This window comes from Prinia subflava, chromosome 15, assembly GCF_021018805.1.
Source record: "Prinia subflava isolate CZ2003 ecotype Zambia chromosome 15, Cam_Psub_1.2, whole genome shotgun sequence".
In the NCBI taxonomy this organism is placed as follows: Eukaryota; Metazoa; Chordata; class Aves; order Passeriformes; family Cisticolidae; genus Prinia; species Prinia subflava.
Window position 1 is genome coordinate 4,562,596 of NC_086261.1, and position 71,662 is coordinate 4,634,257.

Here is a 71,662-nt window from a genome sequence, read left to right on the forward strand (position 1 = left end):
AGGAAGGGGAAGGGGGGTGAAGAAGACCTTTCCCGAGCTGTGGGTTGCACCGCGGGCGGCTCCGCAGCTCTCGCTGTCGTTCCGGGTCGCCTTTGGGTCTTTCCCCGCCAGTGCCGGTGGCAGGGGTGGAGGGGGGGGAAGGAATAGAGCGAGCTAAGATCAGATTAAAGCAGAAAATATAATAAAAGGGAGGGTTGGGAAGGGGGGGGACCGCAAGGAAAAAAATATATTAGAGACTTAGAGGGAAAGAGTCGCCATGTTTAACAGCTTTTTTTTTTTTTTTTTTCCTTTTCTTAAAAAAAAAAAAAAAAAAAAAAAAAAAAAAAGGATCTCCTCAATTCAACATAGAACAAGCTTCTCGATCCCAACCCTCCTCTTTTGTCCAATTCAATCTTTGGATAGATCTTTTGTTCTAACTCAGCATGAAAAGAAAAACTTTCTTTAAATGCTATAAACTTAAAACTAACTGAAGTCCCTAAACAAATCCTCCTCTGAGCATTCCAAACATATATACACGGGGCTTGTGTGTGTGCGTGCGTGTGTGTGTGTTTTTATTTAACCCTGGTGCATTTTCTGTTTACTATTATTCTCTGTGAACCAAAGCTCGCTGCAAGAAACTTATAAATACAGAGATAGCTTACAGGCTTTAAAACATAAAAAGCAGAGAATGTTTTGGATTTGAAAATCATAAATTATAATTTAATGCCAATAACAATTTACAACAAATGGTTGTTTACAATAAACTAACACAAAACAAACAAGTCAAGATCCTGTGTTCTTAGTAAGCATAAAAACTTCACACACACACACTCACATGGATAGCACTTGCAATAGAAAAAGCTAAATCTAGAGGTCAGCAATTCCCCTGCAATAATAGTATATTTATATATTTATATATATTTATATATTTATAGAAAAGGAGCCATGATTCAGATGTAAAACTCTGCTCAAATTCACAGTCATACGCCCCTCAGCCCCCAGTACAGATGTGTCTAACTGGAACACACTAAAGATCAGGGTTTAATCGACTTTACAGAATGATCTCTCTCCCTCCCTCTCTCTCTTTTTGTGAAACCACAACATGGTGTAGTTACGTGTGGTAAAAAGGGAGAGGGGGAAGCCTCAAACAAGAACAAAATTGCAAGCTTTCACATACAAAGCATCTGCTATAGACCAAGGGGAGGGCGGGCGGGGGGAGAGAGAAAGAAAAGAAAAAAATATATATATAAATGACACGCGCACACACGAAATCAAATAGCAACCCCTTGCAAAAACCACATCATCTTGCCTTCCTTCAGGTTTGGGTTGGGTTATTTTGTGGTTTATTTTTTTATTTTTTTGCCTGCTGGGGATAGCACTCAATTCCCCAGTGGTGTGTCCGGTGCTGTGCCACCCGCCCGGGCAGGTCCCAGGGCCCTGCGCCTCCACAGGGGACAGCCACGGACGCCCACGCGTGTCTGTGTGCCAGCACACACACACAGACACATGGAAAAGAGAGAGATGACCTGTGGTCATGCTTTCACAGTCTAAGGTTAAAAAAAAAAAAAAAAAGAAAAAAAAAAAAAAGAGATCCACTTGAGAGTATATATACATTAAAAACCGACTCCTCAGTGCTAGAAGCTAAAGCCACTCCATTTGAAGACCTCTCAATGACAACGATAGATGGCAACTACGGAGTATTATAAAAAATCACACATACTTAAAGAAAACTCATTGCAAACAACTGACCTATATTTACAATACTGCTATTACCTTGCTTGAATGATCTTGTGCGCGTATGTCAGACATTTACAAAAGATTTTTCGCCCCATTCTGATCATAAAATAGATACTGATCTCCAGATTTCTAATACTTTTTCACAACAATACCTTTCCTACGCAGGCACTTAAGTGTGACAAAAATAAGGGCCTTTTTTTTTTTTCCAGAAAATCCATTTTTAATTAACAGGAGGATTAGATGAATGGGGGTTGATGGTTTACCATTTCAGCATAGTACTTCCTAAAACCAGAGATAAACCACGAACTTAAGTCCTCCACCCCCATCCCGGAATTAAACAGGTAAATACACTACAATACATCTGCTACAAACTTACTGTGACAAGTAAACAAATCAATTGCCTATGGACTTAAATGACTGCAAACTATAGAGAAGTAATGTGGTTTCTGAAAGACATTTATGACAGCCAAACAAGTTTCAGATATCAAATAATATTTTAATTTCTGAATACTTTCAATTTTCCTTGGAATATAACACACAAAGACTCGACCAAACAGTTCAGTTATTATAACTTTTACAGTATACAGAAATGTTGCACTTAAAAAAAAAAAACCTTCAGTTTTTTTAAACACAAAACTGTAAACTCTAAGATACTGAATCAATCACGTTATCTATAAGTGCCAACAGTGTTATTTTGTCATGCTGATTTCAATGGTATTTTTTAAAAAGGGAAAATATCAACAATTATTATAATACAAAGGGCTTGCAAATATACAAACAGATAGAGGAGTTTAATAACAATTCATGATGAACTATGTGGAACCCAATTCAAATTACAAAAGTTCACTTTGCTTGTTTGCTTGGTTTTTTTTGTATTTTTTTTTTTTAAATCAAAACCGTAGTGTGTCTTGGACACAAAATCCTTCTACCTATAATAAATCCCCACAGTTCATTTTCTGTCCGAAATATCAAAAAACCTAGATTTGGGGGGAGTTGTATGACACGTGTGGTTCATTCGGGTCTATATAATTATAGCTCTCTCAGCTTCAAGCTAGATTTTGGGTCACCACCTTAAGTGCGCTTCCATCATTGTGTTGTTGAGGGTTTTTTTTTTTTTTCTCTTTTCCTTTCTTCCTATGATACTTTCGTGGACTCAGTTTTAATTCTTTCAGAACATATATTTTAAGGATACACAGTTTATTTTTTTTTTTTAAAGAAGCCAAGGTTATATCAAAAATTATTATAGAACCACAGAATAAACTGGTTTGAAACCAGAAAAATACAAAAAAGAACAGCTATAGGTACATAGACACATAGGACAATTAATAATTTGGAAAAAAAAGACTTACTTTCTTCCGTTCTGCTAATTTTCTCCAAATTTCCTTTAAATGCACTTTAAGCGAGATTTTTTAAAAAGTTTACCCCAAAAAGAAGAAAAAAAAAAGAAGAAAAAAGAAAAAAAGAAAAAGCCCACCATCGTTTCTTTTCTTCTTCTTTCCTTTTTTCTTTCCCTCTTTTTTATTTTTACAAAAAAAAATGATAAGTAGCAAGTTTTTTTTCTGAACGACACGGGAGTTTTTAATGCATTCTGTAAAAGTTCATTTGACAGTCTCTTTTTTTAATTCACAGTCCATTAATTTTTTCCTCTCTTCTCTCAGCAAACTTGTAACATCCTTTTACATCCTTTCTTAGCAGAAGGAAATTTAAGAAACAACCAGAACCCAAATGTCATTTGCTTTCCTTTCACTCTCATCTCCCTTCTCAATTTTGAAATTTATTTATTTTTTTTTTTAAATTTTGTCTTGTTGTGGTGTTTTGTTTTTTGTTGGTGTTTTTTTTTTTTTCTCTCTCTCTTGAATGTTTTATTGAATGGACATGTAAGGCCAGTTAAAACTGCTGCCAGACAGTAACATATCCCTGATTAGGGTTTCTATGGGGGTTTTACCTACCAAACGGACGAAAAACAATTGCTCTATGACAGAAGAGGAGACAGTGCGAAGGGAGGGGAGACGTAGTAATAGCTTCCCGAATCGTGTTGGCTGGTTGGGATACTGGCTCCTAACATACTCTTCCAAAGCACACTGTGACTTCTCCTGTAAACTTTCAACATGGGCTACATCAGAGAGACCACAGGCATCTAGAAGAAAGTGTATTAAAAAAAAAAAAAAAAAGAAAGAAAAGAAAAAAAAAAAAAAAGAAAGCAATCATCAGATTAAAAAGGTTTTGGTGGTTTGTGCTTTTTAATTTTTTTTTTTAATTTGATTTTTTTTTAAATGTCTGGGTGTAAGAGTCGGTTGTGCGCCATCACCTTGCCCCCCAGAGTTTAAGTGGGTTCTACCAAAAGGGACAATCTCTCTGTGCATGTGTGTGTGTGTGTTTGTATTTCTCTCTCTTCTAGAGGGTCTCCTTTAGGACTGAGCAGAGCTCCCAGAGTCGAGATTTCTAATGGCACGACAGACCTGAGGGGTTGGCCAGGAGGTGCTGGCCAAGCCTAATTTCATATATCTGTATTTTTTGGGGGAAAGGCTGGGGGGGCGGGGAAGGCTGGAGTCGAAAGGGGGGAAAGGGAGCCACAATTTCTCCACACCCCCCCTCCTTGGAAAATAATTGGGGAGAGCCTTACCCTATGAGGAGAAGGAACACTACTCATAGTGATAGAAATCATAATAATAATAAAAAACTGGCCCAGCCAAAGATAATGGCGCCCCGGATCCAGCAACAGATTCTCCCCCAAAGAAGACAACGCGTTTTTCTTCAGTCTTTGAAACTGATTTAAGTGGCCCTTTAAAACTGATCTTGTCAGTTTAGCCTATTCAGAGGCAGCCATGCAAACTGTGATCTCTCTGTTCATTTGAGCTGTTTCTTTTCCCCCCTCTTTTCTTTTCTCTTTCTTTCTTCCCCCCCCTCCACTCCCCCCTCTTTTTTTTTTCCTCTTCTTCTTCTTTTTAAACCTAAAGGCCCTTACAAGAAGAAAACTCCCTGATAGGGTCTGGACATTTTTTCTCTTCTTTTTTTTTTTCTTTTTTTTTTTTTTCCTGATACGCTAAAATACAATAAGTTCCCTTTAAATCAGAGACGTCTGTGCTGAAAGAGCACAGGTTGTGACCTGACCTCCCTGTGGCTTTCCTAGGCACAGGGCTAACACATGCATATTCTGCGAGTCATTAGAACCCAGATTTTTCCCCCCTCCCTCTTAAAAGAGGCTGCAGCAAACATTATATGCATCTATGTGCGTCTGCTTTACATCAGGGAGGGTTATTGGGGTGCTGCAGAAGCTGCAAGCATCACCCTATATTTTTTTGCATGCGGCTGTCTTCCCCAGAATCAGATAACAAGAAACGTTTATCTAGTTGGGAGGCAATTTACACGCCAGGCCTCCCATTTTGAAAATAGTCATAAATTAAACAGTTACGACAGGATCGGACGATTGTTTTCTCAGAAGGCTTAAAAAAAAAAAAAAAAAAAAAAAAAAAGTGATTTGGGAGAAAAGGCAGGATTGGAAATAAACTCCTTGGTGTGGGTGTGAGCTGGGCAGGGGCTGGGGAGGGATGTGAGCGTGTGTGGGATCCTCGCTGAGCGGCTGAGCGAGGGAGAGGAAAATGCATCCTGGAAAAATGATGGAAAAAATAAAATAAGCACCCCACGGACACCCCTTCCCACTCGGGATCCCTGGCTCCCTGTGGCTAGATGCGCCCTGCTCATTGATCACCTTAGGATTTAGCACGAGTAATTTGGGGTGGGGGGGAGGGAAAAAAAAAAAGGAGAAGTTTTTTATGTGTAAAGCAATAATATATAAAAGGAAGTTTAGGTCACGACCCAGAACCTGGACAAAGTCCAGAAAATGACTTCGTTCCCCAGACCCCCTTTAACACAACAAGGAACGGATTGTGAGCCCTTCTTTTCCCACATAAACTACATTTTTTTCCTGTTTCCTGATATCAGGCTTTAAAAAACTCTGATGAGTAATTATTTTGCAGGTCCTGCTTCCATTCATATGTTTATCGCGTGGCCACTTTCCCAAGCGTCCAAATGAGTTACAGGCGAAATAGATGTGTTTTTAAATTTAATCCCCAAACTTCGAGGGCTCCAGCACACTGGGTTGCCGGTGCAGCCTCAAAGTTAGTGATCTGAGATAACGTATTGCACAAATTAGCGAGCAGATTTTTTTTTTCTTCCCCTCAGAAGAAAAAAAAAAAAAATTTAGCCTCCAGAGTTAATATCAGGATTATTACTCACCCAGGTTAAACTCTAGTGCAAGCTAATTAGATTTCACAACGCACTCAATTATTGCTTTATAACTCATGCACTATTTCTAGGCAGCAAAAGTTGACACATATTTCCCCCCCCCTCCCCTCTTTGATTATCTAAGAAACACCTCGAGGTCTTTTCCTCGGGAGAGTCATGGTTGTGCCACCCCGGAATTACACTGCAGAGCGGCAGCTTCAGTCTCCTCTTACTTTTCCATACTATCCCTGTCTACTTATGGTAATGATCTTTTCGCACCCGCTACTCGCTCTGGACTATGCAGTTCCTGCTGGGTACAAATGCAAACTTTTCCCCTTAGCTTAAATGACACAGAACTGCTCACTGCCACATTCTGTTTAAATCAGAGACAGCTCTTTGCAAAGTTGATTTATTTTATTTTATGGGATGGCAGGGAACATATTTTAAACTCAGATTTGTGCATTTAACTTTTTTTTTTTTTTAATTCAATTTTTAATCCTGCAGGGCTTTTTTCCCTTCCTGGCTGCCCATAAAATGATCCTCTTTTTAAAGTGGTTTCACTGATAAGACGACTTGTATTTAACAACATCAAACAGATTTTGCTGCTGTTTGGATGCGTGTCATTAAATGCAACAACCCAGAGCTATACTGTTAAATAAAATATTATTTTCAATGGGAAGAGTGCAGTCTCTCGTGGAGAATGGGTGCCTCTTCCCGGGCCCCTTCTCTCCCAGTCCCCAAGCATTATTCAGCTACAGTTGGGGTGTATTTTGGGGCTGTCTGGTTTTTATTTTTTCTTTAAAAAAAAAAGTGTATGTGTGTGTATTTTATTTTTATTTCTATTTTTTTTTTTCTGATTTGCACTCCCTGGAAGATGGGATGCTCGGATCCGAGGCCCTGAAGGGGAGAGCACAGGGCACTGCTTCCTAAAAGGAAAAGAGACCGCGCCGGTTCTCGGGGGGCAGGGAGAGCGGATGGGGTGCAGGCAATAACACTTTGCAAGAGCAAACACTTCTCAAGGGGGGCCCGGGGAAGGAGAAAAAGAAAAAAAGAAAAAGAAAAAAAAAAAAGAAAAAGGAGCAAAGAAATGCCGCCTACCTGAGGTGAAGAGGACTATGGCCTTTAAACAGCTATATTCTGCAGAGTCGACATGCAATGCTTTCAGTTTTTCTACTTGCTCTTGGAAGATTCGTATGTGGTCCATAAAGGCGACCACTCGGTCAGCAGACATTGGCGAAGCGTGGAGGCCAGCAGCTGCCAGGAGAGGAGCTACGTGGAGGGGCATGGAGCACTGGGCAGCGTTGAGGACAAACAACTCGCTCCAGGTCAGCCTCAGGAGGGCCACCTGGTCTGTGATCTGGAGGTCTGGGAAGAAGGGGATATTCCTGGCCCACTCCACCGCGCTGAAGAGCATCCTAGCTGCCAGTTCACAAATGTTCTCGATGCCCATGATGTTGTTGGGTTGCATGCACTGACTGCCAAAGCGGGAGGTGGGGTAGGGCTCTGCTCTCAGAAGAAGGGAGATATATCCGGATAGGTAGGAATGGCAGTTGAGAGGGTCCCCATTTGTCAAGGCGAACTGACCATGAGTTGGCTGTGTGGGTGGCATTCTGCCCCTCTGGACCGCTGCAGTAAATAGAGAAGAAACTACAGCTATTAATATCTGAATTGCGACCATCGGTTCAAATACAGCCTGCTTTGTGTGCTTGTGCGTGCCTGTGTGACCCCGGGCCCGGCCAGCTTCAGGGGGAACATGCATTTTCCCAGGCACAGTTCAGCCCCAGCCCCGCTCCAAGGCTCCGCAGTTCTCGGGTCAAGTCAAAGCAACAATAAAAGCTGAGGGACGCTGTGGGCTCGGCCAGGGCTGCTGCGGGAGCCCGGCTCCTCACTTCCCAAAACACACCACAGTCCGGTTATACCCCCCTCCCCTCCACCGCCACCCCCTCCTTCAAGAGATGCAGGACACGTCTTTGTGTGTTTTTTCTCCATTACACCTAAAACAGCTCATTGATTTGAGGCTGGGGGAGCGGGATGGGGAGGGAGGAGGGGAGAAGGAAGAAACACTTCAGTTCGAAATCCCCGGCTCTGGTCCCACACGCGTTTCTCGCCCACTGAATATATTGTTGCTGCTGGTATTATATATCCCCCTGTCTCGTAAAAAATACCAAAGGAGGCAAAATCACCCCACAACATCCCCGGCAGGTCCCCTGGTGAGGCTGAGGGCATTATCCAAAGGCACCTTCCCCCGCTGCCCATGGAAAGTGGGCCTTTCATTTTGTTAATAAATTTACACGGTGACAGCGAGAGAAAAAGGAGAGAGAAAAAGGGCTCAGAGGCAGAGAGACGACAAGAAGGGAGAAAGCCTAAAAATGTGCTTGATTTATATTTGTTATCGCCTGTATTCCAAGGTTAGTTACTCTTGCAGAAACACAAAGAGAGGAGCCCGGCGAGTCCCAAGCCCCCTCACCCTTAACCTACATAGCAGCGTCCAGACACAGAGCACGCACTGGAAAACTGCAGGCTCACATTTCCCGTCTAATTTTATATCACAAAGACTCCACTTGCAGAGATCCGAGCACCCCACACTTACTTCTGGACTGCTCCTTACACCCCCCACCCCATCCCTTCTACCCCTTCCTGCCTCTCCCGGAGGAACAAGAAAATAAGAGGAAGAAGCGAAAAGTGAGGTAATAACAACCAGGAAAGGCAGGCACTCGGCAGTGTGTACATACACACACACACGCGTGGAGATGTGTGTGTGTATATATATTTTTAAAGGAGGAAAAATCCGGCTGGGAATCCACAGTGGAGTGCTGTAGAGCCTCGGTAGGGTGAGTCCCATTGTAATAGTAATTTGAACCGCCTGTGTAAAATTGCAATCTAAGGCAGGGTGCTGGAGGATATATATATGTGTGTGTGTGTGTATCTCGGGAGGCTCCGTGTGTGTGTGTACACACACTCACAGACACACACACACAGGGCTGCTCGGGGGACGGGGGCTAAGGCTGAGCATGCAGGAGGAAGCACGAAGGAAAAGTAACCACACGTCAGAATCATCATCTCGCTCCTAAGCAGCGTGAAACTAAAAATCCACTTTCAATAAACCTCCATCAGCAAAATCAAAACAAACACAAATCAATTACGAGTGCAGGAGAAAGCATGCGAGAGCCCCTGCCTCCCTGCCCACCCTCCCCAACACCGCTTTCTTTCATTACGAGAAAGTTTCTGGCTGGTTTATTCGAGGGGGGTGGGTGGGGGGGAGGAGAGGTTCTGGTTGGGTTTGGGGTTTGGAAAGGAAGGTTAAAAATACTAAGAGTAATTATATATATTATTTAAAAATAATAAAAAAAGAAAAACCAAACAAACCCCAAAACGCAGCGAGTGTAAAAAAAATTGCAAAACAAATGAAATCCCAATACCTTCCCGTCTCATGCCAACTTTGAGGCATTTTTTGAGGCGGCAGTACTGACACTGATTGCGGTGGTGCTGGTCAATGGGACAGTTCCTGTTGGCACGACAAGTGTAGCTGAGATTCCTCCTTACACTCCGCTTGAAGAAACTCTTGCAACCCTCGCAGGTAAACTGGCCATAATGTTTGCCACTAGACTTGTCCCCACAAACCACACATTCAATGTGCTGCTGCTGCTGCTGCTTGTCTCCTTGGTTCTGCTGGCTCGGCGGGTTGGTCTGGGCTGGCGTACTGGGAGGGCCCCCGGGCCCCGGGGTCTGTGGGGTGTGCGGGGCCCCGGCCGGGGGTCCCTGCACCGGCGGGGCTTGCGAAGGCTGCGTTCCCTGAGCTCCGGGCACATCGTCCTGGGGGTCTCGCCACGCACCGACTACCATTGCCATATCTATTGGACACCGTTGCCAAACTTCCTGTTCCCCCTTTATTTTCAAAGTTTGTTTGCTTTGCTTTTCAGATCAGCTTTGCAGCAGTCTTTTTATTTTTTTGTCCTCCCCTCTCTCTCTCTCTCTCTCTTTCCCTCTCTCTCTTTTGTTGTTTTGCCTTTTTTTTTTTTTTTTTTTTTTTTTTTTCAGGAGGGTCGGGGTGGGGGGGATCTCCCGGTACCGGCGAAGGTGCAGAAGCACGGGGCGATGGAGGTGTGTGTGCGGGGGGGGCGAGGTGCGAGTCGATTGTCTGGGCTCCAGGAGAGCAAAGTAAAGGGGTGGTGGGGGTGGGGGAGAGAGGGGGAGAGAGAGAGAGAGAGAGAGGAGAAAAAAAAAAATCTCTTCAAAGATCTCCCTCTCTCTCTCTTAGAGCTGATCTGCAGCAGAGTAGTTGAAGGAGGAGAGGCGGGTGTCTGGGGGCCAGGTCCAGGGAAGCTCGCAGTCAGCCATTCAGGAAAGCCATCAAAATAAGAATGAATAAAAGGTTAAAGATTACACACACAGCGGAAAAAAACACGCACAGCGGAGGAGACTCTTCTCGGCGCGGAGAGCGGTCGGTCTCGCCGTAGTTTTTGGAAGTCCAGCTTGCAGCAGCAACATCAACTGCGATCGCTTTGTTTTTGTGGGCTTTTTTTTTCCTCCTCCTCCTCTTTCCTCCTCTCTCTCTGCTCTGTCTCTCCTCCCTCCTTCGCTCGCTTTAATTCTTCCTCTCCGCCGCTCCGCCCGGCCGCTGCGCTCTTGCTCTCACTCGCTCCCTCTTTTGGGCTCGGGGGTGTGGGGGGGCTGTTGGCTTTTTTTTTTTTTCCTCCTCCTCCTCGCTCTCTCTTTTTTTTTTTTTTGTTTTATAAAAAAATTCTTATTATCGTTACGATTACGATTATTATGAATTATTATTATGATTGTTTATTTGTTCCTCCTCCTCCTCTCGGGCGCCGCCGCTCTGCTCCGCTCTGCCCCGCTCCGCCGGTTCGCCGCTCCCGCCGCGCCGCGTCCCCGCCGCCGCTCCCGCTCCCGCCGCCGCTCGGGTGCTGCTGCCGCCGCTCCCGCCGCCGCCGCTCCCGCCGCCGCTGCCGCCGCCGCCGCGCTGCCTTATGCTGCTTCTGCCGCCTCGCAAGTGGGCTCTCGCCTCCGCGCCGCCGGTGCTCACGGCGCGGGCAGGGGGAGGGGGGCCGCGGGGCGGGGGGGAGGGAAGGAGTCAACTCGCCAGCGCAGCAGCGCCCAGCCAGCCAGGATGATAAAAGAGGGGAGCGGGAGGAGGAGGAGGAGGAGGAGGAGGAGGAGGAGGAGGAGAGGAGGAGGAGGAGGAGGAGGAGGAGGAGGGAGAGAGAGAGAGAGAGAGAGAGAGGGAAGGATCATAACCCAGCGCGCAGCATCGCTCCTCAGCCGGGGAGGGAGGGAGGAGGGGAAAAAAAAATCACCACGGGGAGAGCGCGCCAGCGCTTCCCCCCCCCCCCCCGCCCCAAAATAAAAAAGAAGCAGGGGCTCCCCCCCCGCTCCCCTCCCCTCGCGGCGACGGGGAGGGGCGGCGCGGGGCGGGGCGGGCGGGCGGTGCGGGCGGCGTGTGGGCCGAGGAGCGGCGAGCGCGCTCCCCGCCGGCCGCTCGCCCCGCTGGCGGGAGAGTGAACTTTGACACGGCTGCTGCAACTCAGCGCGCGTCGCCATGGCGACCGCGCGCCTTATAAGGCAACCGGGCCGGCGCCTGACTGGCCGGGCGCGCGCGCCCCGCCCCCCGGCCCTCATTGGGCCGCGCCGCCCTTGCGCTGCCCGCCATGGCCGCCGCCGCCGCCCGCGCGGTCCTAGCGCCGCCCGCCGCCCCGCGCCCGCCGCCCCGCGCCCTCCCGCCCCGCCGGGGCCAGGGGTTAAGGCGAGCCCGGCGTGCGGAGCGCGGCGCCGCCGCCGCCTCACCTGGGGCTGCCCGCCGGGGCGCGGCCTCGGGGGTCGGAGGGGGGCGGCGGGTGCAAAGAGGGAAGCAGGCGCTAAAGCGAGGTAAAAACTCCACGGAATAAAGTGAAGCCGAGCCCCGGCGCTGCTGCCGCGGAGAAGGGGCGGCCGCGGGTTCCCCCGAAAGCGCTCGGGGAGAGCAGTGCGGGCTGGAGCTCGCCGGGGTGGGGGTCTCACGGCTGAGCCTCCCCAGTCCCGCTCCGGGCACCTGCCCCGTGTGCTGCCGCCCGCGGAGCTGAGCCGTGCCCCGGCCGCCCGCGGAGCCGCGCCGAGCCCGGCCGGGCTGCGCTGAGCCGCGCCGAGCCGAGCCGCGCCGAGCCGAGCATGCCCGCGCCCGGCGCTCCGGGACCGGCCGCTCGCACTGCCCGGCCCCGGCGGGGCGCGGGGGCTCCGCCGCTCCGCCCGACCGCTCCTCGTTCCCGCTCGCCCCGGAGCGAGGGGACCGCGGCTCCGCTCCAGACAGCAGCGAAGCCCGGCACGGTGCTCCGCAGAGCGTGACAGCCGTGCCTTCCGCACGGCATCGCCACGGCGGGGCTCGTCTCAGCCCCTTTAACTTTATTTCGGGCTTTTGCGGGTTCGGGGGTTTCATGACCACTCGTACCCCGGCACTGTAACACCGCCTCCGTGCTGTACCACGAGCAGGTAACAGAGCTAAGCACGGGGCCGTGTTTATTTCCCGCTGAATAGAGCTACCGGCCAGCGGAGCGGGGACTCGAGTCCGTCTCCCAGTGAAAATGGCCAAAAGACACTCGAACAAGCGAAGGGACGGAGAGATAAAATAGAAAACATGTTAACATAGACAGATAAATGCCCTGCCGGACCATTCCTCCTCTGCGAACACACGCGACCGTGAACGCTCCCATCCCAGCCGGTCACCAGGCACGGCCGCGGGGACACAGACCTGGGCAGCAGCCTGTGAGGGATTCAGTGCCCCTCACCTCCTCACACACACTTTTTCATGCTGCCACATGCCCACACACTTCTGCCGCAGAAATAATACGTGTGGCTAAAGCCGCAGGTGCGGAGATGGTTGGAAAGTTGTAAAAAGCACCTCGACTTGAGGCTGTCCTGCCTGGAAACCTGGTGTGTTCAGACCCCACGGGCGAAGATGTTTTTGCCACTCAATTTTAAAGACGAGGGTGCAGACTCCCATTGATCTGCACGGAGCAAAAAATAACCTTTACCCGAAAGAGTGACCAAGAGAGACTGGGAAGACAGAGAGGGGGAAAGGAATCTTTCCTGGTTAAAATGTGGGGAACTGCCTTATGATTTCCAAACAACCCAGAGCTGAGGAGGTCACCTTTTGGGAAGGGTAGGAGAAGGTGGGGGTTCAAAATGCAGGATAGTCACAGATTGTTGCTGATGTTGAATTTCCTGAGGAAAAACATAAAAGCCAAAACCCAAACCACAACCCAACACCAACCTTTCCTGCCTCGAATCTGACAAAGTAAACAGGATTAATTCACCATATGAAAAAACATACACGCCGTTCTAACAAATGCAGAAATCAGAAGGGAAAGCGGTTTTAACAGGACGTACAATATTAATAGTTTGAACGTATGATCGTAAAAATGAAAAACCATTGATATACGCTTAAAAGCCGCCGTATACGCTGATTGCTCAAGCATTAATGAAGAATGCCCCAGATTAACTATTTGCTCTTCGAGGGATGCAGCGATATAACTATCTATTAGCACCATTAGATGCTTTGCTATTTATTTGAAAACACCCCTGCGAGTGGGTTGAGACAGAGGAGATGAATGTAAAAATGAACTGCAGCTAATTTCGCTAAATAATCCTCGAAACCTGAGCGCCTCGCAAGGAAGGGGGAGATTCTCCACTGTCCTTCTCCGAGGCTAATGACAATAGAAATGCTCTGGTTTAAAAGTGAGACCGTGTTGGTTTTCCAAATAAACAAACGCATCCTTCCTGCCACTTTACTGCAGATGTAAATTTATTTTAATGAGAGGGAGTGGAAGGATTTATTTTGCTAAAATAGAGTTAGGGATAGAGCCGGTGTAAATCTTTAGGTTTCAGAAAGAGAGGAGAAAGGAGGGGGAAGCTGCTTTCCTGGCAGAAAGCTGCCTAACAGTCCTCTAATTCTTTCTAGATTAAATCGCAATATGAATACAGCATCGAACAAATACCGAGTTTCGCTGTGAACTCAGTGGAAAGCAGTTACGTCTAACAGAATTCAATGAATTCCTCTTCTCCCTCAATGTAGTATGTGTGTGTTTTTCTCTTCCACCACACTGAAGTTCCATGAATAGGGAAAGTGGCTCCTATTGTGTGCCTCTGAACTTCCAAGTCAATGCAATTTTTAACCACTGGCTTGTGGTACTTTGAAAATCACCAGGGGCTGTCAGAGTTGGGTCCTCTGAAAAATTTACAGTGCTAAATCAGAGCATATGCTGTGAGAGAGGAAAAAAAATTGCTTAAGATTGGAGCAAGTACAGTATCTGGCTGCCCCCTAGTGTAAGTCTCTTATCTGCCTAAAATTCAACTTTAAAAGAAAAGGATCTCTTAAAGGGAAACGACTTTTGGCTCACGTATGCATACGAGAATGAAACTTCTGTACATTTTAATCTGATTAATTCCTAAGGATTGAAAATTAATTGGCTTGGGCACTCCTAGACCGGACTATAAGATTTCTGCATCAGGGTTTCTGCGAGAGCTGTGCCGAATAGGTATTTTTAAGGGATAGTGATAAGGGGTTGGGGGGGGGGGAATCCTGTTTTGTGATTTTTTTTTTTTTAAACGAGGATCCGTGCCTCCCTTGCTGTTGTCAGAGCAAAACACTTCTGCTGCCTAAAGTCAGATCTACGTCTTTTGCAATAACACTTAAAAAAAAAAAAAAAGGATAAATAATTGCCTTAAAGCCTCAGCCGAACTGCCAACCACACCTTCGGATGGTGAGTATATTCCAGCTTCTTTCCATTGTACTTGCTTAACCAGGGAAGGGACCGGAGGGGGAGAGGGGATCTCGGCGCTCTACCTTCACCACCGACCTTTTTTTTTTTTTTTAATTATTATTATTATTATTATTATTATTATTTTCCTTCTCCCCACCCAAATAAACGCTGCCAGCTGCACACGGCGACGCGATCGCGGGCAGTTTAATACCTATCACTTAAAGTTAAGAGCCCCGTCCTGCCCTCCCACCCTCCGGAGCGGGTCTGTCCGCGCTCCCCCCGAGCAGCCCCGGCGCCGGGCAGGGGCGGCAGCTCCCGGCCGCTGCTCCCGGGGAAATGACTCGGAGGCGCTTCGCCTCGGACCTGGAAGCCGGGTCCGCTCCTTGGGTTTGTTCGCTTGTTTGTTTGTTTGCTGCTTTGCTTTATTTAGCTAAAGGACGTGCTAACTGATGGTGCTGCAATTACACATACTTGGGTCTGCCCCCCTCCCCTCTTCCCCTCCTTAGAGCAACCCACGTAACCTTAGAAACGATCGTTTAAGACGCACGTTAGCTAACATTTGCTTTTTTGGATTTTTTGTTTTCCTTAAAAGAGAAACACAAGAATCACAACACATTGCCCGAAAAAAGTGTCAAAGAAGAAGAAAAAAAACTATAAGTAAACATACCAAAACCATATTTGCCTTGTTCAAGGTCCCAAATCGCTTGCATCTTCCTTTTTCTACCTCTCCTTTAGTTTGGCAGGTGAAACAAACAAATAAAAAAAAAATCAGACCGCTGTTTGCCCCCCAGAAAGATGTGCGTTGGGTAATTAAAGAGAAGTCTCCTTCTTGGTGTTTATCTAAGCGATTGTGCAAACTGATTAAAAAAAAAAAAAAAAAAAAAAAGAGAGAGCAAAAAAAAAAAAAAGTAAAGTTACAGCCTTCAGGGGGGGAAAAAAAGGAAGCAAGGTGAAGGGAATAGATTTCCCACAACCTAAAGGGAAGTGCTTTCGATGTATTATTAGCGATCAGCCTTGGGAGAGAGAGGAAAAAAAAGCACCCTGAACACACTCTAACTTTACACAGACAAGATTTCAGGGGGGGCTTTGTACACAGCTGCTTAGGAATGTGCGCCTTGCCTTTAAGAAAAAATCCCCAAGCCCAAGGTAGGAGATGTCTTTGAGTGATCCTTGTCTCATTTCATTCCTTAGAAGGAAGAGCGTCTCGCTACACCTTGTTTGGAGCTGGAAAGGCGAGACTTAAAAAAAAAAAAAAAAAAAAGAAAAAAGAAAAAGAAAAGAAAAAAAAAGGGAAAAATATTCACAACCCACCCTTCCAATTGGGGAGAAAAAAAAAATAAGAGAGGGAAATCTCCTAAGTTAATGACTGTGGGGGTAGGATGGATGCGACTGATTTCAGCCCCCCCTCCCCCCCTTTCCTACCTCCCCCCTCCCCGGCAGGAAAAAAAAAAAAAAACGAAAAGGAGAAAAAAAAGCCAACCGCAAACAACTACAGGCTGGACTATCAACACATGCACCGAAGGGGAAAAAATATATAGTGTCCTGTGTAGGGTCGGCAGGGAACGCAAGCACACGCTAAAGCAAGTTGGGAAAGAATCCGAGCTAATCAGCAATCTCTTTCTCTCTCTCTCCTTCTCTCCCTCTCCCCCCCTCTCTCTCTCTCACTGCCCCTGAGATCCCAGCTCGAAAGAGGTACTCCACATTTTTTCATTACCAAAAATCCGTTGCAATAATCATTTGTTGCTAATTGAAACCCTTGGAGACATTTTTTCCCCACCCCCTTCACAAACATGGCAACTTTTAGTCATGGGAAGCACGTTTAGTTTTATTTTATTAAAAAAAAATACGGTTAGGAAAAGGCTGAATCTTTCACCCACGAGAAATATCAGCGAGTCAGCCCCCTTCCCCGGGATGGGAGGGGGGAGTGGGGGGAACGGGACCCCGGTACAGTGAGGGCTTGGGAAAATTTGGAATACATTATACCGCATTTGGCAGGAGAATACTCTCCAACTAATGGATTCCTGCTCCTTTTTGTGTGTGTGTGTGTATCAGTGTGGGGGGTTTCTGGAAAGAGGGGTGGTGGTCGTGGTGGTGGGGAGCCGAGCTTTTATTTTAAGAAACTGTTAGGGTAGGGAGTGTGTCATACTTGACAAATGGAACAAACGCTCTTCCATTTCTTGCTTGTCCTTGCCTTAAAACAGGAATTAAGTTAACCACAGTGCTGCATGTTAATTGCATGTTTACTGGGCTAATGAAAATTACAAAAGGGTTTTGCCACCTCGATCGGTGATGAAAAAGTATGAAGGCGATTGTCATTGCAGCCTTCGGGGAGGGCCCGGGGGGTGGGGGGGAAGGACCGGGCACGAACAATATTGATCAGAAGAAGGATAAATCTTTTAACTGCTTGTTAATACCATAAATATGGTCTACACAAGTTTCCACTCTTGTTAAGTCTAATCAGTACATGGAAGATGGAGACATAGCCCACTTGAATGAATTTTTATTATTGCCAGAGGGGTACTTGCATCTGTGGGCTCCCTCCCCTCCTCAATTTGAGCACCCCCCCGCCCCCCCTTCCAAAAACACCTCTGGCAGAGGGGGATCGTGAAGGTGTGCAGAAAGCACAGGGGACAAATCCAAGCTTTTTATCCCTTCTTCATTTTTCCAAATGATTTTTTTTTTTTTTTTGGTAAAGCTGAACTGGTCATGGTGGAGAAAGCCTAAAGGGGGGAGCCCCCTGCCCGAGCCCCCCCTTATTCCCCCCCCACCCCTTTTATTCTTGGGATCTCTGGATGAAAGGCTGACCCAGTAATTCAGTTTGATGATAACCATTTTCATGCTTGAAAACAATCTGCCAAATTAAACCTAAATGGAAAGAGCAGTGGGAAAGGTAGTGAGAGCAGGGCATTTTGAAATCCCCACCACTTCTCCGAAAGGGATTGTTTGGCCAAAGGAGGAGGGAAAGGCAATTAAATAGACTAAAGATGATTTAAATCCCAACCAAAAATAATTCCAGGGAGAAGTTTGCCCCCTCCGGTGTTGCCCAGCCCTGGATTTGAAAACTTTGGCCCAACTTGTGGCAATAGCTACAACTTTGCTCCGCAGGGGTCAGAGGTGAGGGCTATTTTAACCCTAAAAGCCTGCGAGTGACCAAGGTTGCGGCTGGGCTCGCAGCACTAATAGCCATAATTACCTCCTCCCCTTCCAGGGACATTCCTCGCAGCAGCAGCGTTAGACCCCAAATTGAAGAAAATCCTGGAGTTGAACATATCTTCGGGGGTAAATAACAGCAATATGAAGGAATTTCAGAGCTCTCCCTTTTGCTTGGGGGGATTGAAGCTTTTTTTCCTTTTTTTCCCCTCTTTTTTTCCTTTTTTCCTCCTTTCCCCCCCCGCTCCCCCCCCCCTTGCCAGCATTCCCAAGGCGCTGGGTCTTTGTCTTAGAAGGAATGGAGTGTCTGAATGGTGTGAAAGGGACAGAGAGGGTTGCTTCAAATCGATTTTACTTGTCCTCTCTGTCTTTTCGGATCAACGCCCTTCAATGGACACATAGGTGCTCTTTCAACCAAAAACTTGTGCAACATTTTCTGCCTGTATTGGTGCTAAATACAATAAATGCTGGGCAGATTTTTTTTTCTTTCTTTCCAAAGCAGAAAGCACCCTAATTAAATTGTTTTATATGGACAGTCAAGACAGACCAATTAAGTATGCATTAGTATAAAGATATATTCGAGAGATAAGCGCTCTATAGGAGCCCTGTCTAGGCAAGGTGTGGAAAGTGTCCTCTCGAAGAGAGGCTGTGAGCAGGGTTTCATATGGATTTTTTCCCCTCCATTGCCTCCTATACTCGAGTAACGGGCTGAATAAGTTAGCGAAAAGCCATTAGTGAAAGTGGTTTCTAAACAAAGTTAACAGGTGGATGTAGCTGGTTTTACATTTGAATAACAGTCGCACATCTGTAATACACAGCCCTGGATTTATGCAGCGCCTGGGCAGGCGATGCCCATTCGCAGAGATCAACGCCTTCCACCCAGAGCTGAGGTGCAAACGCACACGCACGGCAATGAAAGAAATAATAAAAGAAATATCTGGGCACCTCTGTGGGCTGCAGGACGGGGTGTGAGTGAGCACACACAGACCATGCAGATGTAACTGTGTAGCCATTGTGTGGAGGCACCCAGGCTGCAGCAGACAGGCACCCACGCAGCAGGCACTGCATCTCTCGGGGCACAGCACGCTCCTGGGGTGATGGCAAGGGGAGGCACTGGCTCTCCCAGGATAAAACACACACATACACACGCGAACTTCTCTTGCTGCCCATTTTATCACTCTGGAAAAGCTCTCGTTATGGTTAACCACAGGAAACGGGCTTTAAGCTCTTCTCCATTTCCATTATTATTATTGTTATTTTATTTCTTCCCTGCAGATTTTCCACGTCGTTCAAAAAAATCCATCCCAAAGAAAAAAAAACCAGACAAACAAACAAACAAAAAACCTCTGAGCCCCCAGCCCTGCTTCAGCCTGGTCCTGGGGCAGGCAGAGCGGCGGGATGCGGCGGGGAGGAGGGGGGAGGTGGGCTGGAAGTTGCTGGGGCACCCTGCATCCCTGGACACATCGTTCGCACCCGCTGGGGCTGAGCTGTGGGAGCGAGCCCTGTGCCCGAGGATGCTGCAGGGTGCGAGCGGGGAATCGCCCTTCTGCCGTGCCACTGCACCGCAGAGAGCGGATCCACCGGAGGGGTCGGGGAGCAGGGACCGAGGGGTTCAGGGATGCAGGATGCGGGGCGGGGGCTGCCCGCTTCCATCCCCATCTTCCAGCAGCGCCCTGCGTGTGCCAGCCCATCCCAGGGATAAGGGAGACGGGGACGAATAAAGCCATTCCTCGCTTAGGTGCTTTAATGGCACGGTAAACAGGTTAGAGACAGACGGGTTTAAAAGACTCAGTTTTTCTTTATTGGTCACCTTCGAAGATAAATCATAACAGACGGTATGGGGGGCAAAGAATTCATCTAAAGGAGATCTCAGCAAGTCACTACCCGGACAATAGTCCACCTCCTGTTGGGTTGCGTATTGATCAGGAGAGGAGCTGAGGATGTCGCCACACTAAATATTTACTGATCACACACAAATAGCCGCGACTTGAACGATTTTCTCCTGTGAGGAGAGCAGAGAGAGAAGGGTAAATCATTTTATTAGTGTGTATAAAGCAAAGAGCACACTCTGGCTTGGAGTGTTTTAAAATGTGTCTTCAGCTGGATGAAAAGAGTTAGGGAAATCGATATGGAGTGATTAGACGAACCAGTCGTGTCAAAGAGAGAGGCTGTGAATTTCATGGATTTGGTTATACCAGGAGGGGGAAAATATACCGAGAGATTAAAGGGAGGAACCCATTGTAGCAGAGCCAATGAAAAAATAATATCTAATCAGAGCCGGCAAAGGTAGGGACGGGATAAGACCCACATTTCTAAAGAATCACATCAGCTGGAGAGGGATCAGGGACACAGATGAAAGAGGCAAACGGGGGGAGAGCTGGAGAGTAGGAGCCCAGAAATGCTACAGAGCAAATCCAGGAGAGGCAGGGAAAAGTCGCCTCTGTGGAGCAAAGCTGAGATACCACGAAAATGGGGACAAAAGGCTCAGGAGCGAGGGAGAGGGCTGGAGCAATCGGGCGCCTGCCTTGGAGGTGAAGTTGAGGGGTCCCCAGCCCGTGTGCCCTCCAGGCAGAGAGGGCTCTGACAGCAGAAGCGAGGGCACATCCAGCTCCCATCCGAGGGGCTTAAATCCTTCTCCTACAAGTTTGTTCTCCCCTCTCCTTCCCGCCCCCCTCCCTCCCCACAAGCAAATGTGGTGAGTAAAATGGATTTTAGCGTTTAACCACCTCATTTTATCCACGTAATGACAAGGCTCGTAATATGTAATCTACAGATTACTGCCATTCGAGGGTGACCACAAGTGGCATAAAAAAAAAATTAAAAAAAAAATAAATTCAGCATTTCTGCAAATGACAAAACGGCTAAACCCAACCTTTGCTTTAAGTGTTGAAGCTGGGGAGTTTCTGCTGCAGGATTTTATCGGTCGTAGGGAGCAATTTAGCCGTGGCTTAGGTACAGCCCTGAGGTGTCTCGGCGGATTAAAGAAAACTTTACTGAAGACAAGCAAATATCTGAGTGTCAAAGGGCTGAAAGATGGGAATAGGGCAGGGCTCTGCCATGCGTTAAAATACGTTCTTTGGGGATGCTGGGGATTATTATTATTATTATTTTGCCTCGAATCCGTGATGTTCGGCCCGTGTTCACGTGCTACCTTCTCTCCGCGTATTTTTCTTTAGCAGAAAATAGGATGCGACTGCAGAGAACTAAGTCAAAGAAGCGAGAGAAAGTTTGAACCGCACTTTAAATGACGCTGATTGCTGGGAGGGAGGAAAGGCATCTCAAGCTAGGAACCGAGGAGTAAAACTGATGTGAAAACAGCTTTTCACTTCTCCTCCGAGTGCTAATTTTGCTACTGTAAACAAACACTGAAGTTAGAAACAGCTGCAAATAGCCTGCCGGGCACCCAGGGTTCAGGGACCGGAGGGGGTTGACTTTTGTTCATGTCTCAGGCTGAATTTTCCCCCAGCTTTGCTTTTTAATTTATTTTTTAATATTTTTTTTATTTACCCCGAAATCAGGGGCTGATGCTGCTTTCAGTTGTGGAGAAGGGACAAAAAGCAGAGGCGTACTAGGAGCATTTCGTGTGAGCCTGTGGAGTGCAGGCAGCTCGGCTGGATCACCAGTGCAACAGGAAACCTCGGGACAGACCCAGCCTAATTAACAGTTTTCCATAGCTGAAGCGATTTTTAAGAATCCCAGTGGATTAGCCCAATATGTTCAGGTGTGAGGCTACGAGGGCCTATAACTCCTTTCACTATAATCTTATAACCTCCTTACCTAATTCCTTAGATTGCAGATAGGAAGAGTCTGACCCTGGAGGTCGTAAAGAGCTGGGTTTCATTAACCCTTCCCTCCCCGGCGCCGCTCCAAGGTTAACTGCGCCGGGCTGTGTGCTCGGGGGAGCGAGGGAGGGCGGCCGGGAGAAAGGGATTTGCGAGAGGGGTCGATCCGACGGGAGGGCAAAGCTTAAAATGATTTCTGCTCCCTTCATTCCCTTCCTTCAGCCAAAGGAAATATGGAAATAGGGAACTTTTCTCCTGCCCGTGCATCCGGAGGTGCATAAATGTGCGGATGTTTGTGAGGCAATTCATCCCCTTTACACCATTTCATTATTGTTTATTATTTTTAAAATTATTATTTTTTTTAATAATGGAGGAAATGAAACATTCTAGAACCATCAGCAAAAAGCAAAGCCATCTCCATCTTCAGGACCAGCACCAATCTCTTGAGCTTCTTGTCCACAGTAGAGCTGTAATCTTTAAAGGAAAAAAAAAAAAATCTAGAAAATCTTCTCAGACTGTATTTGCCTGGGAACACACCTGGTTTATATTTTAATAGGTAGTTACATTGTATTGATTCAGGGTACATCATTGATGTTGAAAGTTAATAACTCTCAAATTATATCTATCTGCCTACATACATAATTGCATACACAGTATAACACTGGAGGAATTTGCATTTTGCAGCACATTCTTTGTTCTTAAATCTTTTAACACACTGAGTTGTTCCTTTGAAGAAAATGTTATTGAACCACATGTTTAAGGAAAAGATGCTTCTAAACTATATGTTTAAGCAATGAAATTGTTGAGTGAAATACAGATTTCTTTGTATCTCACACAAACCTTGCCACACGCCAATCTTAACCTACACATCGAACTGCCTTTTTTTTTTTTTCTTTTTTCTTTTTTTCTTTTTTTTCCCTCCCAGTTAGAAGGCAGAAATATGTGAACTGCTGAGAGAGGTGGGTACTTTTTGGTAAGTATGTTTAGATATGATCTTCAGATACATTTATTGTACTTTCAAATTCTTGGGATACTAATTGAGCTGGCAAACAATATCCCAGCTGAATGTCTCAGCTTCTTCCCCATTTAACAGGCTTTAATGTAGAAGTATATTGTAGCCATCCTTCTACTAAACAATGTAGCTGAGGAGTCAGCAAAAAAAATGAAAAAAACATGTTAAAACCAAATTATAATTGCTGCCTTATATCTGACTCTTCTTCCTTTCCGCAGTCCTAATGAACTCTTTAAAGTTTTATTTATTTATTTTTTTATTTCTGAGTGACAGATCAAAAATAATTAGCAGAATCAGAAGCAGCCGGGAAGCTTGAAATAATGTGTCTAAATATTTCATATTGCTACTTATAATACCAGCCCTTCAGCTGTAAAAAGGAACCATTCCCTATTTATTCTGTGCTGGTTTATAAATACAGAAGGATAGATTCTTTTTTTTTTTCCCAGGGCCTGCCTCAGCAATGCCATAAATAGAGATTGAGCTATCAGGAGGAAAAAAAAAGAAAAAAAGAGAAAGAATAAAATAAAAACAAAACCCTGGACAGGAATAGAGACAGACAAATAAATGTATAAGTGCATCTGAACAATGTTACGTAGCACATTAGGAGTTGGTAAAAAGAAATTAAATCTATCGCATATTTATAACCTCATAATTAAAATACATTCTTATCTCTCTCCTCTGAAAGGTTGCAGCTTTCTTGGAAGTATTTTGAGTGCATATTTTAAACTCCATGTCTCGAATTGAATTAAGATGAGCTGTTTTGCCCAAGAGTAAAACCCTTGTTTACAATTTAATATTTAACTTTCAGCTGCCTACCCACTGTCATATCATTTTCTTTAGATTTCACCTCCTTACATTTGCAGCCTTTATTTAAAATGATGTTAGCTTATATCAAATCCTAATTTCTTATCATAAGAAATGAGTCACTATAATCCAAAACAGTCCCCCTGGTCTGATCGAGTTAAATTGGATGAGAATCTTTCACATCTAGAGAGTTAAACTGGAAACTTTAAAGCAAAGAGATATCAGCAAACAGTGAAAAATGGTACATCTGCTCTCTCTTGACAAGCTTGCATTATATCACATGTAAGGAAGCCCAAATTTTTGAATCTAAGACCAGTTTTAGTTTTTAATAGGAAATAATTACATGGAACTTTATTTCCAGAGAGAATGTCCCTTCCAGCTACAGTGTTTTGCTTTGATCTAAGTATTAACTGGTAATAAAATAACCATATTTTGGATCTTAAGCATATTGATGCTTAGAGGAATGTTATGCTTTCAATCAAATTTTAACTTTAGATTATCCGAAGGTATTCATCCTTCTTTTGTCAGAAACCAATTTGCTCTCTTACTCCTACAGCTACTCACATGTGGTTTGGTACACTTTGTTATTTTATGGTGGAATTTGCACTGTCGAGGTGGAAAACTTTTAGGTGGAATGAGATCATGTTCCAGCCTGGAGATTTGGGCTGTTTCTCATACAGGTCCCCACTCCAGCCCTTCTTTACACTTGTTGTGCACCACCACCATCGCCCACCTCCGAGGGCGGCCGCCGCCTCAGGATTTGTGTTTAAAATAATCAGATTTTTTTAAAAATTATTTTTTTTTCTTTATTTTTAACCTGGAGAATCAATCATTTGGACCCATCCTGCACAATTAACCTCCCCTTTATATTACAGCCCCAAGTGCAGTAGTTCATAAAGACATGAAAAGGACATCCCAGTCAGCAGGACCCGAGCCCAGGCTTGTCACAGAGTATAAAAGGAGAGAGAAGGGGAGTTTTTATCTCTTTGCCCCGCCAGTTCTTAATAGTTCTAAGTTTCAGTGTGACAATAAAACAGTTTTGATAACATAGCTCATGGGTTTCTCTGCCACATAAAGTTTTCTTAATAATAAAAAAGAAGAAACTTTATCCCTGCTAAATTAAAATAGGGCAGATGTTGGATATGGTTCATATTAGCCAGCCTTTCACCCCTTTGCCCCTGGCACTAAAGTTCTGACTTTTTCTTTCTACTATGTCTGTTTCTAACTGAAAGGTATTATTCCTGCCCTGGCTCTCTTCTTCTATTTATTTTTTCAGTGTCTAAAATTAAACCTATTCATTTAGTAATATACATTCTATTTCGCATTGCTAAACCTGGCCGGAGAGGGGAAATGTTTTCCAAAAAAGTGATGCACCACTGACCTTAAAAGAAAACATGAAGCAGGGAAAGCTGTTCTTAAAAGGTTTATTTCTAGAGAATTTTGTAGCTCTGTTGACATTATAGGGATAATGGCTGTATTGCAATGGGCTTTCAAGGCCCAAGAGGTTTATGTTTTCTTCTGACCATAAGTCTAATAAAATTTTAAAGGTGCACAAACTCTCATCACTTTAGATATTTAAAACTAGTTTGAAAAACCTCTTGGGAAACATACATTATGGTGGATAGCCCCACTGAGAAAGCAGGGGATAGACAAAAAAAAAATGCCCTGAGTCCAAACCCAAATAACTCCCCCCCTCCAGTTTTTTTCATGCTAGCTCTATGAAAATCCTGGCTATTAAACTCCCAAGGATAGTACAGCTCTTTCCTCCAGGGCTGTGCAGATAGAATTTATTGTCCATTTGGAATGATCAAGTTTAGGCTAATAAAAGGCCCTCTGTAAGCAGAAATGCCCAAGTTGATGTTTGGCAGAGTTTTCAATGGTGGAGTTTATACAGGACGGGGGCTCTGCACTATTTGAAATAACTCCCATCCCAGCAGCTGAAGATGATCTGACACACAAGTAAACGTTAGCAGGCAGTGACTGAAGGTTAATCAGCCCTGCTTTCTGAGCTGGGGGCTTGAAAGCAGCAAAAAGTGAAAGCTGCTTTCTCTAGCCCTTCCCTATGCTAAGGTGCTGCTAACTTTTATGAATTTTTTTCCTCCCTCCCTCTTTTACTATCTGTCTTTGTGCCTGAGGGCCAGTGAAAGAACACTGCAGATTCTAGATTGCTTTCAGAGTTTCCCTTTGCTGATGATGGATTACCATGTCAATTTAAACGGCATAGGATTAATTTGTTTCAATGATTTCTCTTTAGGCTGAATGCCAGTCTTTTTTTCTATCTCTCTTCTTGCTCTTCAGAAAAAATAATAACAATAATAATAATAATAAATCCTTAAACCCCCCAAACACTTTTGAGATCCCATGTTAAAAAGACAATAATAGAAATAGACAAGTTAGGTGTAATGTTGCAACACAGTTGTAGGTTTGAGTGTTTTTATCTCGTTCTAAGGGGCTGCAGCATACAGTCAGTCACATTAAAATGAAATTGGATCCAACGTTTATTCAATAAATACTTGTCTTGTAGGTAATCCAGAACAGAGTGCTTTTGACACATAAGGACTTAATTTGTCTTGGATAACAAGTTATTAATATGGCACATTTAAACTTGCCACCTACAATAAGGTCATTTAGATCTATAATACGACTCACGAGAGAACTTCATAAAGCCAGAAACAAAGTTTGAAACCGCCTCTGAGGCGCGGAGCAGACGCACGGCTCACGGTTTGCTCTTTTCAGAAGAAAGTTCAGAGCAAGTAGGAGCCACCCAAACCCAAATGGTGTGCATCTGCTCCTCTTTGAAAGGCAAACGTAAATGGAGCAAGGAGGGGAGGGGAAAAAAAAAAAACCAAGGAACCCAAACACACATTTTTGAATGAGTAAGCTTTAAAGCTGTGCTGCGTCTGCTCGCAAACTCATCGCAGCTTTGAAAGTGAAAAAACAACATTTGGTTCAGGGTGGAAATTCGCCTGCATTTGCACCCTACCTCTTCCATGTGCTCTGCAATTTACCCGCTTTTAATAATAAGTGAGGAAGTTGGAACATAATCCACCCATAAATGTTACTGCTGTAATTTGACTGCCCTGTGTTTGTTCATGCATTAGTTGTATGTGTGAAGCGAAGTGGGGATGGATGCTGGGCATCCCTGTGCAGCACGAACAGACAGAGGTGTTTGGGATTTCAACACCCAAACATCCTGCAATTGTTTCCAGTTTTGGGGTCTGAGGTTTCAGACCTGTCCCAACCCCATGGTGCCTGCAAGAGGAGGGGAATATTGTGGGAATGCTGCTCAGGACGTGTTTGGTGACTGGCAATTCGGTCTCCACACTGTGTCCCTGAGCTTTGTTATTCTGCTTTTCTGTACTGAGCTCTTGGTTGCTCTTGCCCTGGCAGATTCTGTCTCTTGAAGTAACTAAATCTCATTTTTAAGCTATCCCTGGGAAAAGGATGTTACACATGAGTAGAAAAATGCAGGCAAGAAAGGCTAATTGAATGAAAAGAGAGAATTAGGTTAAAAATAGAGTACAATCTAGTATCACATTTTCACTAGTGTAACCTGAAATGAAGGTGTCTCCAAGTCCCCAGTGATGCCAGAGTGTTTAGATGTTGGGCACAGATGGAGACACCTATTGAAATGTGTCTGAAGAAGATTAATAGGACTTGTCAGTGTTGGGAAAGCACTGCTTTGCTGTAAATTTCTACTAGCACAAGATGAATTACCGATGAATGCTCAGTTATCAACCCCATCACTATCATTGGACACTAAATCAAATTGAGCAGTTATCTACAATCAGAAAATTTCTTTTAAAAGTAGGCATGCACCTTTAGGCTTAAACTCTTTAATAAGACAATATCCTTGATGGTATGTGTGTGTTCACAAAGGGATATGATTTAAAGTTTCTATACAAAAAGCTTCTGTTCGGAAATGAACTCTAAGTTCAGTGTGAAATCAGCATTGTCAAACAATAGAAGATACTCAGAAAATGCTGGTTATATAATACAGAGTTCTGATGGGGGCCTGATCCAAAATGGATTTTCATGCGTGTCATTAGATTTTGGATCCATCCCTATTTATGAGAGGCTTTTTTCAATCTCTGCTCTGCCTTTATTTACGGTGATGATAACCCCCCCTTCTCTCTACCTTAAGGCCTGGGCATCCAAATCATACATTAATGCAAAATAGCCATCATGACTTGGGATATATGTATAATAATAATAATAATACCACCTCCCCAACATATTTAGGAAATTACAGCTTAATATAATGAACTGTGTGATGAAAGAGTCAATGAATAATATTTTAACTGAGAGTATTTCTTTCTCTCCTTTATGAAAGGGGAAACTGTCACAAGCAAAACTACCACAAGCATTTACCAGCCCACTCCTGAAGAATACTACCTGCATTTGCCATCTGACGCTGCTGATGACAATGATATTAAATAAGCATTACATATTTTTACTTTCTAGGATTTCTTTCCCTCTCACCCAGGCACTGCATACTTTATCCAAGGAGATTTATCTTGGTGTGTTTTCCAAAGTCAGTTTTTCCCTTTTATTAGAGACAAGGGGAGTAATTTGTGTTTAGGGAGGGAGGCAGGTACAGAGCCTTTATCTGATCTGTGTCCCCAACCACCACCACCTCCTTAACCGACGGCAGATCCCCACTCTGGAGGGGCTGGCCCTGTCTGGGTTACTTCTTGGCCAAGGAATGTATCCTTCCCTTCACCTCCACATATCTCACCTGTGATGCACGCTGCTTTTTGAGAAGGGAACAATGCACTGTTTACCACTGAGCACAGTTTCAAAGCCTTTGTGCGTTTCTCATCTCCAGCCAAAGCTTATTATTTACCACCCTAAATATTCACCAGGGTAAGGGATAGCAGGAGGGATTTTCTTCATTTTTACACCCCAATTTTCACGCAGAAAAAGCCCTGCATTAGGACCAGATTCCAGTCAGATGGAAGTTATTAACTTTGAGCAGAACGGGGCCGATTCCAGCCAGCCACAGCCTGTGCCCTTCGAGCACAGTTGCTTTGCAGCATCCCCGTGTTTATTTTTTTCCTTTGGAAGGCATGATTCTTTAAACATATTTGTTTTACACAGAGCAGCAGTTGAATCCTAACTTTTTTTCCCCCCCTCCACAAACACGTAAAGAGAATATTAATAGGGAATATTAACAGAGGTGAGTGCAGCATGAAGCTAGTTAGGTTGTAGTAGCTGAGAAATATGAACTAGTGAACATAATCCATAAACTCCATTTGGTTACTATAATACTCCAATCTGTATTTATTACAACCCCACTCTGATGCTTATACAACTGCAATTGCTAGATTTATACACTCTAATGGTTTCACAATAAGAAAAACCTGTGTCTTTATCTTTCTTTTCCTGTCCAAAATAACCCCTTCCACATATACTTCAGGCTTCTCCGGACCTTGTCTGGGTTTAATCACAGGCTTTGGGACAAAATGTGCATTATTAAGAAGTATAAATATTTTCAGAAGCAATCAAAGGGTTGAAAGATTGATTCGGCATGTAGATTGGATTTAATTCGAAGCAGCTTTGTTCTAATGAGGACTACTGGGATACAAAGACGGCAGCCGCTTATGGCCACCAGTTGGGAACTTCGACTGGCTGCAGCAACCTGTCAAGAATTCCAAGAAACTGCCCGGTACTGAACAGAGAAGTGCTGGGGAGGACGGTGCTCTATTGTTTGCAGCCTCCTTCCGAGGCTGGGTTAAGGTTTTTTCCTTATTTTACCATTTTTCCCTATTTTACCAAAATGACAATTCAGCCTCTTGCTGCCCACAGGGCCAAATCCTGCAGTCACTCACTCAGGGAAAACCCCCATGGACTTTGTGGGTGGCTTTGCCTTGAGGGAAATGTGGCAAAGCTTGGCTGAGCCTCAACTCCAGCCGGTTTGGGAGCTGTGTAACAATTTGTCCTGCTCCCAGACGTGGTTGCTTTCGCAGTGACTTGTTCCATTTAGTTTTGCTACCTGCACTTCTAGGTGTGATGGGGACCTTTTTTGAGTAGGGAGGTGTTTATCCCTCCCTACGAGGGAGAATCACAGCTCTGTGAGGGCTTGGGAGCTCCTGTCCTTGTTGGGCGACCCAGCAGAACTGCTGGACCTGTGCTGCTTCCCACCTGCAACGTCCAACAAAACACTCTTGGGATGATGCTGAACCCAAGGGGACCCTTGGCTGCTTTCCCCTCAGACTTACAAAACCCCAGCAGTAAAATGTCAGCGTGGGCTTTGGGGGAGTGTCACGTCACAGGTACTTGGTTCCCTAAACGCCGAGCGTACAGTCGGAATCACAGGACATACAGGATCAAACACGGACCAGTTTCTCTCTCCCCTTAGCCCCCCCTTGCCTACTTTTGTCCATAAAAGCAATAGAAAGAGAGAAAGCTTGAATTTTCTGAACTGTTTCACCCATCCACAGCTGGAATTCCAAAGCGAAATGAAAATGCCTTTAAAATCAACCCTACATGGGAGCCTGAGAGAACAAGTTTTCCTTTGTTGTAGGGTATAGTATTATTTGCTGTAGGTTTTTGATATACATTCTAAATTAGGCCTGCAAAGGAATGCTTCATCTTTAATTCATCACTCTCAGCTGAAAGAGATTAGCAATGTCTAGCACGCACCCTTCGTATGGTGCTGACCTCATCAAGTATGGCCTGAAATTAATTAGCCTCATTCATTCCAAATGGAAAAGGATAATGGAGCTGCATTTTAGAGATGACCATCACAAATTGTATGCAGCATATTTAAAATCTTTCCCCCCTCTCTCCCCTCCCCATTTTAAAAAAAGAAAAAAATCTGTGTAGATTAAAATTCTTTCCAGAACTTGCAATATGTCGGAGTTATCGAGGCAGTAGGAGCAGAAACCATTCCGTTTTTATTTGTGGAACTGGGAGCCACATTTTGTATGTGTGGCTGTAAAAGCAGCAAGCCTGTCTTAATGGCAGAACACCTGGAATTAATTTGATATTTCCAGGTGCTCTGGCAAACTGGGACATCAAGCACTTGATGTTTAAACATTCTTCCACTGGCTTGCTTAAATCAATATGAAAGTGGTGTCCCTTTGTCATTCATACATGCAAAGTGCTAGCACAAACTCCAGCTTGGCTTCAGAGTCCTACATCACTCATAATCTAATTAGAAATCAGAGCAGAGCTGAAGCAGCATTCTTTGTGGATTCTTGGGCAGCAAATAGGGATACTTGTCTTTTGTTTCCCTCCTCGATTGCATCGTTCACAAGCTTTCACACCACATCTCTAAAGGTGGTTAGGTGCCTCAAGATGTTGACAGGCATGAAGGACAAGATTATTTAGGTGCCTAACCCGGGTGATTTCAAATGGAATTAAGCAACTGGATGTCACTGGGCTGGGAGGGGGGGTGGTGGTGGTGTGGGGATCGAGGGGGGCACAAAAAAAAAGCGGCCAGTGCATATTAAAAGCTCTAATTTGTTGTCCTAAACTCTAGCAATGTGGGCAATGTTTTTCCAGGGTAAAATTGCCTGCAGGGTGCCTTTGCTGGAGCCTGTTAGTTCCTCCTGAGGTCAGCGGGTACCGGGTGCGGGGCATCGCAGCCTCTCCGAGCCAGGCACGGCTCTCGCTCTGCTCCGGCTGCTTCCCAAGAGACAGGGACAGTAAAGAGGAATTTGGGATTTCCCACAGGAATCTGGAAGATGCCCATGCCCAAGACAATGGTGAGGATTGGGCCAAAGTCCAGATCCAGCCTTGATTCCTTCATCCAAGTTACCCTGTGTTGACCCACGACTGCTGATGGAGGCCAGAGACGTGGACCTGCCCCTCTCCTCACTGCCCTGCATCAGATCACCAGGAGGACCTGAGAGTGCTGTGAGTAAGAGATGCATTTTTTTTGTCACACCAAACAGTTCATTGCAAAACTTCAGATTTTGAAATGACAAGGTCATAATGGCTCATATCTGCAACGCTGGGGCTTGGGGAACATTCCTGCAGTTTATACCCAGGGAAAACATTTTGTGATATGTACTATAATCACCTCATACCCAGAAAAATAGAGAATTAATTATTTCTCTTTTAACACAAACAAACATTCGTCTTTCAAAGACTCCATTCATTAAGAACTGCCATTGAATCCAAGATTGAACCTATTGTTATTAATCCTAAATGAATTCAAGTTTGTCTATCATGAACAAAGCTGCTCGCCATCTGATAATCCAAATTTGCTCAAGAAAAAAGAATGAGCAAATGTTAGAAGCAGCAGGTGAAATCATACCGCAGTTATTAAGCCTTCTTTCAGGGGAAGAACAGGATAGATTAAATTGTTATGTTAGGCCATGTTGTGAGTCCACGTCAATTTTGTCTGAGATCTTATCTTAGCTCAGAACTGTTTCCTCCTAAATGAAACTAAACGTTGAAGACATGAGAAGCATATTGACCAAAAGATTCAAAACTTTGGATTCAGCAGACTTCTGATCTTTTGTCCACAGAGTATCGAGTTGTAAAGCTGTGGAATATGAAATAGTCATGATTATCTTCAGCTTGCCCACTTGTCATGCTGGGACTCTGGCACAGATTTTCCTTGCTGGCTTTTTTTCAGAATCAGGCATTGAGTTTGCCTGATAGCTGGTATCATTTGCCACTGACCTTACAGACACTGGTCCTATCCTAATATTAAGTCTCATGCACCAAGTGTGGGCTGTAATTCTGCCTCTGGTTCTCTTAAGCTCTCTTTTGCAAACACCATTGTCCAAAAAAGCAGCAAACAAAAATCTTACAATCAAAACAACTGAATTATGCTGGTCCTTTGATCAGCTGTTATCAAGCACAGGCATTTCTTGAGATTCAGAAATGCAGTGTAATTCACCTGGGATAAGAAATCAAATTTAAAAATGAGCTGAACAGACGTTTTTAGGAATAAGTAAATTTCTAAATAAACCAGCTTTTTAATTCCACCTTTTCTATATTAGAACAAATCAATACTGTCTGCACTTGGAGAGGAGTTTCAACTGTCATAATTAAATATCATCCTACTTCTTGCAGCACAGCCAAACAAGGACTTTTACTCCTGACACAAGGGTTTCCTCAAGTAGGGACAACTTACTAACTTATTACAGCAATGATTTAAGATCCACATCATATTTTAGGAAACAAATCTCTACCAAAACACACAGCACAATTCATCCCTGGAGTCAGAGCACTGAAGAGATGGAGTAATAGAAGAAATAATATATTTTAAATTCTTTTTAAATACAAACATAATAATGATACATTAAATAATGTGATCTACCCAGCCGGACTCCTAATTCTCTACATGGAAACCTCACGTTCATTCATCACTTCATTCTCTTCAGCTGTAATGTTGGGTTTTGGTAGACACTAAGCCCGGGCCATGAGTTGGAATGGGAAGGGGAACAAGGACAGTGCAAGGCTGTGTATTAGCTTAGACAAGTAGGATGTCATTGCCAGCCTGAATTTGTTGATGACACCAGACATTAGGCAAATAAATCTTGAGCCACTGAGGCACGGGTTTGGTGACTTTAAGTAATGACATCCAGGAGGTGACACCGTGGATTTAAACCAGCAAGTGCCTCTGGACAAATAATGGCCACTTAGCCCTGACCACAAAATAACGAGTCAAAATGGAGATTCACCTCTCCCCTGAAGAGAAAGATTTTGGTTTTCCCTTATTCTAGTCTCATTTCAAATGTTCAAGAATCTGGGTTTGATCTTCTTTGAGGACAGGGAAGGACTTTTGTCTCTGAAGAATCAGGCTCATGGAGTTGCTTGGTCAATTCCCATTTGCACCCAGCAAAGACCATGGAGATGTTCAATGGTACAAAAAGGTATCAGCTCCCAATCTGGGGGCTGGGTGTGAGGCTGGGCCTTTCTGTGGGCTGAGGTTTATTTCCATTTGTACCAGATATTGGTGATCTGTAGTGATTTCACCTGAATCCCTGGACTTTGCAGGTTCAGATGCACATGGTGACTTCATGTGCTGAAGTGAAAACAGAAAGTGTGACCAGGAGCCATTGTAGTTCTTTGTCCCAGCTAAACAATTTAACTCCCCTTCTGCAATGTTTTCTTGCCATACATCCTAATTCTACCATCCCTTTCCCCTAATAGCAACATAAATGAGTACTCTACAGGTGTAATTATGGTAATAGTTCTTTTACTGCAAATACTGGAAGCTTGTAACCTGTAATTCACTTTTTCTGATAGTCTCCTATTCTAACACTAGACATGTTATTTTAAAATGTCTAGGACCTGAAAGCTAAATTTATAGTGATAGATAATAGTAATGGAAACCAAGCATCCTCCTTAGTTCAGACTTTAGAGCTGTGCTGTATCTCTTGGCCAATTGTTGCCTTGTTCACCTAGAAATATCATACCCACCACTACCACGGTAATTCAAATATCAGAGTTAAGCAGAAGGAAGCAAAATACATCTCAATTTGTTTATTTTAAGGTACAAATCTATGAAAACTCAAGACATACTAACATGCAATATCTTTTTATGAATTATTCCATAGCAAATTCTGGGGCAATTATTGTTTTTCCACAGTGAATCTGCCATTTTTCTGATAACATGAGCTCCCCTTCTTTTCTAGGTACGAACCATCACAAGACTGTGATTGGAAAGTGTGGGGACCAAGCACTCAGGGAGGTGGCTGATGCAGCTGGTTCCTGGCCCTGGGCTGTGGGTCAGCTCTTGGACATGGCACAAGCCACCAGAGGCCAGAGGAACATTGTGGGGACAGTTTCTGTCCTGGCTACTCCTCATCAGTGCTTCGAGCTGCACAAAGCCCTGAGAACCAAGGCAACACGAGTGCTCCACCAGGGATTTGCTCCTCTCATGGTCTGCACCTGAAGCACAGCACAAAGTTCCACCCTTTGCTTCTGCAGGTAGGAGCTCAATCTAATTTACAGATTTAGTTTTAGTTAGAAGCAAGGCAATAATATTAAACTAAGTCATGCAAATGGTCGCCCTCTTCTAGACATTGTTTCATCATTTTCTCTCCATTTTCTAGATGAAGCAGCCAGTATGAGGAGGGCATGCTGGCACATACCCCACTTGATAGCTGAAAAGAACAAACTGACAAATATTTTTAATATGCTACAGCTTATCAACATCCCAGTGAATAAAGGGCAAATGAGATTTTCCACTCATTATTTGTAGATCTACATGGAGATGCTGATGAACTGCCATTTAGTCCAGAGACTGGACAGAAATAAATCACCAGATAAAATACAATATTCCTAGTGAAATCCTTTATGGAATGTGTTCTTGCCCCAGACCCCTCCTGGAACAGGCACAGTGATGCTCCCTGAGACCTGGCAGCCCCTCTAAGTGAGCATATGGCCTGCTCAGCTCTCACAGTGCTGGTGCATGGTGAGCAAACACGCTGTACTGTCAGAGCAAACAGGGGGCTCTTTAATAGCATGAGATTCTGTGCCTGCTTCAAACTCCATCACTGCTCCAGAAATGGATTTCCCTTCTCTGCTGGAGCGTGCACAGTTTGCAGGTGGTGGCAGGAAAAAAAGTGAGAGTCTCCTTGGATGGTGTCTGTAACCATCTCCCATAAAGCTGTAATGCTGTGGAAGGCTCTTGATGTGTCAGAAGTTGCATTTTCTGGTGATGCTACATCACCTTCTCCATTCTTTTGAGATGTCCCCTGATGCATTGTAACTTGCTCAGTAATTGGAATAGAAAGAGGGACCTGAAGGTAAAAATCCCGATGTTAATCAAGGCTGGCAAAGGGCAGAACATTAGCTGCAGTAATTGTTTTTCTGAGGGAGTCAACAAAGCCAGGCTCGTCTGCACTACCAAACAGATCTGGTCCTGCCTCTGTGCTCCTCACACTGGCAGAACATTGCCCTGAAATCACTGGAGCAGGGATTGGGCCAGGAATGAGCAGCTAAGTTGCAAAGCAAATTAATTCCTGCCAAAAAAGTTCAGCTATGCTCAGAAGTATGTAAAGTGTCTGATTTGAGAAGTGTCAAGTAGCATTTGTGACCAATTATCCAAGATGAAGGGGGCAGAGCTATGTTTACATGTACTAATCTTCAGCCAAAGTTTGAAAACTCTAATTCATGGACACGCATCAAATTTCCTTTCCAGGCTTGGCATTTGCCTGTACGCACGCATGCACATTGCTCGGGGATGACAGGAAAACATGATTACCACTTGCAAATAATACAAATAAAAAAAAAGAAAAAGAAAAAGCCAGAAGAGCTGCCATGCAGCAGCAGCCTGGTAATTAAACCTATACTGTGATATGCAAAAAGAATTGTGGACCACGGTATGAGTAAAATAGCTTTATCAGCTGTGCTGAAATATGACGTGTGGTGTGTCTGTGTTGTTATTTTTCCACAACCTGTGAAGCCTTGGGAAACGATCTACACAAAAGAACAAGAAGTAAAAGCTGCCTCTGCCATCTTCTGTTTAATTAACATAGGTATACCAATTTAATGCAATTAATCAAGATAGGAGGGATTAAACAGTAACTCAGCTGACAACGACAGTGTTAGCATTGCTGTGGCATAAGAAGGGCTGCAAAATGAGAGTGGTGACTGGGAACACTGTGAGGGAGAACAAGCTGGCTGCAGTTTGGGGAGGTTTATGCAGATGTACTGAAATTTAGGGGCAGCTGATTTTTCATGTGGCCAAGTGTTTATCTGCCCCTGCCCTTTCCTTTACCCTCTCAGACCTTCCAGGGTAATCCCCAGAGTGGCAACAACTTCTAAAGTGATTCCTCTTTCTTCTAACAGATTCCTGATGCTAAAGGTCTGACCTTAAAATGAGCAGTGCATAGGGCAAGAGTGGGTACTGCAGTGAGCTTCTGGCCTTCAACCCTTCCAAATACAGCTATTTTGGTAACCAGAACAGTATACTCATGATGGGTGAGGGAACAGAGCCTTCCAGTGCAGGGCTTCTCAGCACATTAACTCTATCAGTGCTGGATTCAGGGTCCTTATGCAAGTTGCCCGTGTCTGTTTAAGACCATAAATGCAGATTTAGAGAATTCTGCAGCATTCTGTAACTTCATGGTTGTGCTTTAGTGCCCGATGCACCTAAAAACTGGGCTGAGTCCTGTGGATTTCCACGTGGCTCTGGGAAGGACTGTAATCACATGCTGCTGAGAGTAGCTCAGACTTGGATTTCTTGTTGGCAGGAGAGGCACAGCCTGGTTTGCTACAATGCAAGTGTCCTCATTAATGTTCCTCAAGCCCTGATGTCCTGGGACCGCCGTGGTTGGCTCAGAAGATGGCTGTGTTTTCCAGGCTCATTCTCTTGTCTTCAGAATGTTAAATTGGGTGATAATGAGTAGTAACTGTGTCCTTTTTTTATGGTGAAGTTGACACTTGCCTTCTAGTAAACAGACACAGAGATGACCCTCCTCATTTCGCACAGGTCACCAAACAGCCCCGGAGTGGTCGGGGTTATTGGCCATTTACCAAACTCTGTTTGACTTGGGTTCATGGGTGAGAGATGAAAGGCTCTATATTGCATTACCAATCCCTGGGGCCAGCCAGTCTCCCTGAAGAAGCATTTCATTTAGCAAGGCAGCTCCTGGCCCATGGGAATCGGAGATTTGGGAAAAAGAGGACACAGTTTCAATTGCAAACGTTTCCTGAGGGCAGATGTCTTAAAGCCACACAGAAACTCACTGCTTCAGTGTCACAATAGTTGCTCCAGGACACTTAATGACCAGCAGATTTTCCCCTTTAATTAATCTCCCCTTTTTCCCAAGAAAACATCCGTTAGGTCACTTGCGGTGTTTCTGCCTCTGCCCTGCTGTTTTGTCCATCTCCTCAGGGCAGGGCCATTGCAGAAGTTGTGAATTTTTACCTTTTCCAAGAGCTTCAAAATTGAAACAGATGAGGTAAGGAGCCCTGGTATCACACTTCGAGGTGTTGGGCTCTTGGGAGGAAAAATGACTACTCCTGAAGTGTCCAAATATTTTCCTTACCCTAGAGCAAAGATGTTGACTGATTTTCTTGGTTATAGTAGAGTGGTCACTGCTATAGAGGTAGTCCAAGTGCTGTGTTTTTACAGATAATGGATTGATGGCTACAGCAAGAAGAATATCTGGTTCAGACCAAGAATTCAACCCAGACTTGTACTGAATTTCCTATGATCAGAAAATCTAGTGTTGTTTCAAATTCATTAACACTGATTAAAATCCCCTTCCAGTTTCCTCCCTTACTGTTTGTGATGTGAGTCCTGAGACATTCAGAAGTTGCATTTGTCATTTGATAGTTTTACATCATGGTTGCAATAGTGCATCTGCCAAGTCAGCAGGGTTTTTTTTTTCTGTGTTTGTTTATTTATTTACCACTCCATTTCCAGCAAGTTCTTGTTACCCAGTCCTTGCTGACAAGAGGGGAAGAGGCAGAAGTCAGCTCAGAAAATGAACGACTGGAAGGTAAGTGAAAAGAATAGTAAATGCAGGCCATTCATGTAACAGGATCCAATTCATTTTTATGCCAGGGAGATTTTTTAAATGGGACTTCTCCCAGCGGAGAGCTCACAATGCTCAAGGCCTGTTTCACTATAAAGACAATACATAATTATTCTGGGCTTATTATTATTTTTTATCACTCGTTTTCCAGTTGCAGGGAGTGAGGGCAGAGATGAGATCAGGACCCATTTTATTGCTGTGCAGCACACGAGGCTGCAGGACCCTGTGGAGGCAGGTAAATGCACCCAGGCCCGGGGTTCAGGGCACAGGTCTGAGATGGGAGAATCCATCAGCAGCCAAAATGGGAACTCAGCCTCCTGAGGCCTTCAGTCCTGGGCTCCTGCTGCTCGGTGCTTTCAGCATCTTTTCTTTTCACACTTATTTTGAATCATCGAAATGATGAATTGAAAAAATGCCATGTCATTTGAAGCACTCTTTATTGTATTTACAGGAAACAGATTATCTGTTCTCTCAGGATAGTGGAAACTGAGTATGATGAACTCATCTGGAGAAAATGTGGGTTGGGTGTGACAGAGAAACTTGTGTTTTATACCGCAGTGACATCTTAATTTTTGGTTTTGGTATGACAGACTCAGTGATACTGAACTGTCCTGGTTCCTGCTTTCAGGCTGGGGTCATGAGCTGCATTTGGAGGAAGAAAATTCCATGCAGAGATGTGACTCCTGTGTGAATATTGTGCCAGGGTAAGAGAAATTTTGTTCAGTTTGGGGTTTATACAATATGTAAAGTCCACATAAAGTCTGTTGTTCATCCCAGCCTAGTTAAACTACATTTGACCACCACTTTTTCAACCCAGTAAAGTGTACCTGAGTACCACAGCAACACCTGCTCTATTTATATATGAAGATTATTTTGCCAGGTCAGCCCTTTAGGATTTAACATTTCATTCATGAAGGATTCCATAACACATGCCTAGTTGTGCTCTCTCTCTACCTCCTGATGATTTGGGTGATTTTCTCTAGCTAATTTATATTTTAATTCGTTGTAACACTTCTTTACTTTCTAATTCGAACAACTGAGACTTAAAAAAAAAAAAAAAAAAGCTAAAAAATAACTCTCAAAGTCTGAATGGATACTCATAATTTTCTCTTCAGTACTTGCAGGTTATTTTAGATGACATTTTCATGTTGACTGCTCTCTGTTAGTTCTGCTCAGACAGAAGGGAGTGGATCATGTGTTATAGGTTTCTTTACAGATGAAACCTAGACTGTCCTAAAGTCCAGTAACTCCTCAACACCAGCAACTCCCACACCCCTCTGTGCTCCTACCATTCCTTTGAACCAATTTATTTGTTCATTTGGGCTTTAATTGCTCAGATGCATTCCTTCTTGCTGCAACAGCAGGGGTATAGGAAGGGGTGTTTGAAACCACGCAGTCATTTCCACCCTGGATTTCATGAGGAGTTATTCTTGTCTCAGAGATGACGCATTCAAATATCCCTCTATGGATTCCAGGTGAGTTAGTCACATTTAGATGCTTCCAAGTAATACACAGAAAGGTGCTGAGAAAATGGTGAGTCTCTGCCTAGTTACAAAATAAAAAAGAAAAAAAGTGCTCAGAAAAGTAGATCTGAGCAAATTACATCAGTAGCCCTGAAAATATTCTAAAAAGACCTGGGGCCAAAGGGCTTTTACTTTAAAAACTGTAGGGATGCTCAGTATTTACTTTACTGACTGACCCATCAGCTGCTCTCTGTCCCTAGAAACAGTTCAGGAAATAACTGGAAGTATCTGAAGACATAAAAAGGATAATTAAGTTTCATTGTGGAAATAAGAGGGTAATCTGTCCAGACAAATCTAGGACCTAGTACTGAAAGCCACAGTATCTGAATATAAAAAATGAGTAATTTTGAAAGAAGATGTCTATCAGGACTGTAAATTCAGAGAGTAAAAAAGTAGCTTTGCTTAATAGACCATCTCTCTCTCCATCTCCCTCTAACTCATTTTCTTATTCTCTTTCTTCCTTTTGTGTTATTGCAAAAAAGTGTGTGCAAAATCTGATACTGAGAATGCTTTAGCTTCATTTCAATCTTCTATTCTCAAAGTGTTTCATTCCACTGGGAAGATTCCCCCTGGGAGATAACCTCAGCCATGACTGCACGAGGCTCGTGGGGTGACTGATTTGCAGAGGAACAACTGTATTTTGAGGTGGCTCTGAGGCAGCCAGCTCCCCACACTGCTGAGGCTCTTAAAGATATTTTTGAGCTGGCATGAGAAATCACCTGGGACTCAGAGCAGACCACAAGTGCTTAGGACAGTGTTTTCTCTGCACCTTTTTTTGCTGAGCAGGATTGCAGCACTATAAACAAATGTGAGTTTTGCCTCATTCTTAGGTCCTGTGAGTTATGAAAGCCCACTCCAGATGTAATGAATGTATAGATCATTTTGACCAGATCATAATCTATTAGTAAATAATGCTCTCTGAAAAATGTATAGGTTAAATAAAGAACTTCTTGCTACTATTGCTGTACTGGTATCAAGGATTACTGTGGAGGCCAACATGATCCTGAGGCTTTGTGCTACTGACATTTAAATACAATGCAGAATGAACTGCAGTTTGGTTTGGTTAGCAAATTCCCTTCTGGATTAGGATATTCAGGATTTACACTGCTGGAAACAGAACCCAAAACTCTACAAGGCTCCACCTGTGCCTTGGCTTCAGCTCACTCACACCCTCACTCATATTTATAGAATTTTTCCATTAGATTCCTAATTTTGGTGGTGATATTAATTTGCAAATCACACGATACTTTTCAGAATGAGTAGAAAGCCCTGTAACACCTATGACTTTTCTCCACTATCCCTGGAGGAAGCCCAAGGGTACCAGTCTAAGACCTAAGGCAAATTGTCAGCACGGTCTATAGGCCATGGGAAGGTTAGGTTTAAAGAAGATGTCACTTTAGGGACATCTGTGTGACACATGCTGCAGTGTCCAGACATTGGAGACTATGTTTTTGCTCTAAATCTAGAGAGGAAGTCACTAGGAAAAAAAGGGAAAGAAGCACGGGGGAATAAAAGTACTTTTGAAAGAGAAGAAATCTACATTTCAATGAAAATCCTTTCAAGGCATTTCAAATAAGAGTCTGAGAGAAATAATTACAAAGTTTGGAGAGAAAGAACGTTAGCTTTGATATCTTTTTCTTCTATGAAGCAATTAAAATAAGCAATTTTTCAAATACTAAGCAGAAAATTACTAATGGCTGAACCCAAAAGCTTTCATTTCCTTCTTGGGGCCTTTATTCTTCTAAAAAAAGACAAAAAAATGTGAAGGTGGTTTTCCAGATAGATTAATGCATAAAGCAGTCGCTAGTTGGATGTCATAAAAACTACAGCAGCATAGAATAGCTGAGATTAAGAGCTAGATTTAAATCATGCAACAGTCCAGTTAATATCAATGTCTAATTAAGAAATGCATAAGAAGTCTGTAATGTTGATTTGATGGAGAAAAACTCTAATAGGGTTTCTTTTGGAATTTTCCATTTCAATTGCTGTGTAGACTTTTAATGGATGTCCTATCCAGTCTTTGGTATTAGCAGGAATGATCTTCAAATTAAAACCAAGGCCTAAAATGGAACACAGGTAGACAAATTAGCTGGTCTGGGAAGCAGCCTGGGTAGAATGACAATGTGAGCTGAAGCCGAAATTTTAGCACAAATAAAAGAGAACAAACGTCTCAAATCTGGGGTGGAAACCCTCTCTGCTTCTCGTTTGAAACAATCCAAAACCCTGTAATTTGAAACAAAGCAAAGTTAACCCATTTCCCCACCTCCCTAAGCCTGCAGAAATCCCTGACAATTCGTACTTAGACACCTAGGCCACTAAGCACTATTAATTAGTCTTTTTTATTTAAAAGACTTTCCATAGTTATGCATATTAGTCGTGTGTAGAGGTGGGTTCTTCTCTGCTTGTGATGGGATTTGGAGCACACAGGTCCCTGTCACCCTCAACGAGCACCATTAATCTTCCCCTCCTCTCTGGGTAACTAAATCTCTTAAACCCCTGGAGCAAAACTAAGCCTGTGGTGTCTTCTGTGTCCCATGGATCATCCAAGACGTTTGGTCTCTAGATATGAAAGGGGAAGTGGTTTTGAGCACATCACTAATGCCCTGAAGTTGCTAAAAGGAGAGCAGTGTAGCTGTGAGTATGCACAAATCCACTTAGCAAAGAAGGGGAGAGCACACTGCTGGGTTAAAGCAGCAGTGTGTTTGTTATCACCACCCTGTTGTTGATCCAACAGATCCAGAGGGAATGATCTCAAGGATCCAGGAAGGTGGCACACTCAGAGTAACCCCTCTGACCAATGCACGTGGGGGAGTAATTTGAAAGTTCATTAAAATATAATACATTAAAATATAATACATAGGCCATGGCAAAGCAAGGCATGTGATTCCATCTGTTCACATGTCTTTTTCCAGTACTAAATCCATCCAGAGACCTTTCAGAATTAAGTCTTGTCTCTTCCACAGAGAGTGGAAAAGATTGAAGGTGAAAATCAGAGTAACCCTAAAATTCTGCCACTTTTGTTTTCATTGCCTGAAATTTGCCTCATGGTCCAAATTCATGCCTGACATTGCTCCATTGATCCATGAGGCACAAATAGGTCATATTAAAGAGTGATACCATCGCCCTGGGGGGTGCCCCAAGGATTTTTCTCCTTGAAAGAGATGGAAACAGAGATGTTCTCAGTGAGGCATCTGCCTTCTCAACGGTACAGGAGCTCTAATGTGGGGATACTCAGGCCATCAGAGGAGCCTGGGTTTTTTTACCCTGCTCTTCACTGTAAGACTGGGAGGTGCCATGGGTTTGGATGATGCTAGAGGATTGCTCAGGTGGAGTTCTAACAGGGTGCTTTGCCTGCAGCCTTTATTAGATTTATGCAATTCTTAGGAAAAAAACAAGGAAATGAAGTAGGCTGTCTTTTGCAAACACATGCAACAGAAAAAAACCCAAACCCTAACTTGTCCAACAACTTGAGAGCCACAAATTCTGTTACAGTTTTGCTAAATGAGAGCAATATTTCTCTTTTCCTCTACAAAACTGTCCTTTTAGACATTACTGCAGTCATGACCTCACCTGTGTTCCTGGATTCCTTCTGGAAAGATTAAAATGAACTAATACACAAATGATCTCATCACAGCATAAAGGACATCTTACACAGGGGGAAAAAACTAATCAGGAGAACTTCAGTGCTGCATTTGCAGTAGCAGTAGAAAAAGAACTGTAACACCACTGTGAAAAAGCAAACTAAAGGTACAATGCCAGAGAGGCATTTTTCCATCTTATAAACCATTTGGATTTGTCCCACCTGATCCTGCTTGTCACACTGGTCATCCTCTTACCTGTCTCCACATCTATCATCTTTCCTTTTTTCCTGCCTTTATTTACAATTTCCCTTGTCTCTTCTGTGCCCTTCCTACCTTTTTAATATTTCTGGTAACTTTGAATTGTATGCATTACTATTCTCAGCTACATCCAAAGTGCATTTTGTAGAGTACTTACATACCTTACACAAAAGTATTCACACATACTTCATCTGCAGTTTATGTTGTTCTGGGTTAAGAACACCTTTTCTATATTTTCATACAGCTCTCAGGCCAAGGGGTCATGGATGATGACAGCTCTCATCTGCTTTGGAGCTGTTGTATGTTCTAAGAGAAATCAGGAAGATGAGTTGGGGGAGATGCTTTACCTTCTCTGGTAGGAGAATCTATAAATTAACATTTATGTAAACGAGGCTCTCCCCACATTTTTAATGTTGTGTCACGTTTTGAGGCTGGAAAATGGAATATCTGGGAAACCAGCTTATACTCAAGGTCTTTTTCAACACAAGCTTTACTATGATCTTCAGAACATGATATGAAGAACGATGATGAATCAAACAGAAGATAAATGCAGTGCTAATAATGCAATCCTATCTCTCGTGCCCATAGGTGCTCCTCAGCTGTGCCTTGAGGTGACACCATTAAGCAAGAGGTGCCAAACCGGTTCCCTCCCAAGCTGAATGTCATGCAACTGCCCAGGGGCCCTCTTTGCAGGGGTTGCACCCTGACTTTTCAAGCTGCTGTGGCCCCTTCCCACCCTGGCAGGAGGAGCTGAAACTGCTCTTTTACATCTGTGACATTTCTCAGGCAGCAGGGAGGGCAGAAGGCATCAGGCTGTAGGGAGGGATCAGAGCAGGCACCTTTAGACACTGGCAAAGAGACCTCCAGGGCTCATCCAGAGGAAATGAGCTCCCATGGTGGTACAAAGGATGGTGGTGCCTTTCTATCCATCCAACAAGATTTGCTGCTCCTAAATGGGGGAGCAAATATATCCAACCCCAAATGGTCTGCAGTAAATAGATCTGCTTCAGAGCCCTGAGCAGCGATGAGTGTTGTAGGATATTTGCTGCAGCATTAGGAAAGTCCAAAAAGCCCAAGGAGCAGTGCAGAGCATCTGTCACCAGCAAGAAAATACCATGTGAATAGCTGTTGTAATTCCTGTCCCCAGCGGCCTAAAGGGAGGCACAGACTTCCCAAGGCAGAGAGGACCTGGAGAATTTGGGATCTTCAGTGAGATCTCTCCAGATATCCTGCAGATTTACCAGGTCAGCTCAGTCCAGGCCAAAGTTGCTGGGAAAGGTCCTCGGCTCTACTCCAAGTTCAGTGCCCTATTGATTGGAAGAGGTATTTATTGTAGATCAGGATCTTGAGCCAAGACAGCTGAAGCTGCAAGGACTAAATTGTCTATTCCTCACCTACAGAAAAAACAAATGGCCAGTTTTAGCCTAATCATCACTTCTGCCTGAGAAAGGAGCAACTCTTTGAGGTAAGTTCCCTGGGATATAATTCTTTCTTTCTAGGTTAAAGAAGGGCTGCAGCTAATACATCTCCCGAGTCATAATGTGGATTTGCACCTTTCCTGTTAAATATAGCTGGTTTATGTCCAAAGAATCCTTTCTCTCCCTAATGCTCACTCAATTGTTACAACTTCTGCATTGGTTGCAGGTGTGAAATGCCAACTGATCCACGCTTCTCCTGCTGTCAGCAGGGAGCAATGTGTGTCAGAGGCCTCATTCTCAGAGGGGAGGTCACCCAGATCTCCATTTGCACATCTGCTTTGCACAACGCAAAACTCTGGAGGTCTGAAAAGCTCCAGTGTGCACAAAATGGGATGTGATCACTGGGGGCCATGCAGAAGGAAGTGCTTTTCCCTCTCATTTATTAGGCAGGGCATAGAATTTTTCCCTCTGTGCAAAATTCTTCCTGCATTGCAACAGGTGATGTTTTACTTGTAAGTTCTATGTTAATAAGGAAAAAAGCTACACTTTGAATTCCACGAGAAGACAGGATACCAAGAGGTTAAAAAAAGAACCTCACACACTAGGCAGCTTCAGAAAGATGTTAATATTCAGCATGTCCCTGCTTGGAGAGTGCAGACACGAAGATCAGGAAAGTGCCTGATCAGAGCTCCTGGAGGGGCCGTGCTGCTGGAGCCTGCCTTACACAGGGGCATCCTGGTTTGGTTCTGAAGGCTTCCAGAGGAGCTTTCAAATGTTTCTATTTCCTGCTGTTAGTGGGTTTTTTTCATACCTTGGAGTAAGTCTTCCGATGGTAATGTGTTTGCAGTTGATGCCTAGATAATGGTTCTTGCTCAGGGGATCTCTAATACACAGTATTTTGTGCTTTTTACATTTTATACGAGATCAAAGACTCATCCTATATGTACATATATGCCTAATTCTTTCTTGATTCCAGCTAGAATCTAGAATATCCCTCAGTATCTGCCATAAGAATGCCCACAACTAAGCTATACTGAATATTTTTTGGTCTTAATACATTTGGCCTTTTAATGTCATATGTTTACTACATCATGATTCTGGTTATTCTGCACTTATAGGACATTTTAAATACATGCCTTTCCCCTGAAATTTACACCAGAAATTCAGAAATTTCATCTTTGATCAGAACAACTTCATTACCTTCCTGAGCAATAGGAATGACATTGATTTCCCTGGGCTGTACATTGTGGACATGCTATTGTACATGTGTACATCTGGCTGTACATGTGAACCCATGAAAAGAAATGGGGAAAGGGATACTGATTTTCTTGGAATGAAATACAGAAAATTTGGGCTTGGAAAACATTTGTGTATAATATGCTGAAAGTTTAAAGAAACATTTTTAAAGAAACATTTTCCAAGAGCATGCCTGTTAGTTTTATCTTCATTTTTGCCATGTATAATTATGAGAAACACAGACAACTCATAAGAGTTTTTAGTTTCTGTTGAGAATTGCCTTTTCCAAGACAATTCTGTACACTATTACTTCAGCCCACTGGGTATCATGTAGGGAAGGTGTAAGATTATGCACACGGATATTTCTGTCTACCACTTATGCGTGCTGAGACAATATCAACTTATACTTTCTCCTGTCATTGGTCCTTATTCCATGGAGGATATTCTTAATTACCAGCAAGACAATTTGGTAATATCATGTAAAGTGTAACAGCATAATTTCTGTGATGATTTACACCTGCTAAGGATCTGAATACTGAATTTTGAAACATGTTTTAAGTTCAGAAGAAAGAGTATTTTTTCTACGAGACACTATTTCTATTTTTAATAGAAATACTCTCTATTACTTATTTATTGGCACAGCTCTTCTAAATGAAATGGAGCTTTTGAACAAAAATACACCATTTTTACACATTCTCACTGCCCTGAAAAATTTAGAGCACACTTCTGTACTGGATTAAATCAACTTGAGTCTAAATGCCTAAACACTATTTTTGACAACTGTGCATGAGGGACGTGCCTGCACAGGGATTCTAAAGAATAAAAACCCTAAAAATATCTCAGTTGCAAAGAAAATTCCCTGTATTCCTTCTTACACTGCGTAATAGTGGTTATATATATATCTCCTTTAACCCTCACAGGTTTATCCCCAGTTCTGTTGGAAATGATTGAAATTATTCCATTGACTTTAACAAACTCTGTTTCCTACTGGATTAAAGGTGATATTTGTGCGTCGGATTTGCTGGTGATGTCCTGCTAATGAAACAGGTAATTTTATAAACATGTCAGGGAGGGTAAGTGCCCAATAAAAAGATGTCAGATAGAGATCCACAAATTAGAGTCTATTTGTAATGGAAATAAAACCAGGAATTCTTACTATGAGTCATGAATTTCTTTATAATTGCTTCCACATTTGGGGCAACATTTTCCTGGGTTGTCTACAGAAACCCTGCATTTCTTGGGGCTTTTGAGTTATGATCACAACAACACATCCCATTTCTGATAAAAATTACTTACTTTGGGAAGGATTTTTTTTTCTCAAATTGCTTTTCTGAGTCTTTATCTACAACTATTTTGTTATCCTCCTCCTCATTTTCTGTTTCTAATATAAAAACAGGAGTCATCAATTTAGAAGAGCAATAAAACTAAAGAAAATTCAGGCAGAACTGTAAAGCACAGTCTATTTTAAAGTTCCAGCTCAGATAATAAGACTCTGGTTTGTGCAGCACCTCACTCATGGACTCAGTTTTCCATAGTGCATTCAGTGTTGTAATAATGCAAATCAAATACAATTTTAATAACTCCTTCCATTAATGTTTTAAGACTGCAACACTTATGAGCATGATTCTAATTGCATGATTTTGCTACAGGCAAGTTTTATAGATCTGCCTGATCTTTGGATATTTGCACCGTTTGGATTATTTTAAATAATTAATTTTTGGAAGCATTTCAGTCTCAGTAACAACAGTTGGGTTTGATAGTGGTTGTCTTGGAGTAATTGCATGTATCTGCTTCCATGCCAGGATAAACTAGATAAATTTAGAATTCTTTGGAAGGAGGTGGCTGAGGTTTATGCCATGGCAAATGTTATGGACAACGTTCTTAGGAGGGGAATAATTATAGACTGCGTTAATACAAAGAGAAAAAGAGGTTTAAAGTTAATAAAATTTTGTCATGCAGCACAATTAGTTAATTAAATTGCAGGACTTTCTGCCAAAAGAATACCAAAAATACAATCAACTTAGAATACCATTAAAGATTCTTGTTTTATGCAACTTCTATTGCCAGTGTCTAATGCACTGAGTGATAGCAACAAGGAAAATACGTCATGAGAAGAATTAGTTTGATTTCTGACATTTTTCTCTATATCTGCTGGTAGTTTCTGCCACAGGGGCCATAGAATCATGGAATCGTTAAGGTTGGAAAAGACCTCTAAGACCATCATTCAACCATTAACCCAACACAGCCACGTGCACCTCTAAACCCTGTTCCTTAGCACCATATCCACACGTATTTCTGAACACCTCCAGGTAGAGTGACTGCACTTCTTCTCTGGGCAGCCTGTTCCAATGCTTGACCACCCCCTCAGTGATGAATTTTTCCCTAATATCCAACACAAACCTGCCCTGGTGCAACTTGAGTCTTTTTCTTCCCATGCTGTTGCTTGTTACCTGCAGGGAGAGACCGGCCCATACCTGGTTAGAACCTCCTGTCAGGGAGCTGTAGAGAGTGACAAGGTCCTCCCTGAGCCCCCTTTTCTCCAGGCTGAACACCCCAAGTTCCCTCAGCTGCTCCTCAGAGGAGATGGTGAGGGGCTTGCAGGACCTCTGGTGTAACCCAGCTGCTGTTTTTAGGCAGGGTAAGCAGTGGTTTGAAAGCTTGCTCCTCTCTCCAGAAACCTGTGTAAAGCCTCAGGCTTTCCTGTCATTGTGCAGAATGGGATGAGGAAAATGACAGGACGTGGGAAGAAGGTGTGTGGGGCAGCAAAATCACAAAGAAAGCGTTGGCTGGGTGGCTGGTGAGGGCCCTTACCTTGACACTGTCCCCAGGGTTCCTCTCCAGTGGCAGGCTCTTGGTTCTCCTCCTTGTACGTGCTGTTCTTCCCCTCGAGCATCACTTGAGATCTGCAGCAGAGGCTTCCCTCCTTCAAGATGAACAGAAACACCAACACAGTCTTGCCCACTCTTGATTTCACATTTCTTCTCTAGAGAATTTACTCCAAATTTTGCTCGTGACAAATGCCCACACCAGGCTTGGGCAAACAAGCATTAAAAGCAGCAGTGGGAGTTTTCATTTGGGGATTAAAGAATAGCTATGAACCCAAAGTTGCTAACTGTGCCCTGAGAGATGATTTATTGCCTGCAAAAAGTAGCATGTTCTTCAGTGAATATGGCTTTGCCCACCCCAACAGTGCAGGTTTTCCTGTCTGTTTGGTTAGTTCTGTGTCTGGCATGACAGAAAAAAAATCTCATCTGAAATACCCTGAGTGCATTTTCCTTGAAGGAAAAGGTTCTAACAGTCTTGCTACAGAGTTTACACACTGACAAAGAAATAGAGGACAAGTTGTGCAAAACCTCTGATAAACTTTTACTTCAACAGAAACACTTTTCATCAATCCTGTTTGAGAGGAATGGAAGGGGCCATAGGCACACAGACCTTTGAAAAATGTAAGCTTTCCATGAATGGATACTCAGAAGTCTGGATAATTGCAGCAATATTTGAGAATTTCTCTGCTGGATCAACTCAGCATGAAGTTCTCAATTATTCTTTCCCAGAAGTCATCCCAAACAAGAACACTCTGATATATTGAATTAATGATAAAAGTGGATTATGTCTAGGTTTTTTCATTAGAATTTTGTCCTGGAAAATGCCAAACAAGCAAAAAGGTTTGAATTGAATAATGCAGTTTTTATGAAGTTTCTTTGCTGAAAAAAAAGATGTTAAAGACTTTTCAAAATCATTGCAAGTGTCCCAATACATATTGTCCTAAGTGAACATATATTTGCTTTGAAAAATGTTTTGATTTTAATTTTTAATTCATAAATGAAAGTAAAAAAAAGATAAAATATTTTGAAACTACTGAAGCAAATGGCTCAGTTAGATTTTTCACTTTGTAGCAGCTTATTGGTTAGCCACAGAATTAGCTGGAAAAAAATGAAATCTTGAAAACTCCCAAAGGACAGGAAAAAGCACTTCCCTGTCAGCTATAAAACGAGTGAAAATTATAGTGACATTTTCATTTAGCACAGAGGTTTACTAAAACATGCACATTTTCACAGAAGTTGCCAAGACTTGAACTCGGACACACTTTTGGTTTCCCACCAGGTGTGATGCTTATGATAATGGTTTTACTAGACCTGGTCACCACACTCCCAGATAAAGAGCTGGAGGTATTCCAGCCTCTGCAGGGGTAATAATCTCTGTTTCATATGCTAGCACAATAAGGAGGGCAGGAAATTTCAGTTTTATTTTAAACAAATGCGTTTAAACAGAAAACTATAATTCTTAAATAATTGAGAAGTGAGCTATCCAAGGACAAAGAGCCCCAGATGGGGTGAAGGGTTAAGCTTTGTAGGGCACAGAGGGAAGGCCTGTGTAGCTTCACTGTGCTAACAGTGTGGGGAAAGAACTTCTGAGATGCCTGCTCAATTTGTCAGGATTTTATCTTCTGAACTATTATCCCCAGCTTTCCCCAGAACACCCTCCCCAGCCCTTTTATCTGCGAGCTATCTTCAAGTTAACTGTCTGCCTATTGCCTCGCCTGAACCACACTAATAGTCAGCTAATTACACATGAACACTCTAATTTGCTTTGTCTTTCTCAAAAAACTCACGCGTGTGCAGGCATGCACTCGAGTGCGCTCCTGCTCGTGCCGTGGACCTGCACCAGCTGAACCAGGATAAAATTTGTTGCATTTGATTTCTGTCCCCTCTGATGCCTCCCCTCACCAGGCCACCACCAACGCTTGTCATTCCTGATTTGCAACATCACCTGTTGCTCCAAGACCAGCTCCTGTAGAGCAGAAACTGGAGCAAAGAAGAGAAATACGTGTTTGTCATTGAACTGAGCTGAGAAGAAGGAAGAGGAGAATGATAAGATCATAGCCTGCAGCACTTTGTTTATGAGAACATCCTTCCAGTGATATATGTCTGCACCAGGTGAAAGTATTGTGTCACCCCTAACATATTTTAAATGCCAGGGCTGTCATGCAAGAAGACAATGATGAACAAGTTTAAACAGAATATGGTTTTGTAGCCATGTACATAGTTACCCTTTGAAGGTTTGCACTGGTAGTGCTTCTTAGCAAAATGTTTCCAAGCTCTGTTATATTCCCCTACAGAACCCCTCTCACACAGAATTTAAATTAAATGGAGACATTTCTATTGCAGGCAAACTGATGGGGTTATGCATAAAGCAGTGCCTTTCCTCGGGCAGGATTTTCAGGCCATTTCACATGTCCTCCCTGCCATACTCTCCAAGTTTGTCATAACTCCTTGGATAGGAACCCTGCTCCACCCAGCAAATAGGCAACGAGGGGTCAGTGTTTCCATGTCAGAGGAGCAGGGACTGGCCCCAGGTCTCTGCATGGCAGAGGTTTACTCAGACTAGCCCTAGCACGCTCCTGTGGACTGAATTCCCGTTAGCTGCTGCAGCTCCCTGACCACATCACCTCCTTTAATTCCACACAAAAGAATTCCCTTTGTGTGCTCCAGGGCTGCCTGGCCTGGTGGGACGGGGTAAGCAGGGTTCCTTGGAGGATTCTCCTCAAAAGTGCACTCCTGGGCCAAAGTGAAAGGCAAATTTAGGAGCACCTCTCCTCAGCAGGCAGCTGTGCCCAGAGCTATCATCACAAGGCAGTTTTCTTCCCAGATATTTATCTGGAGCTCAACTGCATGAACACCATCCCCGCACTCTGACACTGTTGCACAACACCACTCATTGGCTCAGAGTGACAGCTCAAATTGAGCCTTGGGAAAGCCAACATCCAACACAGGGTATTGAGAATGGGCATGACCATGTCCACCTTGGGTTCAGGTGAAAGAGCTTTGGCCATGTGTGTCACGTGGGAATGAAGGCAACCGTGACACCGCGGAGCTGCACGGCTTTGAGGAGGACTAAGGTCAGAGCCACTCCCTGAACCATCCAGGACAGCATTAATAACTTTACAAGAGAGAGGAAAGGGAGCTGCTGATTGCCTGAAAAAGCCTTCAAGGAGGTAGGATTTCTTCAGTACTTATTAAGTTCCTGTGTGGGCTTGTGTAAGGCGTTCAGCATCTGCCCCTCAGTTTTCCTTTCAGAAAAATGGACATACCTTGTGCTCCTCACAAGGTTATTTAGGAGGATTTTCCAATTAAGGTTCATCATAAATGGAAATGTCTTGCAAACAGTATTTAATCACCTGGCTAAAAATGGTCTCCAACTTCTTTGGGCAGAATGTGAGTTTTTTCTAGGGACTAGTCCCAGTGTCCAGCTTAACAGAAGGCTCCGGGATCACACGCTGCATCTTTAAGACAGAGTTTACTTCTGAATCAGTAAATGTACTAGACAAAGCAGCCATTATTTATGCATTCCTGCATACATGGCAAGGTGAAAATAATAGAATAAACATCATATACTTCATTATGATATCGGTTTACACTTCCAGGGTACACAAAAAGAGGCCATTTCATCAAGCTAATTGCCTGAAAGTAAAAGAGAGAGAACTTTAGCTATTAGTCTATTATGGGGCTTTTTTCTTAATCACAAATAGGGGCCGTGTGTCCCCAGGGGGATGTGTATTCTAATTTACAATTGAACTACAGATCAGAGCAATCAATCTTGTGCAGCACTTTTACAGTGTAATTGCTGCAACATAACAAATAAAAAAAAAAGGAAAAAAAAAAAGAAAAAAAAAAAGGAAAAAAAAAAAAAAAAGCAGCCTAAGTCGAGTTTCAGCTTGAGGTGGAGATATTTACCAGGCATTGGTTCGGGGTGGGAGGGAGGCAGAGAGAGGAGAGAGGCGCCAAAGCCATGAATATGCAATGAGGGCTCATTAGTGCCCCAGTGTTGCCATGACGAATGGCATTATCCCCAGACTGGTGCAGCCTAAACATGAATTTTATAACGACCCATTTATCATGACTTGTCATGGGTTTCTTTACTGTACTTTCTACTGACTCTCACACCTTCCACCATTAGCACCTCAGAATCCCTTCCTTTTGTTCTTTTATCTTATTCCATCTTAGTTTTTGGTAAGGATTGTCAGGCCAAGCGGAGAAGAGGGCTGCAAATGCTGGAGTTCAGGAGTCCAGAGCTTCCCAAGCTGAAGACCCACCTCCAAACGTGTTGGTGGTCTTCAGTCCACTTACTAGTGGATAAGTGTCCTCATTGTCACAAGTATCTGCAATCTTGTCAGTTGACTCAGCAGAAAGGTCTCAGATTGACCGAGCATCCAGACAACTATCTTTCCACTCTGGCAGATGTGATGGATGAATCTGTTTTGTTGACCTAGGCCTGTCTCCTCCTCAGCCCACTCCAGCTATGTGCACAGTGTAACAATCCACCCCTCATCTTCACGTTGAAAAAGGCACAGAATCGGATAAATAAACAAAAACTGCTTTCTCCCCAGTTTCACTTGAAAGAAAAAAAATAACCCAAAACATACTAGGTGTAAAACCTAAGTGATAAGGAAAGCATTTACTTTCCAGGAGCAAGCAGTATTAGTCAACTCTGCAGGAAAACAAAATTACTGTGAAGTAATTAGTGTCTGGCTTTAGCTCATTTTTGTCACTGCACGTTGTCTCTGTTTTACTGCTGTCCCTTTGGCCACCCGATCCCACATTTAATATACCACTGCTTATAAAGAAATCCCTGTGGCTCAGAAGGCTGAATTGCCACTGCTGGGCTAGGGCCTGCTCTCTAGTATATAGAGGCTTTCATTTCCCAAGTTATGAATCTGACATCTCATGGCCAAATCCATGCCAGTTTATTTCTGAGAAGTCTGTCCTCATTATTTACCTCAAATAGTTTCTCTGTCAGTCTGCCTTTTTTTCCCCACTGTGAAGTGGCTGGAGGATCTGAAAGTATCAAGCCCCTCTTTGTTGGATTTTACACTCTTGCTATTACAAGAATTTGTCTTTAGGGATAGAAAAATCAAGCAACTTATTTCCAGCTATTACTTGGATAGGACTTCATGTTCTTAAACAAGTTGTGAGCTCCCATGATCTCTGAAAACAACTCTTCAGAGGTCTTACATCAGGGTAGTCCTACAGTTCTTTCATTACTCTACTGGATGTTTGAAAATATTAAAAGGCATCTAACGTCCCAGGCCAGCAATTTATAGACTCAAAGTCTGGCTCTGGAGCCCTCAAAACCTCTATTTCTTCCACAAAATCTGCACTTTGCTATTATTGTCACCACAACAGGCACGTGTTTCACCAGGAGTAGTTTGTCAAAGCAACAGCCCATTATCCAAAGATTCATCACAGGTTCCCACTCTGGTACATGACAGAAGAGAGGCTGGATGTCAGAAAGGGAGGAGAGAGGAAAGCTTCCTCTCAAAAAGGTGCATTTGGGAAATGACACCTTGATTAACCAGGACATAGCAAATGCTTGCCATGTTTTCTTTCTTTTTCAAACCCATCTGCGTTCCTTTGGAAAATATAGATATGTAAAAACATATGAATGTGCATTTTTTTTAAGCCCCAGACAGCATCTTCCACTACTCTGACCTATGATGGAGAACTCCAGCTCCCACCACAATGCAAACAATGTTATGTTAATTATCAGGAGACAAAAGAAGAATAGAAATCACTCTTAAAGAAGCAAACCAGAAATAACATCTAATATTGCAGAAAATGTCCACTGTCTTCACAAGGACTCAGGACACAGCAAATATTATCATTATTCCTGAGAATAAATGTTTGCCCTATGACCCAGGTGATCTGATCACCTATCGAGTGGGGAGAATGGAGACTTGTCACAAACAATGTGGTTTAATTAAATTATTTTAATTTAGCTCCTATTAGGAGCACTGACACTGACTGTACTCAGTCTATAAGATCAGGTTGATACATCTGATCCATTATCTGCAGTTGATGTGATCGAATAAACAGATTCCTGTTTGAGTTGGTTGCAGGAACTCACAGGTCCAATCTATGGAGTTCATTCCATTATTTTATACCAATACTTGCAGCTCCCTTTTAGAAACAGGCTCATCTTTCTTCCCCCCATGGAGCAGGCAGACATGGAAACAAGAAATATTTAGGGCCAGCCAATGCAGGTGACACCAAGCTCCGTGTCACTTTAGCACCACTGGAATCACAGAATCACATCAGGGTTTTCTAGGTTGAGCTCAGCAACCATATGGAGGGCAGCTGCCCAGGAAAGGAAAAAGTTCACCATTCCTCAGTCAACACACAAATGGCAATCATTAAAATAAAATAATTGCGATCTTTAAAATATGAAGTCCTGGGTTCTAAACTGATGGGACTCTAATGATAGGAAACACACAAATTTCAGCAGGAAAAGGCAACTTTCATTGTCCCATGAATCCAGCCTCCAATAAATCATCATGAGACTTGAGATTGTTTCATAGAGAAATTAAGAAATATAAGCAGTATTTTCAGGTAGAACAAAAATCTATAGATTATAATCTATAACTGTTTATCTTGAATTTAGCGTAATTTTTGTGACTGAGTGCTGTAGGATCAGAAATAGGCTGTCAACAGACTCACATGAAAATTCTGCTTTAAATATATATATTTGTATGCAATAAAAGTCTGACCATGTAGTGAAAATCTGAAAAATTATATATGCAGTAGTTTTCTACATTTACAGAGAGAATTCATAAAATTAGGAAAAAGAAACCCTGAGAAAAACTTCAGGTGTGATTACTATTTGATGCTTTTCAATGTCCTTTTAACTGACATGTATACAAGAAAATTAAAAAGACCCCATAAACCCAAATATTATTTCTCTGTGTAAAGTGATGCTCTTTTAAGGACATGATAAAATTCTAAGCCTGAACTCAAAACTCCTGACTGAATACTGAGGTGTTTGAACACCCAGGCAGTGTCAGGGACATATCCTTAAGTGCTTGCAAAGGCTCCTGATTGTGCTAAATTAACCTGACCAGCCCTTTTTTGCTACTTTGTGGAGAAATTCATCCCTCCCTTTTGAGTTCAAATATGATCTAGTATTTTATTTTCTCTGTTCAAATCTTGGCTTTAGTCATCCTAATGAACTAATGATATTTTCCTCTGGATAACTTCAGCTTTGTCTCAAAGGCTCCTCACCTCTCTCCAAGTGGAGCCAATGGCTTGCTGCTCCCCACTTTTAAACAAACAAACACAATGTCCTTCTTCCCCCTTCCTCCCCACTTTCTTTAATGACATCTTCAGTCATTAATGAGTTAATAAAAATCTCAAAGTCATCTGGGAATAGATAAGGGGGAAGAAAGAAGAGTATTGTACACATAATGACAGGCTCCCTGCTGGCCCTAAGATGTCATGGGTCAGCCATGTCAAGAATGTGTGTGCCCAATCATCTGCTGATTTTTATCAGCAAGGCCTGGAGCAGAATCTGACACGGCCAGTTTGGGAGTTACAATGAATAAACAATGACTTCTTGGATTGTTGGCTGCTGTGTGATAGAGTGAGAGGGTTTATGTATACTAAAACATGATGACATTAGCAATCAATATACCAATTACTGGACAAGTTATTGGACGAAGAATGCACATGTCCTGGGCTTTGTGCACTTTGAACATGCTACCAGCACGGGGGACCACAGAAATAATGTTAATTAAGCCATTCCAAGCTTGATATGTTAATACCTGATGATGCCTTGAAGTTTCTGAGAGCATGAGGTAGAAAAACTTTGGTCTGATATAACATTTTAAATATAAGACACAAGCCTGACAAATTTATTTTTCATTAGAACTTGAGGAAGAAAGGAATAAATTTTTTTCAAGAGAGTAACTGAGATTCTAACAGGCTTAAATTGTTCTCTATAAAATTTCACTTAAACACCCTCAGCATACTACACAAATTTCATCACTGAGAAGTTAGGTTGGTTAAGGAAATATCTTCTAGGTTGGAAATATAGGAAATATCTTATGGTTTCCTCAACCAATTCTTCTTCTAGGTTGGTTAAGGAAATATCCCAATAACTCTCACCTGCTTATTCTTAAGTAGAGAAAGAAAGATAAAACTCTAACATGCTTTTTTATTTCTGTGTGACTGGAAATGCATTTCTGCATCTGATCAGTCTCTTACATTCTTTAGTGTGCTTAAAATATTCAGTGTTTATGAGTTTGTCTTCTCTTATTCTGGAAGTGATTGTGAAGATAAAATGACAGTATTTTAATTGAAGCCAGAATAGAATGGGATTATATAAGTCACCTCATTCCAAGTACAATATAGAGGAAAACTGAAGTGGAGATCAACATTGGAGGCAGATCTAGATTGGAGTTAAATGGTGTCAGATCTCCATTAAGATGGACAAGCCCATGATCTAATAGAAAGCTCATGGGTTTTGCCTTGAGGTGCATTGTTAAAATGATGCAGGAAAGACAAGTTTTATGATGGTTCTCCATCCTTTTCTGTGTAATCTCTGAATGAAAATTCCACTGCCATCTGGGAAGTAACAATGCCACAGATCCTTTGGCTTTTGCTCAGCTGGGAGCAAACAAGGCAGGGTACAAATATAACATTTAACTCTGCCTGCCAGGGCATCAACCAACGCAGCAGAAATTGTGCAGGAGTAGGGAGGAGAAGAGTCCGGACATCAGAGTGGCCCTGTGTACTGTGTCAGGGACTGAGTAAAATCTGCAGATCTTACAGATCACCTTTGTGATGTTACTCTAAACTGCAATCAGATCTGCTCCTGCTCCTCAGAGCACTTCTCAGAGTTGTGTTGAATGGGGATGGCAGAAGGACCAGCCTTGGACAAAGGGGAAAAATAGATGAGGCTCCATCTGGTTTTAACTGCAGTGGTTGTGAAGAGTTCAGCTGGATCCTTCCAAATGGCTCTTCCCTTCCCATTGAGTAAGTTCTTGAAAAGTTTAAAAGTGAATTTGTCCAGCATGCATGATATGAATAACAAAATGCTTTTAAATGTAAATATTTCATAAAATAGCAGCATTACCATACATTGCAGTGAATATAGTTAAAAAAACCCCTCTCAATAATCCCTCCTCTGTAATTTACAATTAACTTTTTGCCTCAAGGTAACAGCTACATTCACAAAAAATAATGGTAATAGATTGACCTTGTTATGAATGGATAACAAGCTGGAAACAATATAGTTTGTCACAGAGCATTAACTGTTACTGTTGAAATTGTAAATAATGTGTATAGAACTTACAATGTAAGTGGCTCCCCTTAAAAATATTAATTATGTCAATTAAACACTTGATGCATAATGGATTATTCTGAAACCTATTTAAGTCCATGTCAGACTGACTACACCATTTTCTAAGATCCCATTCCCAGACTACTGGAAAAATCTAGGGCTGTGCTTTGACTGCTCAAGGTGGTCAAAGGAATATTGCCTTAAATTAAAGATATATGGCTGCCTCTTTTGTTTGCATTTCTCACTGCTTTTTCTCATCAAAAGATGAGACTGTTTACAGACACGAGGCTCTTCTGAAGTGTTTTCAGGCTGCTTTGGAAAGTGTTGAAAAGCAACTCTCCTCCAGCTGTGCTGGCCAGCCACTGGAGGATACAGAGCACCCCGCTGGCTTTTGTGCCACTTTGGAATCACTGGTGATGGGGCAGAGAAGGAGAGATCAGTTCTTACACCTGGCTGGTTCCTCTCACCAAGGTGATCTAACTCAGCATCCTCAAGGCAGTGAAAGCTGAGGGTGATGCTGTTCAAATCTCCTCCCTGTGTGTCCTTTGCTGTGCTCATCCAGGAGAAGGAGCTTGCTATCTCATGGCTTCATGGAGTGATCCAAAGCTGATACAGAACACGTGGCTTAGACAAAATTAGTTTTCTCCCAGTGTCTGATGTCCAATTCATGAACAAGACACTGAAATGTACTTTTAGTGCTTCCCAGCCACAGCTCCTCAGCTGTAGCTCGAGACTGGACTTTACAGCACAATACTTCAGTGTTCTGGCCAATTACCACGTTGCCTTATAAAGGAAGGATTCCCACTAGATTATCCACATAGAGAAAGTGATACTAAAATGACAAGCCACCAAGAGGTCAAATAACCAGTTGCCAGAAGTTAAAATAACTAGGCTGTGGAGCAGCAATATCTGAGGAGCTGGCATGTGTCCCAGGACTGGTTGTCATACAAATGAAAGAAAAGACAGCTGGAATCTTTTTGGATTGACTGTTATTTTCTGTGAATATAATGTAAATCTACCACTCTGGTTTTTCAACCAGATGCCTGAACTGGGAGTTGAGAAACTGATTCAGTAAAATATAAGGTCTCTTTATATCTCATTTTTCCATGTGTGAGTTTCATCTACTTTGTTTAGCTTTATCCTTTGGGATCAAGGACTGTTCAGAGTGCCTGAGCACAAAGAGTCTGATTACAGTTTGGGCCCTCCAGTGATCCAAGCAAATACATTACATCCTCTCTAGCCAAAAGGTGTGTTCTCCCATCTGGGCAGCAACAGAGTCTCCACAAAAGTATAACTGAGCAGGCACCTCTACCCACCATGGAGTCCAAATCCCAGCCAGGCTGGCTAAGCCACAGTTGGATTTTCCTTCACTCAGTGATTTTCCCTGGGCAGCTCTTGTTTCACCATCAGTTAAAGTTTAGCTTTTTGCTACACGTTCGGTGCCATCTCTTTAAAGATGTATATCTGAGTGGGCAAGAAAGTTAGGGATTAGCAATGGGCAGAGGTCAAGTCTGTCAAGACTTTAAGCATGTTGTTGGTTGTAAAAAAGATTACGTTACTGGCAGCCCTTTGCCAGATCAGTGCTTCGATGCCAAATGTTAATCCTTGCTGGGGACAAGATGGCTTGTAAATGTTATGGGAGAACACAGCTTTTCCTGTAGAAAACAGGCATTTATGGTTAAAACATGGATTGTTTTCTCATGCTTGTGTTTGCATTTCATGCCAATTCACTCCTGCTTGCTATGAGCTTTGCTTCAGTACTTACATTTAATCACTTAAGGTCTATATTTGTATAGAGGAGAGAATGGTTGAGATCTTGAAGCTCTGGGGAGTGGAAGAGCCAGAGCTCAGCCTCATGTTTTGCCAAAGGACTTGCACTGTGAAACTGGACAAAAGCAATGTGCCCACTGAACTTTACTTTTCTCATCTGCATGATCGAGCTCTATGCAAAAAGGATCCTGTAAAATTTTATTTGCCACTGCCAGAATTTCAGTGTTTACTGGATCTTTAAAGCAATCGACCTGTTTTAGTGTGGCTAACTCTGTATCTGTGACTTTCTAAGTAATGTCCTTTCCTACAGCCATAGAATCACTCAATGATTTGGGTTGAAACCTTCAGGATCACCCTGTTCCACCCCCCCTGCTCTGGGCAGGGAGTTTTCCACTACTCCAGGTTGCTCCAAGCTTTGTCTGAGCTGACCCTGGGCACTGCCAGGGCTGGGACATCCACAATTAGACACTTTGGGAGAGCTTATGTTTCCAGGTCAGGTGCTTACACAAGGCACAAGCCAACACAAGATTTTAAAATAACAGAAGACTCAGATGCCCAAAAGTTTGTTCTGCTGTGGACTGAGAGCACAACTGGGTGAGAGCAGCAGCTGTTGTCAAATGTGTGCAGAGCACTGCACATGGCTGAGCACAGTCAGGAAATTAATGTTGTACCAGGAGATCCCAGCAGCTGACAATGCTCACAGAGCATTGCACAAACTCTAGGAAGTCCTGTGGCTGTCTCATGTGAAGGGAAAACAAGCAGATCTGGGTGCAAACTACACTCACACCTGTTTTTGGCATCTAAAGATCCTCAGTGTCTCTGTGGCTCAGTTTTTCACCCTATTTTGGGAGGTAATGAAACTCTATGCTAAGGCAAAAATCAATAAAGCTTTGCTTTAAAGGGTTTGATGAGGTCAAGAAAACACCAGTGCCTGATGCACACGAGTTCAAGAGTAGAGGGGACCATGTAAGTTCCCAGGTAGATTTGATAACAGAGTTCATAAAATAAGAAAAGCAAATTCAATCTGGGGAAACCTGAGCTTCTAGGTTTCAGGCCATGTACATTTAGTAGCTATAAAATTAGAATACTCTGCTGGAAGGGGATTCAACACTTTTTCTGGCAAGAAGTAAAAAATGATATGCAGCATCCCAAGTATTAAATTCTGTTAGTTCAGTTTTGTTATGCAGATGGATTTTTTTTCCTTCTCCTCTACTCTTTAAAATGTTTTGAATTAAAATAGCTTACTCAAGGTCACCGAGGCATATGGTCCTGCTCAAAACTTTAAACAAAACATTAGTTTTTACAACCTTTTGTAATTTGGTATTGTATACAACATGGTTATAGACGGAGTTTCTGTAATCTTTGCAGTGGGTGACAGAAATATGAGAGCCAAATTTATAAGCCATTTAGTGAAGCATTTAATCAATTTCATGCATAGGAAATAACTCCGATTGCTTTGCTTTATCAATCTTGCTTTCTCAGAGACCTGCAGTCACCCCAACCTCAAAACACTTCAGTGAGTGAGGGGGGAACCATATGCAAAAATCTAATGCTGTACACAGTGTCAGGGACTTCTGAGGGCTGTTTAAACTTCCCAGCATCAATAATCCCTCTTGAGGCTGTTAATATATTTCAGAAAGAAGGCAGAAAGCCTAATATTTATAGGAAGATGCAAGGCCTCTTTTTACAGAGATTTTCCTTAAACATCCTTTGTCTTGAATGAGTCTTTGGCACTGGGTAGAGTTATGCAGATTGAGCTTGCCTCTAATACCAAAGTGTTTCTGAATGTTGCCTGTAATCCCTTACAAACATTTAAACATCCTCCCTGCATCGTGCCCCTGTCCCCATAAACTATGACTGGCACATCATTTGTCAAATTCAGAGACCCTGCTTGGGATGGCACTGCTCACTGAGGCCACAGCAAGGGAGACAGCACGAGGTCTGGGCTGTCTTGCAGTGAATGTAAGAGTTAAAAATCACATTTGACTGGGACTGGGGGATTTATGAGAGACTGAGCTGAAGGATTACAAAATTTCCTCATTTGGTCTGCAACCCATGGCTCTGGATGGAGCACCTGACCCCTGGCAGTGGGCAGGAGGCTGGGAACACCACTCCTCACCCCTTCCAGAGGACAGCTGGTGAACTGGAAGTTCCCTCTGTCTCCAATTCTTCTACACTCATATGGAGTTGGGAAAGGTCTGATCATCTGACACATGACAGCACGAGGCACTTTCTGCAGAAGGGAAAGGAAAACCTTGACCAAACCAACCTCATCCCCTTCTCCTGTATCTACAATCCCTGACTGGAGTAAGAGATAAGGCTTAAAAGACTATTTCAGAGCACACTTTCTTCTCCTGTACTACAACAGCTTGTACAATACCCCGAGCAGAATACTACGCTGTGATTTTTTTTCTTGAGTGAAAAATTCCTGAAGGAGCAAAAAGCCAATCTCTCTGATAATCATCAGCTGCTCAACTATATTAAATTTAGACAAGGCTACAATAGTGCCAGAGTTGTCCCCTGCCCTCTAAAATTAGAACTGAAAGAATGGTGGGCATAGTGCTAAATATATAACTCATTTAAAAATAATGTGCTCTCAGGCCTTCCTAATGCTTGAAAAACTGATCATCATAAATCTCTAAAGATCTGTTTGCACTGCCAGCCCGCCTCCATCAGCCCCAAACATGTTTCAGTAGGGTCTGTCCTTTCCTGAACATCCACTTTTTCTCAAGGTACATGGGGAAAAAGAAAAGCAGGAAAGGTTTGCTGCTCTTAAACAATAGTTAAACAATAAACTTCCCAGTTATCTACCCAGAGAGAAGCTTCACCTGGCTTCTGCTTTCTGTTTGGAAAGAGGAAAGGAAAGAAAAAGGGTTAATATTTATTATCTCTCATAAGAACTAGTCCTGGAAGGGTTGATGGAGACAATCCATCTGAAATGATCATCTGAAGTGTGAGGTTTTGCTCTTCAAGCCATAGAAAACCATAACAATAGAATAGAAAAAGACCCACAACAAATCAAGAAACCTAATTCTTCTTCTGTTTCTCAGCTCTAGCAAAACCCAGTGCTAACAATTTCAGAATCAATAAAATCAGCAGGATGGATTAAGAGCAGTTTTGCATAGAAACATGGCAAACCTACATCTTTCCTTTCTTCAAGGTCAGAAAAACTTCTACCTGGAAGCAAACCTCTTCTTTCCTTCCCAATTCCCTTCTAACAATGCACAGGACCCCCCAAGGGAGGAAGTTGCATTAAGGAAATTTATAGAGAGTTAGGGCCTGGATGTAAATTGGACTAAAGGAATTCTTGGTCCTTGCAGGAGTTAAAAATTTCCATCATGAGACAAGGGATGTCTTGGAAAATTTAAGCTTTTTTTTTTTGCAAACTGTTTTTCTTTTTCTGTTATTTTGACTATCAGAAAATCTTCAACACACGTCCTTGAGGATGTTGAGGAGAGGGGAAATATTTGTCAGGGAGGGTTTCATGGAAGTCCCAAGAAATCTCTTAGGCTCAGGTCTGTGCTCAGGGTCTCCTGAAGGGCTGTGAGAGGTGCCTGTGCCACAAGAAGTGGGTCTGGACTTGATCTGCTGCAAATAGAAATGCTTGTTAGGGAAGCAAACAGGTCATATTACACTATTCTTGTACCTTAAATAAATCAAGAAAGGTGTAAATGTGCTAGTCATGAACTTATTTCTCCCTTGGGCTACTTCCATGAGATGTTTCTTTCTCTTCCTTCCCCCCTCCTCATTCTACCTTTGCTCTTTTGGATGCCATCAGCTGATTGGAGGGGTTTGCTGAAAATAGAAATATTAAAAAGGCATGTTTTCTCTTTGCTCATCTGGAACATTCTGGGGAGGATTAACTCTTTGAATCATTCACCCCATAAATTTGGGGTTTCCACTTTAGTTTTGCCTCGCAGAAATATTGAGGCAAGAGAAGTATCAGTAAAAGAACTGAGAAGTTTTTTCTACATAGATATACTTTTTCAACCTTAATGAGCAGTTGACCTCCCTTTCTTTTTTCCTTTTAAATAGTACCTAGGATTAAAAAAATCCATGCTTTTCTGCTGGAGGAAGCCAGGTGCTACCTAGAAAAGTTTATCACAATATGAATGCAGATTTTTGGGATGGGAAAAATAATATTGGAAGTCAAGGTTAATTTTTTATTTTTGTTTTTAAAGCAATGTAGTGATTAACAAACATGCTACAATGGGCTGTTTCTGGTGAAACTGATGTTTTTAATGACCTCACTCTAAAATGAACACTTTGCCACCTCTAGGAGCTGTTTGTTACTCTGTAGAATTCTCTAGACATAGTCTAGGGCTGTTCAATTTTTTACTAATGAAAGTAAATGAGAATTAAAAAAAAAAATCCTTCTACCTGCTCGCCAAAGCTGGTTTTCTTGAAGCAGAATAGACACAATTTTAAAAAACCTCAATCAAGCTTTTTACTCTTTGAAGAACACAGTATTTTATGGATGTAATTTATAAGCAGGAAAGAAGAGGGCTTTTCCCAATATTATCTTTATCTTCTAGACATAAATAACAAACAACTCTGGTAATCAAAATTTACTGCAATTGTAATAGGTTTTGGCATCATTTATGTATCACAGGGAATGTAAACATAATATTGACTTTCAGGACTCAGGCCAATTTTTTTTTTTTTAATTTTATTTTTTGGGCTGGATTCATTGGGTATATATATATGTAAAACCTCCCTTCCCCCCAGTATATTTGTTACTTTTATGGCATTGGAGAGATTAATTCTCGTAAATAACACTGTTTATATCTCCTAATCAGAAAGTTGAAATTATCTGTGACAATGTGCACACTAAAAAGTTGTATACTATGAAAATATTTCAATAATTAATGCATGCACTATCTAGAGCAATTGACAGTGAGGTCATAAACATAATGGGCCATCTGTGTTTGATTTGTATCTGAAAATGCTTAAAGGGAAAGGCAGGTAATTCAGGCTTCTCTTACAAATGTAAACAGGCAAGATTCTTCACCTTCTCAGAGGGTTGTTGAACCATTTCATTACTTTAAAGAAGAAGGAAAAAAAAGAGGTTTTTCCAGGCTAGAGCCTTTTAACACACTTGCATTTTGCTCCTGTGTTCTCTGACAAGCAGCACACACCAGCGAGGCTTTTTAGTCTTCTTTTAGAGTACACACAGGGTTGTCATTCTCCTTTATTTACTTTATATTGTTTGCTCTATAAAAAAATGCCACTTCAGGCTCCTGAGCAATCCCAGCAGCTCACTTTGCATTCTGGGACCTGGGTTTAAATAGTTTCCTTTGGACCTTTCCAAGTTCAGATCTGCACTGGGCTGTTGAAAGACAGCAAAAGGTTTGTGGAGGGATCTGGCTCGTTGTGCCTTTCTGACCCTTCTCTGGATTTGTCCCAGCTTGTCTCCTGAAGCTTTTCTCCCTTGTGAAAGTCGGGATTCAGGTTACCTGCATATCTGGGGTTGGGTTTAATTTAGCCCTGGATTTCTGTGCTGCGTTGGGGACAAACGGGTTGTCCTGCTATCGTCAGGAATAACTCTTTATCTCTGGACTTATATGCATTGGCACAAAGCCAGTATCAGGCTGGAATGACTCAATAAATAAACAACCATACACCCCTCTTGTTTTCACTGGCTGATCCGATGACAGTCGGGCTCCTGCTCTTGGCACCCGCCGAGGCTCTCCTGGAGGAAATGCCATTATCTTTCCTGTGCCAGGCTGAGATTAATACATTCTTAGAAATTGAATCCAGACAGGACTTCTAAATGATTTCATGTGACCTCCTGTATATCAGGGCTATTAAATACTACAAATTACCTACGATAAGACCAGAGATTGCAACCTATTTAAAACTCTGTGCATTTTTTTCCCCTCTCTGCTCTGCCCTTTCTTGTTCCTCAGATATTAAGTGTAGGCAGAGAATGGGTCATAGCAAGGCAGTACTAAAATCCAGAGAAACTGACTGAAATTTATCTGGGTGTTCCTGCCCAGAAAGAATTCCCTCACTGTCCCTGATAATCTCATCTGGGCTAATTTCACTCTCAGATCTGAAATAGGTGATCAGTACAAGCCTGAATACGACAAGGACAGACACCACTTGTGAGACCTCTTCATTGTCCCCCCAGACTCTGATCACCTCTTCATCATTTCATGTCTAGCATTGCAGGATTTTGGATGTATCCAAGGGTAAAAATACTGGCATGCAAGACCAAAAGCTGAGCTATACACCAAGGTGTGAGAATTATTCTTGACATTGCAAGTACCTGTCTAATGCTTGGGACTCTGGAGCATAGATATTTTCCTAATGTTGGACCACAAAGATAATAAAAGGGGAAAGGCAAAGCCCTAGATTCACAGATTGGTAAAGAGGAAGACTCTGCTTTATGGATATCAAGAATTTGCATTTCTCTCTCTTGCATAAGGATCCTCCTCCTTTCCCCATATCCTCTCAAACAGGAGGCTGTATAAATTGCTGGGTGTTCCCAGTCAGATGATGAAGGAGATAAATTCTACGTTGTCCAAGCCCAGTGATCTCAAAGCTTAACAGTTTGCAGCACTGAGAAACTGCATCTTACTTCAAAGCTGAGTTTCTGTAACTCCTATTTCCATTTTTTGCATCTTGTCATGTTGTTGGCAGCAAGGTCAAATGCCCCATGTTATCCAATATTCTCCCTGTGCACGGGTCCCACTGCTTAGAAATCAAGTCCTCTTCCACCTTTCTTATTCAGCTGAGGAATTTGAGTTTTTATGTTGCACAGCAGTGCTTGTTTCTAGTGCCTAGACTGTTTTACTCTCCTATGGTCTTATTTGCTGTTTCTCCCATTTGAAAGTAAAGCCAGACCCAGCTGTCTAACAATTTGAATTACCACTTTTTGTCAGAGCAGATAATTTCCTTCTTTCTACTTGAATCTGTTTTTTTTATTATTAGAGGAGATTAAATACTTTAGGTTCAAATGTTTGAGACAGTTTTCCACTCTATGAAAAGTAACCTTGCTCTCTAATTTTTGCATTGTTTAGCTACATGGCAGCAAATACAGCATAACAGAGTGCTCTGAATCAGAACCTCATCCTCTCCCATCACTTGCTAAAATAATAACTCTTCCTGTCATCTACAGATTTTATTGGCACAATTTTATGTGCTATGTGAAAATTTCATAATAAAGTTCATGATACTATAAACTGCAAGTTGTGTCAAACCAAAGTAAAACCTGGCACAGCCATGGTCTGTGACAGATTAGGGAAAGATTATTGGAAGGAGAACTCTGTACCTTCCTGATTTCAAAATCAGCAGTTAAAAGACATCCAAAGCTGATTTTTAATATTACTCAGTGAGGTTTCATGGTTTTTAAAATCTATATATACTTTTGTTCTCTCCAGCATCTTTGAAAATGAGTTCCATCATTGAATTCATGCTGAGGAGAAAAATACTTTCTTGTAGCAGGTGCCCTATATTGTATTATGAAAAAGAGTGAATAATCATTCCCTACTTACCTTCTCTATTCCAGATTTTATAGGCCAGATACTGTAGGCCTCTTTTCTTTTTCAGATATTCTTTACTTAAAAGAAGCAGGAAGGTGTTATAATTTTCTGCATCTATTTTGAGTCAGAGTGACCAGAACTACCATGGATTTATATGTGGCATGAGGATATTTTCTGCATTTTCATTCTCTACTCATATTCTTGTATCTTATTTTCCCTTTTGTGGGGCACTGAATTGATGTTTTACAGTGAATTATTCACAATCACTGAGATCTTTCTGGCACAGATGCATCTACATTGCATTTTTATTACTCTCCACCCAGTGACACTGAATTTCTCCTGTTTTTCTAACACCCTGGCACTTAGTACAGTGAGCTATTTCAGCTTGGAGAGTGCTGGAGAATTCTCTCTCATTTATCCATGTATGATCAGCATAGTTGGGGACAGACTCCGGGGGGGTTCTGCTCTGAAAACTGCCCCCACTCTGAAAACTGGGTATTTATTCTTGGTATATGATTCATCACATCTTAGGACAGTTCAGTTTAAAGCACTGAAACCTCCTCAAAACCTTTCTAAAAATCTGTGTGGTCTTGCTGGAGATGCACATGAAGTTACTGATTCCTTTGGCAGAACCTCATTGAAGGAACTTTGTGCAAAGCAAGGGATGGTTCTGAATATCACTTGGCATTAAAAGCTGTGGTGGTTTTGCTTGGTTAAATTTAAAATAATTTCAAAAGGAGAATGTGTTTTTCTACTTAAGGCTATGATCTGGCATTTGGGATATACAGGTTGTACTCCTTCTCTGCCAAAAATCTGTCTTGCTGAGCAAGTTGTTTCATCTTCCTGCAGTGCAGTTGCTCAGAGGTGCAATCATTACTTATTTCTTCCATCACCTCTCTTCAGCTTCTAAGCTTTCCAGGATAGGGGCAGCATCTTTATATCTAGATTTTTCTTTAAACCATTTTGCATGGTAACTCTGGATGATGTCATAATCTGAGCTGATAATGCATTTGTTAAGGTTAAACAGCCTGATAAGGGCATTAAGTCACTGTTTTTAATCAAGCTCCATTTCACTCTTTCAATTTATATATATATATATATATATTAATTTCAGTGATACATTGTCTCAGTGAGAATATTTGTTTCGGCCACTAAATCAACCAGTATGTCAAAATAAAAAAAATTCTGTGTTATTTCAAGTAAAATTAATTTGCTTTTATTCTGCTGTTTTAAAGAAACTGGTTGGACTCTAGCAGTGATAATATCAGTAAAGAAAAAGCCAAGGGCCTTTTTCATGAGATTTCATTAAGGTGTGATAATTAAGAAAAGGAAAGAGGACAAAGAATCACAGTGTCTCTGCACTGAAGATGCTGTGCCTTAAGAGTCTGAGTCATCACTGTTGGGTCAGTGATATAAACCAGTCCTATAAATGCAGAATATAAGATCTGGACAGGGCATTTCCTCACAATGACTGTGCCAGCAGCTCATGGTCACATCCAGTGGGTCACCAGTCCTTCCTCCCTCCCTTCTGAAGTGACACCATCCCTGTTCTCACTCAGTATCTGTCATAAAGACACATTGATTTCCTTTTGGAGGAAAACACATATTTCTTCCCTCCTGCTAAGAAGATAAATCTGACAGATTTTAATCAAATGTAGTTGTTCACAACTATAGAAATGTTTCCAGTGGCACAGATGAAAACCTTTTTTTTTTTTTTTCCTATTCTTTTTTTTTAAGGGGGTTTCTGGAAGTCAAGTTTATTTGGAGAGTGCACCTGTGCTAAAAATTTTACTGTATGCACCAGAAGTTAACATTTGGGAATGCCCTATGGGCAGGTTTAACTTTACTGCCCTCCAACATAATGCCTGTCTTGTAGTGGTAACCATGAATACTGCCATAGTTAAGGGTCTGTCAGTGGTTTTGTCATAAACTCCCCTGTTTCCAGGGTTTTTATAACTCAGCCATAAAAACTCTCTCCAAGCTAAGGCTTAGCTTACCAAGGCAGACCTGATTCTGATCTTGGAAAGGCAGATGATACATATCCCTCTGTCTCCTCTGAAATTAGCTATGATCCCTCAGGAAGGGCTCTCACAAACCATGGGTGCCATACATGTCCAGCAGTATATGATAGATGAAGGGGGAGTAGTGTCTTAGAAAGGCTTTCATCCTCTTCAAATGGCAAATAAATTGGCCTTTTTACTTTGAAGCAAGAGAAGTCAAACAACACAGTGCTTTCCAATTCAAATTGCATTTTTACTTTAGTCTTTTATTTCTTAAAGTAAATTTAGGAGTTCATTACTGCTTAGCCTGGGCTGTAGGAAAATATCTGATAGCATTTAGAAATGTGGAAAATCATTCACTGTTTAAGTATTACTCTGGATTTAAATCTGTGGGAATGAATGTGGAAATGGAAATCCTGAAGAAAAAGGATTTTCTCACTCAAATCTGAGTAGATCCAGTGCTCAGCAACACAGAAACCATGGCTACCATGACCTTGAAAGAAAGGGAGTGGTGTTTAAAAAGTAAAATGGCAATTTAAATTTCTTCTAATTTGTCTGTAGGCTTAACCCAGCTTGTAGACATGGCTGGCTGCAACAAGCTCCAGAAGTAGAGCAAATATTGGTGCATAATAATAATTTTCTATAATGGCTGCTAGTATAGATTTGGAAATAGGTTATGCGTTGCTCAGTAAAATTAGAATGGGATAGATGGATGCTAGTTGAACCATGGTTTGGATGCTCTGGTAATGCCCACTAATTAAAAGAAGTATAATAATGGATGCTGGATGTATTTTGGTTGTAGAGGTTTTTTTCTTTTGTGGGAGCAGGAAGAGTTGTTCAACTCTGCCAAGATATCCACGGGTTTTCCATTCTATGCTGAATTCTGTGCTTTCCATTATCTCCTGATGGCTGAGGTGCTCCAGTCCTCCTTGTTCCCTTCCTGAATGCCCCAAAGCTGAATGCTCACCAAACATCTTTAATTTGAACCCACAGGTACACCTGAAAAATGATGAAGAGAAAATAAAGTTTCCTTTTATTAAAATTTGTTTGGTTTGACCAGGGGAATAATGAGCTGGAAGAGGGTGAGAACAATCATTCAAAGTGTGATTTGGTGCCTGTTCCTCCCCTGCTCTGGGACAGTCAATCTGCTTCATGCCTCTGCTTCATTCTTCAACCCAGAGGGGCAAAAGAGAGGGGGGGAACTGCCAATCCATCTCTCCCAAATTTTATAAGCATTTTTTAAGGAAAAAAGTACGCAAAATGAAAATAAATTAGGTAGAAAGGAAAAAAAAGCACCTTTTATTTGGTATTTCTACACTGATAATGGAACATTAATTTTAAGGATCCTTTTTGGAAATGAGTCAGAGGTAAGCCTTGGTCAAAGCCATTCTTACTTTTAAACACTATTTCTGCTTCTGTGTTATGGGGAACTTTCATGTTTGTGTCCTGAATCAGATAATTCAGGCCTTACTCCTCTTTAGATCTAGCCCAACAAGATGATCTTTTGGTGGCCAAGGTTTCCTCTAACATTTGTGCCTTTATGAATCTTTTCTCTTCAAGGTATGAAGAAGTTTCTCCATTTAAGGAGTCTGGTCTCCCGGTAACCTTGGGGTGGATTTACACATTTAAGTCACATCAAATGCTAATAGGAATTCCTTGGTCAAATCCTCTGCCCTGTCCCTCTTCATGCCTCACTGGGAGAAAAGAGCCATTAGTGTGTTTAAAAGTAAATTTCAAGGTTTCCTTTTTGTGTGTTCCAATGGCTGAGGTTTATTCCTCTGGTCCTTTTTTATTTTATTGTGAGGCACCTTGAGTTATTTGCATGATAAGACACCCTGTAAATGGATTATATTGTAATGCATTGTGTAGGTTTAATGCTGACAACAGCTTGGTTTGGAAGTAAGATAGCAACTTAGATTTTTAGTTTCTGATGTGCCGTGCAGAGAAATGCCTTTTGAGAAGCATGAGGCGAGGCAGGAGGGATGAGAAGGAGGCAGCTGGAGTTAAGTTGTATGAATAACGTGAGGGGAGGCTGGCGTTCAGGATGAGAGGAATGCATTAACTTCTCAGCCCCCAAACTGGAGACAATCAGCAGCACCAACGCCAGTGGCTCCCCCTTCTCTGCTCTAACACTTAATCTGTTTTTCCCCTTTGGTTTTTTTCCCAAGGATACCGAAGGGATGGCAATGCTTTTCTGGTAACAGCCTTTCACGTGGGATGGGTGTACCTTTGCAGATGCTGTGCCTAGAATATTATGTCATTACATACTACCTACTTAGGAGCTGAAGTTGGTCCCCTGGAGAGGCCCTGTATTTCAGAAAAAAATGGTGAAATGAGCAAAAGGTCTGTTTTTTGGGGGAAGGAGATTGCCCTTAACCCTCACTGGACCA

The 71,662-nt window shown here is 42.6% G+C and overlaps 1 protein-coding gene and 1 long non-coding RNA gene across 11 annotated transcripts; one reads left to right on the forward strand and one right to left on the reverse strand.

The window, feature by feature from the left end:
• Positions 1–2,191: 2,191 nt before the first annotated feature.
• NR2F2 (nuclear receptor subfamily 2 group F member 2) lies at positions 2,192–15,760 on the reverse strand. 3 transcript variants are annotated; one of them, XM_063412618.1, is made up of 3 exons: positions 15,349–15,760; positions 7,039–7,566; positions 2,192–3,853 (listed from the first exon to the last, which is right to left on the reverse strand). In XM_063412618.1, exons 1-3 carry the CDS (start codon positions 15,389–15,391, stop codon positions 3,579–3,581), a joined length of 846 nt encoding a protein of 281 aa, XP_063268688.1. In that variant the 5' UTR covers positions 15,392–15,760; the 3' UTR covers positions 2,192–3,578. The 3 variants fall into 3 exon arrangements, with proteins under 3 accessions (XP_063268688.1, XP_063268686.1, XP_063268687.1); XM_063412616.1 differs by lacking the exon at positions 15,349–15,760 and adding an exon at positions 9,360–11,006 and having other exon boundaries at positions 7,039–7,587; XM_063412617.1 differs by lacking the exon at positions 15,349–15,760 and adding an exon at positions 9,360–9,975.
• Positions 14,466–48,451, forward strand: LOC134558603 (uncharacterized). Of its 8 annotated transcripts, none has more exons than XR_010082378.1 (7): positions 14,466–14,681; positions 31,110–31,292; positions 34,031–34,325; positions 37,774–37,849; positions 38,514–43,602; positions 44,648–44,712; positions 44,892–48,451. It is a non-coding gene; the product is annotated as an uncharacterized LOC134558603 (long non-coding RNA). The 8 variants fall into 8 exon arrangements; XR_010082379.1 differs by having other exon boundaries at positions 46,822–48,451; XR_010082377.1 differs by having other exon boundaries at positions 38,514–38,589; positions 43,492–43,602; positions 44,648–48,451.
• The last annotated feature ends 23,211 nt before the right edge of the window (positions 48,452–71,662 follow it).

Coding starts and splice junctions, on each gene's coding strand:
- NR2F2 (XM_063412616.1), bottom strand. CDS start 9,789: ATGGCAATGGTAGTCGGTGCGTGGCGAGACCCCCAGGACGATGTGCCC. Junction 7,588..9,359: donor AGTTGGCATGAGACGGGAAG/GTATTGGGATTT, acceptor TAATAGCTGTAG/TTTCTTCTCTATTTACTGCA. Junction 3,854..7,038: donor CATAGTCCTCTTCACCTCAG/GTAGGCGGCATT, acceptor ACTTTCTTCTAG/ATGCCTGTGGTCTCTCTGAT.